The sequence below is a fragment of the Oreochromis niloticus genome, unplaced genomic scaffold (assembly GCF_001858045.2).
Source record: "Oreochromis niloticus isolate F11D_XX unplaced genomic scaffold, O_niloticus_UMD_NMBU tig00003056_pilon, whole genome shotgun sequence".
NCBI lineage: Eukaryota > Metazoa > Chordata > Actinopteri > Cichliformes > Cichlidae > Oreochromis > Oreochromis niloticus.
In genome coordinates, this window is record NW_020327774.1 from 51,302 (window position 1) to 123,390 (window position 72,089).

Below are 72,089 nucleotides of genomic sequence, written 5' to 3' on the forward strand. Positions count from 1 at the left end.
AGCAGTGAGTTACCCATTTTAATCCTCTTAATTTTAACACTTTACAACTACACAACTGCGGCACCTTCTCTGGCACGAGAATCGAGAGAGGTAGTTGACACGGCCTTCTACTTTCAAGCTATTCTTGAAAGCGGTGTCATCTTTACGTGATGAAACACGACCTGTTTCTCTCTTTTCACCAGTACTTGGGTGGCCAACAGCAAACAAAATAGTGGAATAGTTCAGCCTCCTTATTGTGCTGTAAAATCATCTTATTCCACCAACAAAAATAAACCTTTTCAACGCGTTCTACGTCTTACGGACCAGGTTTATCTAAAAATGCTTCCAGCCCTTTTTCAGGCGAGCGTTTACTTTTAGAAATCTACCTAAAAATGCTTCCAGCCCTTTTTCAGGCGAGCGTTTACATTTAGGAATGCTACCAACCCCTCTGGGCGAGCCTAGACGTTTTACGCGAGGTGTCTCAGAGTGTTAATATTCACCTGGTTGCTGCCGGTCTCTCAGGTCTACCTCGTCGACCCCCACCGCCGTGGACCACTTTTAAAAACGCTGGCCAGAACCCGAATTCACGCTTCTGGTCTTTATCCTGTACCTGGACAGGAGCTGTCGACAGACTTCAGCGTGGGCTTCTCACAACGGCAGGACTCGATGAGGCTTTCCTGTGGGGTCACACTGTATCACATCCGGCTCGAAGGACCAAGAAATGTCAGGAGTTTTCCTGTATTGCAACTCAGGTCGGAATAAAACGCTCAGACAGGTTAACGTGTACACAGGTGAGACTCAGGGAGACTCGCGCCCAGTGCAATAGTTGTCAGCCTTTTATTCATAGCATTCTCAGAGACATACAGGAAGAGATAAAATAGAACTGTGCTGCAGGCTTCCTGTTGAGTCTGCACAGAGTGTAACTTCCCCATTTAAGCTGAATACTGAAAGAGCAAACACATTTAGGTAATGAAATGTACTTTTAAGCATAACATAATAAAAATCCTAAAATCCTAAGAAATCCCTTAACAATTTCTCAGACTGAACAAAAGTTACTGTAATAAATTTAAAATGCTCTGTTAATAAATCAGAACATTTAAAGATGCTTCAGTCACTGGTTTATGTTAAATTTTTATTGTCTTCTTCTTTCTTCTGTTTAGTTTTCTACAGTTTATTTTCTCCTATCTATTCACTGAAACTGAGATATAATACTTACCTCTTTAGCATTTATGGAGCCTCACTTTTTCAAAGGGATAGAAAAGGAGTAGTGAGAGAAAAGGGACAAGATAGGAGAAAGAGGAGAGAGGAGAACCAGAAGGGGGGCGCCCGATCTGGCTTCCCACAACTCCCCCCCTGGATCAGGCTGTACAAATTTGTACTATACTGTTTTCTCTCACTGCAGTGAATGTGAACTCAAACTTTGACTTCTTAACTTATAACAAATTAAACTTTATAGTGACGTGTAGAAGAGCAACATATAAACAGTTATTTTTTCCCACCCCTCATGATCTTATAATAAATTTGCTCATTCTTCATAAATAGTAAAATAGTTCCTCTGATCTGATTTGTTTTGTTTTGTTTTAATGGCAGCATGGACAGAAGTTTTATTTCTGTACAACTGTTTGGGTAAAAAAAAGCTTAAAGAATAAAACCAGGACTTTAGCTTTGATCAGAGTTTCCACAGTGAGTTAAAAATGTTACTACAGCAGCTCCGAGAACTTCTATCAACAGTTTTCTGAATCCTCTAAATTCCTGATCTTCATATGAAACTTAGAGCAGAAAAGTTCTTGTGCTGCATTCAGGAGTATAAGGAGTATCTCAGGAATATAGAGCAGGGCAATATGTCCAAAAATATTTATCACGATATATATTTGAAAATTTCTGATAATGATATAATTGACTCAAGACAAAATACTTTACAACTCCACAACTTTATTAGTTCAAAAAACCCATCCATTTTTTTTCACTTAGACAAGCAGCTTTTTTTATGTGCATTAAAGCTATCTAAAAATTTAACAGTGGAAATGCAAATTTCTCGTTGGCAGTTTAACCAAAAGAAATTTCCAGTGGAAATGGGCCGACATATCCTCAGCTTAACCCTGTATAATATCCACAAAACTTAAAAACAGGTGCTTTGCATTATGAAACTGCAGTGTGCCAAATAAATAAGTCAATACGTATTTTTCGGACCATAAAGTGCACGGGATTATAAAGCAGATTGGGGGAAACAAAACAGTAAGTAAGTCAAACTCATTCTTCTTGCTTCCTCCGTACCATTGATTCCATTGTACCATTGTTATATTCTCTCGCAGCTGCTCTATTCCCATGTTCTACTGCGCGAATGATAGCCTTGAGTTTAAATTGCGCTTCATACGCATGTCTCTTAACAGGTGCCATTTTGGGGTCCTTATACACACACAATATTATGTTGAAGCACAGCACGTATCACTCCGCGAGGCTCCTGCCTATGGTCGCCGTAATGCTCCGACAATCCATCAAGCGGTGCGACTTCGTAGCTTACCAAAGTCGTACTAAAACATTTTTTGACAGATTTTTTTTAAATTGGTTTGAGGTCAGTAAGCACAACCAGAATTGGTTTCCCCTCCAGCAAGGAGTTGAACAGTGATGTGACCTGGTTTCTAGGTTACATGACAGGTCAGAGGTCAGCGAGTGTAACTCGGTTACTCCTGTTAATGTGAACTCACTGAGTGTTTGTGGTTTACCTCTCAGACTGACTGAAGATGATGATGGAGGAAGAGGAGGACAGAGCAGAGTCTGCAGGATCCAGCTGTGAGAGTGATGAGTCCAAAGAAGGAAATCCAGACTTCAGTGCTAAACCTGGAACAACGAGGTCAGAGAGCTGAACTCACTGAGTAACAGAAATAATTCTGCACTGACATTATAATCAGTGTTGATTCTGGTTGATTTTCTGACTGTGTTTGTGAGCTGAGAGGAAATGAAAATGAATTTGTAACAAAATCAGTTTTGTCCAGTTTTCCTGTAAAAAGCTGAACTCTAATCTAAGAGGATGTTACTGACAGGAAACAGCTGCATTATCTGCAGTCTGATCACAGCTGCTTCAATCATGTTTGTGTCTGCAGAGGTCAGAGGTCACAGTCTGCAGGATCCAGCTGTCCGTCTGTGAGGAGTGACCGGTCCAAACCTGAACCTCTAAACTTCAGTGGTGAACCTGGACCAACGAGGTCAGAGAGCTGTGATGACTCCTTTACATGTTTGTGTTTCCTGGATAAATCTGACCTGAAACATCCTCAGATTGTTACAAAGATTCATTAAAAAGAAAACAATGAAAGAGAAAAGATCCAAATGTTAGACTTGGTCATTTGCTGTTTGAGGACAGTGATGCTCATATCTGTGGGGAAAGTGTGACCTGAGTGGGTTCATGTTTGTCTTTAAAGAGCTGCTCTGATTCTCTTTGTGTCTGATCTGTTAAACAGTCTGAGAGTCACACAGAGACCCAGCAGCTAAAGCCTGGATCATACTGGCTGCTGTTACTCCATCAGGACAACACTGAACCACAGTGGTGTGGATGTAGTGGATAAATCCCACCATACTGATGCTCAGATTTAATCACAGGGAACAAAACCAGATGTTACCTTCAGATTGTGACCTTTCGAGTGGACGATGCAGATTTCAATAGAGAATAAATGTTGTTTTTCAGCTGTGAAAAAAGAATCTAATTTTCTGAACTTAAGAATTTATGATGCTGGAAAAAACATGGAGACTATAACACAGCATTTCCACTGTACTCATAGAATGAATACTATGAATACAGTGGGCTGTCCACCAGTGTCCACCAGTGTGTCCTCTGTTGTTGACTTGGCTGTCTCTGACCACTACTGTGTGTTTTTTAACATCACCGGTTTTATTCAGCGGGAGACCTCGGTGCGAACTGTGAGGAGGCGCTATCTAACCTCTGAAGTGGCTGCAAATTTTACCAGGGTTTTAGACGAATGCCCCCCTGTGATTTTATTTTTAATCATTTTAACCTCAAACTGAAGAAAAGCCTTGACTCCGTTGCTCCACTCACCACCAAAAAGATTAACGTAAAACATATATCACCCTGGAGAAACGAAGAAGTCAAAAAACTCAAAAGAAATTGCAGGGCAGCAGAAAGGAGATGGAGGAAAAATAAAAATGCAATCAACCATCAAATACTTTGCGAGCAACTTAAAATTTACAATAATACACTAAGGAATTCAAGAAACTCATACTTCGCCAAAATAATCAGTAACAACAAAAATAATCCCAAGGTCCTCTTCTCCACCATAGATCATTTATTTAACCCTGATTTTAACAGCTCCCAAAGAACCCCCACAGACTCACTCTGTGAGCAGTTTGCAGACCACTTCAGGGGAAAAATCAACACCATCAGATGTGATATTTTATCTTCTCGTGTTATGATTTTAAACACATCTGAGGGCTCGATTGTACCTGAGGAGACACTGGACAGCTTTGTCCTGGTTAATGCTGAGAACCTTAAGAAGGTTTTCTCCACAGTGAGACCCACCACATGTCTTTTAGATCCAATCCCCTCTTCACTTTTTAAAACACTTTATGGATTTTTTGAAGCTGAGCTTTTATACATGATGAATTGCTCTCTTCAGTTGGGTGTCTTCCCTGCTGCCTTTAAAACGGCGGTGGTGAGGCCCCTTCTGAAGAAGAGCAATTTGGATTGTAATGATTTTAATAACTACAGACCTGTATCCAACTTACCATTTTTAAGTAAAATTTTAGAAAAACTTGTTTTTACTCAGATTAATGATTTTCTGAATGATAAACAGATCCTAGAAATATTTCAGTCTGGATTTAGGGTGAACCACAGCACAGAGACCGCTCTCCTAAAGGTTTTAAATGATCTTAGATGTAACTGGGACTCCCAAAAGCTCTCAGTCCTGGTGCTACTGGATCTAAGCGCAGCCTTTGATACAGTAGACCACACTATACTTTTAAACAGACTGAAACACATGGTGGGCCTCTCTGGTGCTGTACACAACTGGTTCACTTCCTATCTCTCAGACAGAACTTTTATGGTGTGTATGGATACATGCTCCTCTAAGATCCATAAAATGACATGTGGTGTGCCTCAAGGGTCGGTTTTAGGCCCTGTACTTTTTAATTTGTATATGCTCCCTCTTGGCGGCGTCATCAGGAGGCATGGAGTGAACTTCCACAGTTACGCTGATGATACTCAGCTGTACATCTCCGTGTCTCCGGATGACACCAGACCAATGGATGCCCTTTTTAACTGTATTCTAGATATAAAATCTTGGATGGCAGAAAACTTTTTACAGCTTAACCAGGACAAAACTGAAGTTTTAATCATCGGTCCTGAGGCTCAGAGAGAGAAACTCTTGTCTAAATTACAGGCATTTTCACTATGCCCTTCACTACAAGTGAAAAACCTGGGTGTTATTCTTGACTCTGAGCTTGGTTTTATCCCACATATTAAACACGTAACCAAAATTGGATTTTATCATCTAAAAAATATAGCCAGAGTCCGCCCTATTCTCTCTCGGGCCAACACAGAGATGTTGATGCATGCTTTTATTACCAGTCGCATTGATTACTGTAATGCCCTCCTCTCTGGTCTCCCCAAAAAGAATATTTCACCTTTGCAACTTTTGCAAAACTCTGCAGCTCGTGTGCTGACGAAGACCAGAGGGCGGGCCCACATTACACCGGTTTTACAATCGCTGCATTGGCTCCCCGTGTGTTTCAGGATCGATTTTAAAGTTCTTTTATTGGTTTTTAAATGTCTTAATGGTCTTGGGCCTTCTAATCTTTCAGATCTGCTTTTACCATATGAATGAATGTGTGTATCCATGACCGTTTATGTTAATGAGAGTGTGGGGAGTGAGTGGGAGGGTGGGGTGGGGTGGGCTGCTTTTAACCATGTAAAGCACTTTGTGCTACAGTTTTTTTTGTATGAAAAGTGCTTTATAAATAAAGATTGATTGATTGATTGATTGAATGTAAAACTGTCAGACATTCATTAAATATGCAAAATGTCCACAGAAACATCAGAGGGTCAGATGTGAAGCACTCAGTGATTTTGATAAAAGGACTCATCAGTTATTGATCTGTACTACACTGATCTACCACGTTAGTAAAGCTGGTGTTCTGGTGGTGGAGGGAGACCTCGGATCATGTTCTGGTTTTGGAGCAGTGATCTGCTGATGGTTCAGTTTAATGAAGTCTCTTCAAAATCATCCCTGACATCACCACTGAAAGGACGTCTATAAAAACAGCCCGAAAATTACTGATATGTTCACAATCTGAGAGTTTAAAACTTGACAGACTTGATTCAGATGACGTTATTTGAGCAGAAACTACTGGATCTTTATCCTGTGCTTGAATTAATTCTTCATGGTTCCTCCACAGAGTGGACCAGCAGAGCTCAGAGGTTCCCAGTGGTCAGTCTGCCCAGCAGCATCAAACACAGCTGGACTCCATATTTATGGTCTGTACATGTACAACAACTACTGTTACATCTATTGTGCTCACAGTCACCTCCATGCTGCTCTTTGTAGACCAGTGGATTGTCAGTGTGTCCAACATGGATCTGATGTTTGGCTCCATGATTTCAGTCTGATTGGCTCATTCATAACTATTCTGTTCCAGCTGCTGGAGGACAACATCATCACTTTTGTGAAGAACGAGCTGAAGAAGATCCAGAAGGTTCTGAGTCCAAATAAGCCCCAGTGCTTGGAGTTTGAGAGGGAGGATGATGAGCAGAGGAGCAGCAGCAGAGAGGCATTTATGAAGATCACAGTGGACTTCCTGAGGAGAATGAAGCAGGAGGAGCTGGCTGACCGTCTGCAGACCAGTAAGAGGATTTTTATAAAGATTTAAACTTTTGGATAAATGAACATTTACAAATGTCTTAAGAAATGGAGCAACATGTTTTAAAGTTTCATTCTTTTTGGAATTGCGTGTTTATTTCCACTTCCAAGTGATATTATACTTTTTTTTCATTCAGAACTTTTTGCTCCAGTGTGTCAACGTAAACTTAAATCTGCACTGAAGAAGAAGTTCCAGTGTATGTTTGAGGGCATCGCTAAAGCAGGAAACCCAACCCTTCTGAATCAGATCTACACAGAGCTCTACATCACAGAGGGAGGGACTGCAGAGGTCAATGATGAACATGAGGTCAGACAGATTGAAACAGCATCCAGGAAACCAGACAGACCAGAAACAACAATCAGACAAGAAGACATCTTTAAAGCCTCACCTGGAAGAGACGAACCAATCAGAACAGTGCTGACAAAGGGAGTGGCTGGCATTGGGAAAACAGTCTTAACACAGAAATACAGCCTGGACTGGGCTGAAGACAAAGCCAACCAGGACATCCAGTTCATATTTCCATTCACTTTCAGAGAGCTGAATGTGCTGAAAGAGGAAAAGTTCAGCTTGGTGGGACTTGTTCATCACTTCTTTACTGAAACCAAAGAAGCAGGAATCTGCAGCTTTGAAGACTTCCAGGTTGTGTTCATCTTTGATGGTCTGGATGAGTGTCGACTTCCTCTGGACTTCCACAAAACTACAATCCTAACTGACCCTAGAAAGTCCACCTCAGTGGATGTGCTGCTGATAAACCTCATCAGGGGGAATCTGCTTCCCTCGGCTCTCGTCTGGATAACCACACGACCTGCAGCAGCCAATCAGATCCCTCCTGACTGTGTTGACAGGATAACAGAAGTACGAGGCTTCACTGATGCCCAGAAGGAGGAGTACTTCAGGAGGAGATTCAGTGATGAAGAGCTGTCCAGCAGAATCATCTCCCACATGAAGACATCCAGGAGCCTCCACATCATGTGTAGTATCCCAGTCTTCTGCTGGATCACTGCTACAGTTCTGGAGCACATGTTGACTACAGAGCAGAGAGGAGAGCTGCCCAAGACCCTGACTGACATGTACTCACACTTCCTGCTGGTTCAGACAAAGAGGAAGAAGAACAAGTACCATGAGGGACATGAGACGAGTCCACAGGAACTGACGGACGCTGACAGGGAAGTTCTTCTGAAGCTGGGGAGGCTGGCGTTTGAACATCTGGAGAAAGGAAACATCATGTTCTACCAAGAAGACCTGGAGCAGTGTGGTCTGGATGTGACAGAGGCCTCGGTGTACTCAGGAGTTTGTACAGAGATCTTCAAAAGAGAGTGTGTGATCTTCCAGAAACCAGTCTACTGCTTTGTTCATCTGAGCATTCAGGAGTTTCTGGCTGCAGTCTACATGTTCCACTGTTTCACCAACAGGAAGACGGAGGTGCTGAGGAACTTCCTGGGAGACTTTTATGATTCTCATTATCCTGGAAGGATAGACTGGAATGAGGATGAGGAGTATGATAATGATGATGACTGTCACAGTGATAATTATCATGATGATGAAGTTTTGCTGGATGATTACATGATGCGTGAATCCTCTGTGGATGAGTTTCTAAAGAGAGTCATGCAGAAATCCCTCCAGAGTAAAAATGGCCACCTGGACCTGTTTGTTCGCTTCCTTCATGGCCTCTGTCTGGAGTCCAACCAGAGACTCTTAGTAGGTCTGCTGGGTCAGACAGAGATCAGTCCAGAAACCATCCAGAGAGTCATCAAAAACCTGAAGGAGATGAACAGCTATAAAATCTCTCCTGACAGAAGCATCAACATCTTCCACTGTCTGATGGAGATGAACGACCTCTCAGTACATCAGGAGATCCAAGAGTTCCTGAAGTCAGAGAACAGATCAGAGAAGAAACTCTCTGAGATCCACTGCTCAGCTCTGGCCTTCATGCTGCAGATGTCAGAGGAGGTTCTGGATGAGTTGGACCTGCAGAAGTACAACACACCATGGGGGGGACGACAGAGACTGATTCCAGCTGTGAGAAACTGCAGAAAGGCTCGGTGAGTCCAGATGTGATCATTAACATCATTAATTAGTGTAGATTAGTAGTTTAGTTCTTCAGATATACACAGTACTAAACAACTTCCATTAGTTTGAGTTTCTCAGATAAAATGATATTTTCTGTTGATGAGGAGATGTGTGTGTGCACTTAGCATGATCTGCATTGGTAGTCATACGCTGTGTGTTGTAGACTCACATATACATGTAGTACCTGTGTTGTGTCACTAGGGGGCAGTATTTTAAATCTGCTGCTGCTGTTGTTGGTCATTCAGACGCTGCTGTTAGAGAGAGACAGAAAAAAGAATCTATGAAGAGCTTCTTTGTAGTGAAGTGAAATCTAATGTTAAAAACAGGGACAAATATCCAGAGCAGTCACTGTCTGAGCTTCTCCTCTGTGCTCTTTGATCTGTGATGGTTTTTCTGACTCCACCATCGCTCTGTTTCTGTTTCTTCCTTAGGCTGTTTAGCAGCTATGGGCTCTTATTGTAGTGTGTGTGTGTGTCTGTTCATGTGTGTATTTGATCTGCTTGCACATTGAAAACCATGTGTGTGTTTTCAGTGTATCTGAGTCGATTTAAACAGAAGTGTATTAAAGGTCGCATGTAAAAAGGCAGCGACTGAAAAGCTGGCTGACTTGTAACTGATGACTTGTGTATATTTTCAGTGCTTCGAAAAAAACGTTGACTTTTCAAACAATAATATCAATGCACACTTACAGATTTATTTACAGCTGTGATTACAGGCACACAGATGTGAATCCGCACACACACATCTGTCCTCTCTCTCTCTCCATCCTCCTCACAGCTTCTTTCCACTGATAATCACACAAACATTGTAATCAACTCCAGAATGACACAATAATATCATTTGATGATCATTATTATAAGTGCAGGATCCATATTTAATATCAGAGTAACACACTGCTTGGTTATGTGCAGTCATCATCAGTGACTGTGGGTCAAACAGAAGCTTTCTGATTGGTTCCTGACCTTGGTCACCTGTCCACTCTCACCTGTGTGTGTTTGCTCTCTCTTTGCTGTCTCCATCCTCTCTCTCCTTTCTCTCCCTCTCTGTCTTTGTACCGTCACTCAGGTCCAATGGAAACAGTGACATTTACAAACCAATCAAAGACAAACTGATCCATGTCAGGTTATAACAATATTCAAAGTGCATACAGGCTGCTGCTGGACACAGACAGGTAACATCATTTTGACTTGCTGTCACCTGGATCTGGACTCATAAACACTGAAGCCCAGAACAGGAATACAAATCATTTTCTGCCAACTACCAATATACCAGCAGACTAATGGCTCAGAAAGCTAAAATGAGCCAATCATTTCTGTGTTTAGTTCCCCTGAAATCAGAACTGATATCAGCAGCTCTGAGTTCATTCATCATTATTGTCCAGTGATGAGATTTCTGCTCCGTTTGGTAACAGTCAGCAGGTTTTTCCTGCGTGTGGACGTGAACAGTCGTACCTGACAGCAGCAGGTAGCAAACAGAGATCATCTTTCCAGCTGGAACTCTTCACTGAGCTGAACTCATTCAAAATGTTCTGGAGTCAAAACAGGAAACAGTCCAAATGTGTGTCTTCACTCTGACTCTGGATCAGATCTCAGTGACAGACTGTGGACATCATGGAAGCCTAAATGTGACACCATCTTCCTCCTTCATCTGCAGATTAAAGCCAAACAAAGATTCTCATTAAAAGTCTGCAGGTCTGAGAGAGACTCAATCGTTGTGTCATATCAAACACAGTAAGAGGAGCTGGAGCACAGATGTGAAGAGCAGATGTTCATCAGATTATGACCTCACTCTGTTTTGTCTTCATATACATTTAGTCTTTGTTTATAATAACACATTTTATATTTTCTATCATCACAGACTGACATATTGTGGACTCTCAGAGACTCACTGTGAAGTTGTGGCCTCAGCTCTGAAGTCCAACCCTTCCCATCTGACAGTGCTGGACATGAGTTGGAACAAGCTGCAGGATTCAGCAGTGAAGCTTCTGTGTGCTGGACTGGAGAGTCCAAACTGTCGACTGGAGACTCTGAGGTGAGTTCACTGACTGCAGCGGTTGTTGTTTTTCTGTATTTCAGATCTTTGATGTTTGAAACTTTCTTTAGTTCCTAACTGTTCAGGATGTGTCTGAAGACAAATTGAAGAAGTTTGAGTGTTTTCAGTAATGTTGTGTCTTTCCAAACGACTGAACAACAGTTTTTCCTTTTGGCTCCAAATAGAAGTGACAGACTTGAGCAGGGTTCATTTAAAGGCTGACAGAAGTGGAGTGGTGACGGGGAGATGTTTGACAGGACAGTGTTTCAGCCTCCACAGGTTCACGTTGTGCTCCATCAGTCAGTGAAGATGAAGTCAGTGCTGATGAGGCTGTAGAATGTGTGAGGGATGTGAATGAGGCTGTTGAAGATCTGATGATGGCAGATAAAAACAGGCTGCAGAGACTTGAAGGTGAAGTTAGGAGCTGTGATGATGTTCATGGTGTTAGAAGCTGATATGGCTGCTACAGAGACGACCCACACAGCTGCTGTGGTGAGGTGTGTGTTAAAGCAGAGGAACACAGAGCAGCCTAACACAGGCCCAAACATGACAACAAAGCAGGATTCAAGCTCTGTGAGAGGATTTCAAACAGAAGCTGGAGAAGAGAAAGGACTCTGTTGGACTGACTACAGATAGAAGGCAGCTGAAACCAGTCCAAGTGTTTCCATGGAGCCCGGTCTAACATTCATTTATACACTAACATACAGAAGTGAACGGGAAAATGAATCCCTAGTTTCAAATGTAGAAATAGTTCTCAGTTCATTTACAGAGTTTAATACAGTTCATGAGGAAATGAGAAATGTTCAAACCAGCAGCTTAGAAGAAATCTGCTTCACAAAGTCGGATCCAATTCCAATATTTTGTGATGCACTTGAATGGAGCGTGAGCAGTTCACTTCCTAACCCCACAGAGACTGTCAGTCTAGACTAGGGCTGTGCGATATGACCAAAATCTCATATCCTGATATAAGACATCTATCGTCCTGATAACGATATAAATCACAAAAATTTAACATTTTCTGTCAATTCTGTGAATCTCGGGCAGCTCAACTTGCATGAAGTGTTTCCAGCTGGGCGTCGTGTAGCCTACCTGGAGTTGAGTGTTTGAACCGATGCATGAAACGATATATTTTTAGACATAAGTTGTAACGGCCACTGTTTTCTTTGTAAGTTATTTATTACACGGCGTGCTGCGGGGAAAAGCCTGTTCTAACGTTTGAGTCTAAGGTTTATTTTTTAGCACCTGACGGCTCTTTTTTGTTTCTCATCCGTAAATACTCTGCATACTCTTTCATGTGATTCAGTTTATTTTGAAAAGTCTCAACAGGATGTTGAGCTTTATTGTGAAAGGTTTATGTGGAAAATAAACAAGCGGAAAATCGATGGTTTTGTCGTTGTTGCTAACGACAACACATAAAAACAGGCGCTTGTCCATCCGTAATGAGGTTATATTAAATATAAGAGAAAGAGAGAACTTTAAAAATTAATATAGCTGCTACAGTGACCATCAAAATGATTATAAACGTTTATTTTGAGACACCACGAAACAAACGATAGCGTAAAATGAAACGATAGATGTTTTTATATCGTCATTCGATATATATCTACTTTAACAATGTGACTGGAAAAAGGTGTTGGACTTCAAATATGTCCATTTCTTTCCAACTTCACCTTTAAAAGTGAAGCCATGTCGTTCCTTGAATGAAAAACATGACCTTTCCAAGTCTTTGTCATGTTTTTATGCTAAATGTACGACTTTAATGTGAAAAATTCAGAGTTTTTTCTCTTGTTGTGTTTGTTTGAAGCTGCTTCCTGTTGGCTTCAGCTGTTTGGAGTTTCCATTTCCTAAACTTCTACATTCTGAACCTTCTTCAGTTCTGAACAGATGATGAAACACTGAATGATTTCAAGCTCACACTTTGTCTAATAAACTTACATCTTTCATTCTTTATACAGATTGAGGAATTGTGGTTTGTCAGAGATCAGCTGTGATTATCTGGCAGCAGCGCTGAAGTCCAACCCCTCCCATCTGAGAGAGCTGGACCTGAGATGGAACAAGCTGCAGGATTCAGGAGTGAAGCAGCTGTGTGGTTTTCTGGAGAGTCCAGGATGTGGACTTGAAACTCTGAGGTCAGTCAGTGTGTTTTAGTTGTGCTGAGATGAATATGATGTGAAAGTTGTGCTGACACTAAACTGCAGACATCAGGTTGATATTATACTGATCAACATTGAGGATCTTGATGGTAAAGTCTGTTTTCTTCTTCTCTGGTTTAGTCTATTGACCGTAGCAGAACAATGTTCACATTTCAAACAGTGATACGTAACGTATGTCCTACGGCCCACACATGGCCCTCCACAGGGCCGGCCTGAATCTTTCCTAATTCAGAGAGAGGGGACCCTGATTAACTGTGTAGCGTTCTTCCTCACAGTTATAAGTATCAGACACAACAACGAATAATCCACAGCTGACTCTGTTTAGCAGGTCAAAGGTCACGGCACGTAGCAATCTGTGAAACAGAAACAATTTGGAGCAGGAATTATTTATTACATTTACAAACTGACATTGCTGCACGGCATACTGGGTAATGCTAGCTGGTCAAGTATGGGTGTGTTAACGGCCGTGAGGCTCCGTGGCTGCAGAACACTGAAGAAGAGAAAAGAGAGACGGAGGATGAAGGAAAAGAGGCGGAGATGAAGCAGCTCCAGAGAGGAGTTGTGTCTGCTGTTTGCAAGCTTCTGTGCGACAGTGAAGCAGGTGAAGATTAATAAATAAAGACTTTAACAGCAGACAGGATTTCATAAGCTGATGTACAAACATGTAGAATGATGGTGGCAGGTACAGAAACAGGTCCATACAGACTGAAGCCTGTCTCCTTTGCATATTCCATGTTTGACACTGAGAGTTTCCAGAAGAGCAAACATCAAACATGCCTCCAAACATGTGACGAGTCAGACTGACATCATTTGTACAGAGAACAGTGTGAGCAGGTCACTTCAATAAGAAGGACAAACAGTGCAGCAGGAATGACTAAACCCACTAACAGTCTGATATCCTCATGTTCCTGTTGTTCTACAGCATTATCATTAATGACCACCATCGTCGCTGCAGCTGCCCAATCAGCTTCTGTCACGTCATGTGACGCTCTGTGACTCAGACTGGAGAAATGTTAAATGGCTAACCTGAAGCTAACCTGAGAAACAGTCAAAGTACTGATGATTCCTACAAAGTGTGTGTGTTCAGTATGAGATGAGCTTGGTAGAACTGTGTGTGCACAGATGGACTCCACAGGAGATCTCCTTCATGATGAAACTGTGAAAGTTTGTCCAACAGTGGGAAACGTTTCAGAGAATATCTGTGAAGCAGAAGCTAAACATAATATTAGAAGAAAAGCAAAATAATGATGCAAATCCTGCTGTGAGCCATCATTTAAACATCACTATCAGACAGTAAAGGCTTCCAAAGACTGCTCACCTCTCATACTTAGTTAAAGATGCTGGTGTTGTCCACAGATCAGTTGACCTGCTGGGTCTCCATGATCAGCCTTGTTTCTTGAAGATAAAGGCTGAGCCCTTTAGAGCTTCAGTTCTCCAGAGCAGCAGGATGTCTGAGGTCTGCAGAAACACAAAAACACAGCAGCTAAAAATAGTTGTTCAAAGAAAACGAGGTGGGAGCTGCTGATTCCTGAGCTCTGATACTGGATTAGCTTCACTAGTTATTCCCATCACTGCTGTAGGAGCTACATTTAGTCACAGCTGATTGTCTTCTTTGAACAATCAGAATGATGACTGTTATGAAAACAAGTGGACAAAAACCAATGAGAGTGAAGAACAGGATAAAGAGCTCCTGTGATGATGGCAAAGAAATGAGCAGCAGACGGCTGTCTACGTGTTGTAGTGGTTTACAGTCACCAGGGGGCGCTATCACAGCCATGCCAGCGGCTGCTCTGCTTGTGCTGTTGTTGTTGAAGGTAAAATGAAAGCGAGTGTTAAAACAATGAAAAGTGTCCACTGCAGCCTCCATCTGAGCTTCCCCCAGCACTGAAGTCCCTGCTGCTCTTTATACTGGATGTGCTGCATCACTGACTGACAGCTGATGAAGAGTCTCTGGAAACACTTGTTTATCTCCTCTGCTCTTCATTCTTCTCTCTGCAGGTGGAGCTGATGATGGTAAACAGGACGGTGTGTGTGCTGAGAGAGGAGGAGCTGTGTCCTGGTGGTCAAGAGAGGTTGAAGCAGCAGCAGAATGGGTGTAGAGACGCTCTGACTGGGCTATGTGACAGAGGAATGAAGTGCAGATGACTGTCAGTGCTGCAGAGTGAACTGCTCTGAGAACAGCTCCACTGTCAGACACAATGTAGAGTCCAGCATCATCCCTGTGTGTCCCTCTGGATCTGACAGAGGATCATCAGTGTATCTGGACTGCTCTGCTGCTGCTCTGTCCTTCTACAGTCTCTGCACAGTCTCTGTCTGACTCTGGCTTCAGGCCCTCCTGGATCAAACTCACCTTGAAAGGCTTTCAAACACCTCTGAATATATTTGAATCTAGAATATATTTGATATATACTGTAGATGTACTGTAGAGTTGGATATTGCAGTTTGTCTGTTATAAATACAGTCTGTGAGCAGCTACAAGGTGAAACGACTTTCTAGAAACACTGTTTTCACTCTTCTGTTAGGTTTTCACATATTTACTGAACATTAATATTGATATTAATTAAGATATTAATATCTTACTCTGGCTTAGAATTAGAATAAAATAGAATTCAACTTTATTGTCATTGCACATGTCACAAGTACAAGGCAACGAAATGCAGTTTGCATCCATCTAGAAGTGCTTTAGCCATAATATAGATAGATTACAAAATATATATTAGCAATAATATAGATATATAGATATTCAGACCCTCCTGGATCAAACTCACCTGGAAAGGCTTTCAAACACCTTTGAATAATAAATGTCATATTTTTTATAAGATAAATATCATGTTTTCATGGATATGTGCAGTTTGAGCCTCAGTGGATGAATCAGTGCTTAATGTTTAATGTGGATACTAATGATCAACAAATGTGCTGATTGGAATCAAAGGAATGACTTGGACTGAATCTGTTCCTGCTTTTCTCTCATGTGTATCCGATCCAGACCTCCAGCTTCTGCCCTCTGCCTCACATTAGTCACCCAGCACAGCAGCTTTAACCTTGAAGCTCACTTTTCCCACCTTCTGATAGAATGAAGATCAGACTGATATATGAAATATTCCTTTATTGGGTGAGAAAATCAGACCATGTCATAACTGCGTTAAGTCATACAGAATAGATATCAGAGCCTTAAACAGGCTGACTTCTGCTAAATGGGTCAAACTGGGCAGAAAGTCTACAAACACATAACATCCTTATAGAATATGATGTAACACTATAGATCAACTTACCTCAGAATATATAAAGCATATAAACAATTACAGCAATATGATGCAACAAACACAGCAGTGCTACTAATCCAAAATACTCAAAGCTTCATAGAAGTGAAACAAACATTTATTTTTAGCTCCATTCTGCTGCTGATACATACTTTAGGTTTCTGAATATTAAACTTGTTGCTGCCTTTCATAGTGTGTAACTTGAAGGCCCTGAGTACTTTCTCCCACACTGAAAACACTGGAATGATAACATTATTTGAACATTACCTAATAAGACTGATTCAGGACAGACAATTAGTTATTTTAAACTTTTCTAGCAGTCCTTCACAAACTGGGAACAGTCTGTCTATTCTCTCCATCTGTCAGCTGCTGCTGGCTCTTCCTCCTCCTCTTCCTCACACACTGCTGAGTTTGTCCTGGTGGATCATCAGGGGTGCAAAGCCTCACAGATGATGTGCAGCAGTGGGTCCCTCAGTCTGTCCTCACTCTGGACACTTGCAGTTGTCACACATGGAAATCAAATGTGTGATAAGCTGCAGGATTCAAACACAAGTGTAATTTATATATACATGTTCATACTTTTATTACACAATCAGAGAGAAAGAAGAAGAGAGAGAGTGCAGGACAGACAGACAGGTGACAGTCTCCCTGCTTGTGCCGTGATATTCAGGACTGCAAACCGAGCATAAAATCATCACATTCTCTGTAAGATTAAGGTCAACTATAAATATATTTAGAAGTAGAGGCTTTAAAACCAAGTAAACGCTGAAAGTACAAACATCACTAATGTCAGATAACTTTGCCGACATGTGGCCAACAGTAATGTTTTAATGTTCTTCGTTATTAAACATTCGCACATAAATAAGTGACATAATATTCAGTACTTACTTTTGACAGTTCACTCTTCGGCCGCTCCCTTCTGTCGTACTTTACGGCAAAATTATCCACACCCACCGCCGAGCGATGCATTGTGGGATATACGGGACCACGAAGCGTGCACCGGACCACGCTTGATATTTGGGGAAATCGACGGCGCATTTGGAGTATGTATTTGAAGTACACTTCGGATTGGGATTGGGACCGTCGTCGCGTGGCAGTGACGTAATCGCACTCAAAATGCGTACTTCAAGCGTGCAGACCCTGAATTGGGACACAATAACTGCACACAGTACAATTCTATTTGACACTAAATTAGAGCAAAAATCAATAAAGTCACTTTGTGTCTACATGAGAATCAGAGAAACTTTCTTCATCCCAGAGGGAAACTGAGCTGTCGTAGCAGCGAATACACAACAAACATCAAGCACGGATAGAATATGAGTGTAGAAACACAGATATTGATGATGAATATTAAGATAAATAGATAAATATAGAGCTATAAATATAAAAGTGTCACGGTGTAGAAAAGTGACAGCAGGCTGCACTGAGCTGTGATTGGTTGTGTTTGCTTCCCACATTTGTGCTTCCTACAACATCCCAACACCTGCTGATGTCCCCACTCTCAGTGTGAAAGTCCACACAGAGGTGGAGCCCACAGTTGAATCTGCCAGAGCCAGACTGACTGTGGAAATACATCCCTGTAAGTATGTGACAGGTTAGAGGAGAGCTCTGTACCAGCGTGGAGTCACTGTTGGTGGATGAAGAGCATGTGTGCACACACTGTTCAAACACAGCTACAGTGGGAAGGAGAAAACTACAAACATGGTGGTCCTGGATGTTCCCCAGAGTGTGAGTAATTAGACAGACTCTACCAATGCGTCATGTGATCACTGTGATAATGTCATCTCCTCACAGCTCAAACGTGGCCTCCTGGTGAGTTGTGTTGAACCGATCCTGTTCTGGTGTACTTAGAGGAGGTCAGAGAAGTCCACAGTGGGGACACCAGATGATGATTTTTGGTACAAACTGTGTCTGCGATTGTTTCTGTCTCGTCCAGTTATCAAAGGACACACCATCAACCACAGAGATCATCCAGGAGCTCCCAGTGGACAACCTGAAGCCAGCCGTGGTCCAGATCTGTGACGACTACCAACCAGGTCCAAGTCTAACTAAGCTTTACTCCAACAGCACACTGACACACTTCAGAGGATTCATCAGACTGAACAGTTCATAAAAGCTGATGTTTCAATCAGTGACACAGAGAAATGACACTTTCATGTTTTTCTACCACATATTTCTGTCAGGTGACCAGGCTGAGACCCAATACATGTTTGTCTGTGAGCTGCAGGTAAGAAGCTGTGATAACACACAAGTACACCTTTCACACACATTCATGTTCATAGCATCAATGAAAAGGGCCAACTTTGAACTTTAACTTTGATTCCTCAGAGTTTGAAGAAAGCGTGGCTGAATAATTCATGTTTAATAACAGGCAGGATGAAAATCTGGTCTTAGTCACTTTGAGTGTAAAAAGGAAACAAACTGCATCCATTTGTGAATCTTGCACCAGGATCCTCCTCGTATCTCCCACAGCCAGGAAGTTCAGTTCTGCTCTCATGAAGCAGCAGGAAGATGTGAGGCTCAGAGTGAGGACTGAGTATAGACTGATGGCACACACTCAGCCTTTTGCCACTGCATGCACAGCTTTGAGTCATGTGACACTCGTGCCCTCATGTTGATCACACCTCTCATTGTATATTCAATTTAATTCATCCATCCATCTTCATCCGCTTTATCCGGGGCCGGGTCGCGGGGGCAGCAGCCTAAGCGGAGAAGCCCAGACCTCCCTCTCCCCAGCCACCTCCTCCAGCTTATCCGGGGGACACCAAGGCGTTCCCAGGCCAGCCGAGAGATATAATCTCTCCAGCGTGTCGTAGGTCTGCCCCGGGGCCTCCTCTCGGTGGGACATGCCCAGAACACCTCACCCAGGAGGTGCCCAGGAGGCATCCTTGTCAGATGCCCGAACCACCTCAGCTGGCTCCTTTCGATGTGGAGGAGCAGCGGCTCTACTCTGAGCCCCTCCCGGATGGCCGAACTTCTCACCCTATCTCTAAGGGAGAGGCCAGCCACCCTTCAGAGGAAGCTCATTTCTGCCGCTTGTATCCGCGATCTCGTTCTTTCAGTCACTACCCACAGCTCGTGGCCATAGGTGAGGGTAGGGACGTAGATTGACTGGTAAATTGAGAGCTTCGCTTTTACACTCAGCTCCCTCTTCACCACGACGGACCGGTGCAGCGTCCGCATCACTGCAGCCTGTGAGATCATTAGTAAAACATATGTTATTTTATGCCCATAGTCAAGGTAGTTGAGTTATGGTAACAGCTGTGGGACATATATTATCCTTTAGTTTAGATTGTGTGCTGTGTATGTAGTTTAGTCCCCATTATACTTTTGGGTTAAAAGAATATAATCATTTTATAGTTCATTAGATAAGTGTGCATCACTCTGTATCCTTGATCTGCTGTGAATGTCTTACACTGTTTTCTTGACATGTTTTACTGCTGAAATCATAAAAGTAAGGTTGTATGCAGGAGACGCTGTGTCTAGGACAGGGGAGATAGACCACATTCCATGCCCCCACCTTCTTTAGTGTAGAAAAACAGGGAGCCAAGGTCAGGAGCCAGTCTCGCTAAGAATTAGAAAAACATGTGAAGATGTAACTTTTATGACTAGGTGGGGGTCGCCAGAAGCTATAAGAGGCTGTGAAATCTGCCACCATTTTGAGACATGCTGTGACCCTCTGCAAGCATCTCTCCAGTCCGGACGTTCTTATGCTCTTAAGTGTTGAATTGTATGGAAATAAATGATTGTTGATTGAGCATTTATACACCGAGTATTGTCCTTCCTTCAGCCCAAAGATTAAAAGAATTGGGAGATTTCAACAAGCCGCAGCCCCAATCCGTCTGTCGATCTCCGGCTCCCCTCTCCCATCACTCGCGAACAAGACCCCGAGATACTTGAACTCCTCCACTTGGGGCAGGAACTCATCCCCGACCCGGAGTGAGCACTCCACCCTTTTCCGGCTGAGAACCATGGCCACAGATTTGGAGGTGCTGATCCTCATTCCCGCTGCTTCACACTCGGCTGCGAACCGTTCCAGTGCGAGCTGGAGGCCTTCACCCGATGAAGCCAACAGAACCACATCATCCGCAAAAAGCAGAGATGAGATTCTGAGGCCACCGAAGTGAAAGCCCTCCTCCACTTGGCTGCGCCTAGAAATCCTGTCCATAAAAATTATGAACAGAACCGGTGACAAAGGGCAGCCCTGGCGGAGCCCATCACCCACCTGGAACGAGTCCGACTTATTGCCGGCAATGCGAACCAAGCTCTTGCAACGGCTGTATAGGGATCGAATGGCCCGTAGCAATGGGCCAGACACCCCATACTCCCGCAACACCTCCCACAGGACACCCCGAGGGACACGGTCGAATGCCTTCTCCAAGTCCACAAAACACATGTAGACTGGTTGGGCAAACTCCCATGCACCCTCAAGTATCCTTGAGAGGATAAAGAGCTGGTCCAGTGTTCCGCGACCAGGACGAAAACCGCATTGTTCCTCCTGTATCCGAGGTTCGACTAGCGGACGAACTCTCCTTTCCAGCACCCTGGCATAGACTTTCCCAGGGAGGCTGAGGAGTGTGATCCCCCTGTACTTGGAACACACCCTCCGGTCTCCCTTCTTGAAGATGGGGACCACCACCCCGGTCTGCCAGTCCAGGGGTACTGCCCCTGATCTCCACGCAACATTGTAGAGGCGTGTCAACCAGGACAGCCCTACAACGTCCAGAGCCTTCAGGAACTCGGGGCGGACCTCATCAACACCAGGGGCTCTGCCACCAAGGAGTTGTTTAACTGCCTCAGTGACCTCGCCCCCGGAAATTGGCGGGTTATTCCCCTCATCCTCAGACTCTGCTTCCTCCTCGGAAGAGGAGGAAGTGGGATTAAGGAGGTCCTCGAAGTATTCCTTCCACTGCCTGACAATTTTCTCAGTCGACGTCAGCAGCGCTCCGCCAGCACTATACACAGTGCAGGTAGAGCACCGCTTTCCCCTCCTGATACGCCTGGCGGTTTGCCAGAATCTCTTCGAGGCAGTCCGAAAGTCTTTTTCCATGGCCTCTCCGAACTCCTCCCACACCCGAGTTTTTGCTTCAGCCACTGCCCAAGCCGCATTCCGCTTGGCCTGTCGAGGCAGTCCGAAAGTCTTTTTCCATGGCCTCTCCGAACTCCTCCCACACCGAGTTTTTGCTTCAGCCACTGCCCGAGCCGCATTCCGCTTGGCCTGTCGAGGCAGTCCGAAAGTCTTTTTCCATGGCCTCTCCGAACTCCTCCCACACCCGAGTTTTTGCTTCAGCCACTGCCCGAGCCGCATTCCGCTTGGCCTGTCGATACCTGTCGGCTGCCTCCGGAGTCCCACAGGCTAACCAAGCCCGATAGCACTCCTTCTTCAGCCTGGTGGCTCCCTTCACCTCTGGTGTCCACCATTTGGTTCGGGGATTACCACCACGGCAGGCACCAACCACCTTGCGGCCGCAGCTCAATGCAGCAGCTTCGGCAATGGAGATGCTGAACATGGTCCATTCGGACTCAATGTCCGCAGTCTCCCTCGGAATGCTGTTGAAGCTCTGCCGGAGGTGTGCGTTGAAGATCTCGCGGACTGGGGCCTCTGCTAGACGTTCCCAGCACACCCTCACTACGTGGTGCACCGGGTCTGTCCAGCGTCCTCCGCCGCCACCTGATCCAACTCACCACCAGGTGGTGATCAGTTGACAGCTCAGCCCCTCTCTTTACCCAAGTGTCCAGAACATATGGTCGCAGGTCTGGTGATATGATTACAAAATCGATCATTGACCTGCGGCCTAGAGCGTCCTGGTGCCACATGGACTTATGGACACTCTTATGTTCCAACAAGGTGTTTGTTATGGCCAAACTGTGATTTGCACTGAAGTCCAATAACAAAACACTGCTCGGGTTCAGATCAGGGAGGCCGTTCCTCCCAATCACTAACCCTATTGCCACTCTTGGCAGCCGGGGATCAGTCCGCCAGGGCCTCCGCTCCTGGCCGCCGCCCGTCACACAATGCACCCGACCCCTATGGCGCCTCCTGCGGGTGGTGGGCCTGCGGGAGGATGGGCTCATGTCTCCTCTTCGGGCTGTGCCCGGCCGGGCCCCATGGACTAAGGCCCGGTGTTAAAATCTCCCAATTCTTTTAATCTTTGGGCTGAAGGAAGGACAATACTCGGTGTATATATGCTCAATCAACAATATTTTATTTCCATATAATTCAACACTTAAGAGCATAAGAACCATCATGATGGGGAGAGATGCTTGAAGAGGGTCACAGCATGTCTCAAAATGGTGACGGGTTACTCAGCTTCTTATAGCCTCTAGTGGCCCCCACCTAGTCGTAAAAGCCTAAACATTCACATTCTTTCTCTCTTACGGCGCCTAAGTTATGACCTCGGCTCCCTGTCTTTCTGCTCTCTGGAAAGGTGGGGGTATGGAATGTGGTCTTCTCTTCTTCTATTCTAGACACAAGGTCTTCTGCACACAACATTCTCTTCATGATTCAGCAGTATGAAATGTCAAGAAACAGTGTAACACATTCAACAGTGTCGAGTAATACAGGTCAATCAAATAGATCTAATGATTTTCACACTCTTTTAAGTCAGAAGTATAATGCAAACTAAAACTACATACTGATCACACACTCTATATTAAGGGGTATAATATGACCTACAGCAATATCATAATTCAACTACTTTGATTACAGATATATGGTAACATATGATAACAGAATAATCTCACAATTCCCCCTTTTGATCTCTTAAAAAAGAGATCACTTATAACATACACTCCAGCGTTACAAGGTTCAGTTCTTCTTGGTCCTGAGGCCCTCTGTCCCCCTTTAACGGGTGGACCATATGTGGGATGACCTCTGTGTTTACGCAGTTCAGATGCAAGAAGAATTAGATTTACAACCATAACAGCAGTTACAGATGACACTCCCATCACTCCCAGTTCTCCCACAGCTTTATTTTGGTGCTACAGTTTTCCCCTCCCATTTTTGGTGCCACCTTATACCTTTCAAATGTACTCAGACTAGAACCTCTGTCTAAGGAGCTTTTAACCATTATTTTATTGCTGCAGCTACCAGTATCTTCCAGTTGGGTGATTCTCAGCTTCTTTCTTCGACCTCCGGGGTTAGACCACCCTTTAGTCGTTGCACAGATCAGGGGATTATTCTGCCCCGATTTCAAACAAAGATCTGTGTATTTTGGGGTCACCGCCGTGTCCCCCTTTTTACCAAGAGCCTCTCGAACCTCGTTGGTCTGGTGTTCCTAAATCTTGGCCAACCCCTTCATGGTTATTGCTGTGTTTATGGGATCCATCCTCTCAAGGAGCCCAAACGCCATGACACTTGACCCCAGTTGCTGTCTCGGCAGTCCCTACATCTGTCTCTGCTGTGAAGGGTCCTCATATCTCCGTAACTTCGTCTGGTGTCTGTTCCTCTCTCTGTAAAGCAGAAAATCAAAACACCTCTCTCCCTAGCCTTGATAATCTAATGTTGTTATCCGTTGTTCTTCTAGTAATTCAAATTTGGTTTAAAATATTATGTTCAGGACTCTCTGACCAAGGAACTCATTCTAATCATAATCTATGTGTGTGTAAAAGAAATCAAAAAATTAATGAACCATTTCTAAGCCTAACATATCATAAGCTTAAGTTTTACCATACCTAAATTATTGAACACACAAATAAAGTCATAAAATGTTCATAAAACCATTGTTTGATATTCAGACTCAACTCCCCCCTTTTTGACACACTCCCATGTGTCAATCCATTGGAGCTAGAAAATTAAAAGAGAAGGTTAGTGACATCATATCTCAGAACTCAAAATTAGCAACCAAAGGGTTAAATCTGCAGTTCCACACTCTCATGTGAAGCTACCGTCTCCTCTTCAGTCTCTCTTATCCTCCTGCTCCTGGAAAAACAAAACAAAACAGAGCGAAGCATCCACCCTCCTGCCGGCTAGGTGAATTGTTTGTTGGCATTTACTAATCCTAAAGTTGGTGCAGTCATTGTCTCAGTATCAAGTCAGTCAAAACTTTTAGTCCGTCCATCACAGTCCAGTCACATGCATTCATTCACACACATTCATACCAGATGTTGCTGATAATGGAGTCTCACGCGCGACCTATTCGAGCATCCATCACCAGCAAGATGACGTCATCATTTTTAAGGAAAACAATTCCTTGTTTTTTGGACTGGATTGACTCGCTGCAATCCTTTTAGACTCAGGACTTCTCACGTGATCAGTGTCCCATATTAGTGAATTTCTCTCAAGCCAATTACAATCATGGAGAAGCACACTTTGCAACTGTTTACAGTAATAATATTTTATAGCGCTTTAAATCTCAATCTTTCAGGCCTGGTTTAAAGAGCTGATTGTTAAATCATGAACTCACAAAATATCACCACCGGTGGATCACACCTCTCAGATGTTCTTATCTCAGTGCACTGTAACAAAAAACGAAAACAGATGTAACCAACAAAATACTAATAAAAATAACACAAACTAGGGCCCGTTGCAGACATGTCAGAGCATAAAACTATCCCTCTCTCGCTTACGAGAAAGAACACAAGCCAAAGCTCACAGATAAAATCAAGCTAGTGCTAAGCAAAACCAAAAAAAAAAAAATCAACCAGAAATTCACAGGAACGTTTTGCTTCCTGCCGGGACAATATTGTGTGGGAATGAGAACCTCAGGTGCCGTAACACCTTTTGTTCCTCCTTGACTTAAATCTCAATCAGAGAGAATGCCGTACTCCGACCTGAAACTTACACTATTAATTCATCATTTTCACTCTGTGCCACTGTTCCTCATCAGGGCTGTGTGAAGCACAGTAAAGAATTCAGTCAAGGCCTTGAGCCATAAACAGACATCACGCACAGACATTGTTTTCATAACCAAACTGTTTTAGACCTTATTCCTTAAGTCTACATAAATGCCCTTTGGGTGACATAAAACACATTCTAAATAATCAACGATAATCAATGGCTCCTCATAAAAATTACTTATTGGGATATTTGTGTGCAGCATTTTGCATATCAGCATAAGCATTTGTTAGCAAAGCATTCTTCATTGCATCAGCGTGTGTGTGTGTGTGTGCGCATCACTCTTCGTTGCACAAGCGTGTGCATGTGTATGTGTATGTGTGTGGATCACTTCTCAGTGAATCAGCATTTCAATGTGTGTGTGTGTGTGTGTGTGTGTGTGTGTGTTCATCACTTTCCTGTTCTGATGTCTTGGGTAAACCATGGCCTGAAGCATGCCCTGGGGTCCTGCCCTCCTCCTTTTTCAGTCTGTTTGCGACCATTGCTGCTGCTGCTCAAAGTTCAGTCCGTCCTGGTTCTGACCCCAATTGGGGCAGTCCTTTCTCCAATGTCCATGCTCACCGTAGGTGAAACCTGCATCTTCCTCTGTGTTTTTGTCCATTCTGAGGTGCCTTTTGACCTCAGTTGCTCCTCCTGTCTCTGTCACGCCCATTTTGCTGCCGTGTTGGTCCATCACTGTCCTGCACAGTGTTAATGCAGAATTGTTAAGATCAGCATCCTTTTGCTTGACCTTACTTTTCATTCGGGCTTGGCGGGCGTCTCGTCACAGCTCTGTCAGCTGACGCAGTCTGGGAATTTTCCCCCGTGTAGTGAAACGGGCCTTAGGTTTAGTGCTCTCCGTCTCTGCTGCATGAGATCGCATTCCTGCAGCACTGTTGACATTTTCAGGTTGTTGTTGTGGGTCCAGCTGTTGCAGCATTTGGTCAGGGTCACGTAGAGGGGAGAGCAGGAGTCCAGGTCAGCCTCGGCTTTCAGGGCCGGCAAAGCAGCCTGTAATTAAACATAAATAGAGAAAAAAAAACCAAAAAAACAAAACAAAACAAAACAAAAACAAACAAAAGTGTACGAACAGGAAAATGATGTTGTGTTGGCTGTGTTACAAAGAGAGGGGAGAAACACCGGGCCAGGCCCTGTGTCAGCCTTCTCTCCCCCTTTTTTTTTTTTTTTTCTTTTTTCCTCTCACGATATAATCAACTCATAACCCACCAGGTTGACAGGACAACATGCACATGTTCAAATTCTTAAGATCATGTTTAAACTCACAAAAGAGAATTTTCTTTCCGTCAGTAATCACTTGTGTTGTTCAGTCATCAGAAAACATCTCACAATTTGACTCTTAACCACTAAATTTGTTGTTTCCTCACTGGTTGGTCATACCAGTCTCTTTATTTTCTTTTTCTTTGAAGTTAAATTGTTGTCCTGCAACCTAGAGGGTTTATTTGTTAGTAATGGATAAACTTCATCATTAAAAAACAACAGGTGTATGTTAACTTTTTGCTGCTTTAACCTTGCTGGAAAATCTTCACATGTTCATGAGTGTAAGCTGTTTTTTCATTGCATGTGTGTGCATTTGTAGGCAGGTTAATTTTAACTTTTTCTCAAACTAGGTGTTACCTTAAAAGGAGCCTTTCTCTCACATTTCTCTGCTTGTGTGTGTTTTTTTTCACCTTTTGTTGTGATGCTCCGGACACCTTCCCAACCTCCACAAGTCTGTTGGCCCCAATTTTGTGTTAAAACTTCTCTTAATTTCTCCTCTAATTCTCTCCTCGCTGCTGTCTGTTTCACAGCTGCTGATTCTTGCTGGGTGTGGTTCCCATTACTATAATTTTGCTTCGGCCGCTGTGCTTGTGGGGGCAGTTGGTCCAGGTCCGTAGCTTCCTGTATTAACACACTAAGAGATTTATTTAATATCATTGTCATCACTATTGAACAGATAAGCAGGCAACACGCCCACCTTGACAGCGCAAACTGCACGCCAGTCTCCCAACACATTCCTCTCTCTGCTTCTCAATAATTCTCCACTACACACCTCTTACTCTCTCTCTCTCCTTTTTTTAATTATTTTTATTACACCACAGAGTAATACACCCAATTATGCCCGTCTATCTCTATGTGGCTCCAAATTCCCTCTTTATTTAATTTCACGTTATCAGGGGACAGGCACACAACAATTTCAACCACTGAAACGTCACTGAAATGAGGCTTCCAACCTCTATTTTGAGAAATAAGGACTCTAACCTCGGTTTTCTCTTTGACTACTATAGAACTCAACCTTAGATGTCAAAGCATTCTCTTGTTCTATTCCAGAATAAATGTGAACCCGTGATTACACGGCCGTTCCAGTGTTATTCTGTTATCGTTTGAGGGCCCTGAGTTCTCAGGTGATAAACCTGGACCTCCAGACGCCGCTGGTCCGTGCGTCGCGTCCGACACACGGTGGGGGAGCCAACCCCAGGACAAACTTAATTTCCACAGGTACACTAGGCGTCAACCTTTGATCTTAAAGCATTCTCTTCGCACTAATGTCCTCCTATTCACACATCAACCGTCACTGTCACTGTGTTCACGCTTCACACACACAAAGCAGCACCCAGAGCGCGCCTCTCACACACAAAGCAGCACCCAGAGCGCGCCTCTCACACACAAAGCAGCACCCAGAGCGCGCTTCACACACACACCGCCCAGAGCGCGCCTCACCAGCCGTGAGACCCACAGAGAGCGCTTTTTCACCAGCGGAAATTTACACAGAAACCTCTTAAGCTCAACTGTTAGAACTCTTCTGAAGCACAATCGCACCATACACCATGTACCCCTTTTACTGCGCTTATGGCCGCCACAACGGGGCAAAATCGCATCATAAACAGAAGTGATGCTCGTCCCCGAAGCTCAAAACCGTCACCATAAGCCAGCGTCTACTTTACCTTTAATCGGGGTGAAGTAAATATTTTACTTATAATTTTATGACCGCAGCCCTCGAGGCTCAAAACCGACACCATAAACCACCGTCTAACCTCTTTTCAACGTGCTGAAACCAGCAACCCCTCACTACTGTACTTATGGCCGCCACACCGGAACACGGCCGTATCATAAACCAAAACCTACGGACGTGTTTCGCATTACGCGTTGCCAGTGCTCAACCGACACCGTAAGCCAGTATCTGCTTAACCTTAATTTCACACTAATTTCATGGCCGCATCAACGAGGACTCAACCGACATCATAACCCACTTCAAAACCTCTATTCAATGTACTGAAATTATGGCCGCGTCTCCAAAAGATTCTAATGTATTATTGCTACAGAAGCCAGTCTTAGACAAAGTTAAATGTGGAAGGTAAAGTGGGTTGCAACTAGCTCAACGTAGTATGTTATTAGTTTCTTGGTAGATGCAATTAAACTGCAACTAGCTCAACGTAGTATATTATTAGTTTCTTGGTAGAAGCAGTTTATCTAACACACTGGAATTCAGCCTCAACTTTTGTTGTTAGTATCTTGCGCCAAAAACCAGACACCGACAAATTTAATGTGAAAATACGTGTAACTCAGCGAACAGATTAATTTGGAAAGCCCAATATGCACATTTGGTATTTATAATACAACAGGCTGTGCTTACCTTTCTGTTTAGGCCGGCCCTCTGTTCGCCTCGCCCCACGATCTCACCACAGGCCAAATCTGCACCTCCTCAGCACACCAAAGATCCGGGTCACGGCACCAAGTTGTTAAAATCTCCCAATTCTTTTAATCTTTGGGCTGAAGGAAGGACAATACTCGGTGTATATATGCTCAATCAACAATATTTTATTTCCATATAATTCAACACTTAAGAGCATAAGAACCATCATGATGGGGAGAGATGCTTGAAGAGGGTCACAGCATGTCTCAAAATGGTGACGGGTTACTCAGCTTCTTATAGCCTCTAGTGGCCCCCACCTAGTCGTAAAAGCCTAAACATTCACATTCTTTCTCTCTTACGGCGCCTAAGTTATGACCTCGGCTCCCTGTCTTTCTGCTCTCTGGAAAGGTGGGGGTATGGAATGTGGTCTTCTCTTCTTCTATTCTAGACACAAGGTCTTCTGCACACAACATTCTCTTCATGATTCAGCAGTATGAAATGTCAAGAAACAGTGTAACACATTCAACAGTGTCGAGTAATACAGGTCAATCAAATAGATCTAATGATTTTCACACTCTTTTAAGTCAGAAGTATAATGCAAACTAAAACTACATACTGATCACACACTCTATATTAAGGGGTATAATATGACCTACAGCAATATCATAATTCAACTACTTTGATTACAGATATATGGTAACATATGATAACAGAATAATCTCACACCGGCCACCAGATGCTCGCCCTCGGGTACCCTCCCCGGGCCTGGCTCTAGGGCTGGGCCCCGGTAACCCTATCCCAGGCAGGGTAAACTGTTCCCTCGATGTTCTCTTGATAAGGGTCTTCTGAATCACTCTTTGTCTGGTACCTCACCCAGGACCAATTTGCCATGGGAGACCATACCAGGGGGCAAAAGCCCCCTGACAACATAGTCCCTGGGATCCCTGGGACACACAAACCCCTCCACCACGATAAGGTAGCGATTCACGGAGAGGGAAACTGATAATTTAAATTAAGAATTTCCTATCAAGATACTGTTTATGCAATAATATAAAACATGTTTGAAATGATCATCAGTAGAAAAAATTTCAATTCTGACCTGAGAGTTTCCATATTACAATATGGACTCTTCAATCCAACAGACAGGAGCTTCACTCCTGAATCCTGCAGGTCAGAGTTACTCAGGTCCAGCTCTCTCAGAGTAGAGGACTGTGAACTGAGGACTGAGAACAGATCTTCGCAGCCTCTCTCTGAGAACTGACAATGACTCAGTCTGAAAAATGAAATATAAACATTAAACGAACACTGTTGAAGTGGAATGAGAGTGCACGGAAGAGTTAAGGTTTAGCAATATGTAACCCTGTTTTTTCTTTTTTTTTCAGGAATCCTTCATGCCTTACTAACATACAACAGATGGATGACACTGACATTTATTGGCTATATTACACTAGTCAAAAGAAGAAAAAAAAAACCCACAGCAAAAACAAAACACCAAGATGATACTTAGGACAACGGTGAATCAATTCTGGTTTTCTAAGGCAAATGCCAATTTGTGCTCCATGTGCCGGGCAGCGAGGGCAGTACATTAACACCAAAGTAGCTGACATTGATCAATATGGATAAATATTGATCAATATCTCTCTCTGCTACTTAAATGATCATAAAACTATTGCAGAAGTTTAACTGATGTTATATTTTAATTAAAAGGTGTTCCTTTATTTTTATTCTTTTTTAATAGTGTATTCATATTGCTTAATTCTGCCAATTGATGAAAAGCACAGTATCACTTGATTTCACCTCAGCATATTCAGTTTACAGTGTGGACTCCTCAGTCCTGCTGAAAGAAGCTTCACTGCTGAATCCTGCAGATTGTTGTTACTCAGGTCCAGCTCTCTCAGACTAGAGGACTGGCAGTTGAGAACTGAAGACAGGGCTTCATAGCTCGTCTCTGACAAGTTACAGAGACTCAGTCTGGGGGAAACGAACATTTTTAAAAATCTGTTGCCTTCTCATGTTAAAAGGTTAGAAATATAGAAGATTACCATAACTTCAGAATAAAAAGTTATTTCTTTCTCTCCCTCTCTCAAATGTATTTCATAAAACACAACAATAAAAGTTAACCTTGATTTGCTTAGAATTTTAACTGATTTCTTATGTCAAGTCATAAAGAACGCAGAATATTAGATGAGCTGACCTGAGTGTTTTCAGTGTACACTCTGGACTCTTCACTGAAGCAGACAGAAGATTCAGTGCTGAATCCTGCAGGGTGTTGATACTCAGGTTCAGCTCTCTCAGACTAGAGGACCGGGAGCTGAGAACTGAGGACAGAGCTTCATAGCCTCTCTCTGAGAGTTTAGGGACACTCAGACTAAAAAGAACAAAAACAATTTGAAAAATTATCATTTAATCACAAACGGTTTGCGATTCATTCAAATCACTTCATATCTTGAACCTTTACAAGAAAGACAAATGTCAGTGTGCATTACTATTTATGGTTGACTTAAAAACGTTATATTTACACAGGGGCAAAATATCAAAGACCTGGAACTTGCTCATTAAATCCTATGCTAAACAAGTGATAACTACTCATTCTGTGAACAGATGATAAGCAAGTGTGTAAGCATTCAGCAGTAAAAGGGAAGGCTGGCGCAGATCCTGGTGAGTGAGGGCTAATTAGACTCTAAGACTGCAAAAGTCCTTTGATCTCACTTAGGTTAACAAATGATTTAGAGATTCTGAGAGACTGAAACAGTAAAGTTTTTATAGAAATAATTTCTGCAAAAGCAGATACAGTAGTTAGACATCACATCAGAGTTCTCCACAAAGCAGTGTGTAACAAGCGACCGAACACGCATGGGATTTCAGTGTCACTTAATCTATTTATTTGGCTTTGTTGACTAAATGCTTCACTGTAAGCTACAGGTGTCTCCAGGAGCAGCTTCATTCTGTGCTACTCCACTAACATCACAAACTCCTCTCTCGCATGTCCCCACAGTCACTACATATTTAGAGAAGAGAGAGCCATTAGTTCCCGCACACACCAGTTTCTCCCATCACTGTGATAATGCCCTGAGAACTCACTATACTGGCCCTCCACAGGCAGACCAGTTATCACAACACCACCACATACTCCCACCCCCCGACTGAGGGATGGGCCACATCCGACCGAGCCTACTCCACCTGAGGACACACCTGCCTGCCCGACCCCCAAGTGGTACCCTAAATATTGTACCTTCATCCAACTGCACACATTTCTTCAGGTTTGCTGTGAGCACTGCCGGCCTCAAAGACTCCAGGACGCAACCACTCGCTGCACATGGTCCACCCAGGTATCACTGTGGATGATAACATCATCCAAGTAGGCAGCAGCATACACAGCATGCAGCTGCAGTATCCGGTCCATGAGGCACTGGAGGTTGGCAGGGGCTCCAAACAACCCGAACAGAAGTGTGACAGATTGGTACAAACCGTACAGATTGGAGAAAGCTATTTTTTCCCTGGACTCTGCAGATAAGGGAATCTGCCAGTAGCCCATGGTAAAATCCAATGTAGTGAAAAGGCGGGCAGTGCCCAAGAGGTCGTCAACCCCGGGCATGGGGTAAGCATCAAGCTGTGACACTTTGTTCACCTTGCGATAGTCTACACAGAACCGTATAGACCCATCCTTCCTCACCACAGGAACTATGGGGCTACACCACAAACTGTGAACCACTTCAATTCAATTCAATTCAATTTTATTTATATAGCGCCAAATCACAACAAAAGTCGCCTCAAGGCGCTTTATATTGCACAGTAGATCGCACAATAATAAATACAGAGAAAAACCCAACAATCATATGACCCCCTATGAGCAAGCACTTTGGCGACAGTGGGAAGGAAAAACTCCCTTTTAACAGGAAGAAACCTCCGGCAGAACCAGGCTCAGGGAGGGGCGGGGCCATCTGCTGTGACCGGTTGGGGTGAGAGAAGGAAAACAGGATAAAGACATGCTGTGGAAGAGAGACAGAGATTAATAACAAATATGATTCGATGCAGAGAGGTCTATTAACACATGGTGAGTGAGAAAGGTGACTGGAAAGGAAAAACTCAATGCATCATGGGAATCCCCGGCAGCCTACGTCTATTGCAGCATAACTAAGGGAGGATTCAGGGTCACCTGGTCCAGCCCTAACTATATGCTTTAGCAAAAAGGAAAGTTTGAAGCCTAATCTTGAAAGTAGAGATAGTGTCTGTCTCCCGAATCCAAACTGGAAGCTGGTTCCACAGAAGAGGGGCCTGAAAACTGAAGGCTCTCCCTCCCATTCTACTTTTAAATACTCTAGGGACAGCAAGTAGGCCTGCAGAGCGAGAGCGAAGTGCTCTAATAGGGTGATATGGCACTACAAGGTCATTAAGATAAGATGGGGCCTGATTATTTAAGGCCTTGTGTGTGAGGAGCAGGATTTTGAATTCAATTCTGGATTTAACAGGAAGCCAATGAAGGGAAGCCAAAACAGGAGAAATATGCTCTCTCTTTCTAGTCCCTGTCAGTACTGTTGCTGCAGCATTTTGGATTAACTGAAGGCTTTTCAGCGAGTTTTTAGGACATCCTGATAATAAAGAATTACAGTAGTCCAGCCATCTTTTTGTTTCAAAATAGCTGATAACTATTCGCTGATAGCTGCCAACATTTGCAAACAAATATAATTCTATAAAGTGGTTCTATATAATGTGTAACTGTTCATATAGAGCGTTATTAAATTTATTGCTAATGCAATCATATGGCACACTGACTTCTGAGGAAATTTTAAATGGCACTCGCCATCAGAAAGGTTGCCTACCCCTGCTCTAGCTTCACATGTCTGAGAACAGAATCACCGGTTAGACACATGAACAGGTTGGTGGTGTACCTGGGGCTTCTGTTTAAGACTATGCTTCCTCCTCACCGTCACCCAGCTGCCCTCTTTCCCCAGCTGCTTGGGGTCTGCCGGGGAACAGCTAGCGGGGCCTACGCTATCTTCGGCTGCACCAGCTACAGGGGCCTGGCTAGCTACGGGTGAATGAAGGGTGCGAAGCCGAGTCTCCAATTCAGTAATCCTGGCCTCCAGAGCTGCAAATATGCTACATTTGTTACAGGTATCATTACTGCTAAACAAGGTTGAGGAGTAGCTAAACATCTGACACAATGAGCAGGAAAGTGCAGGAGGGACAAGTGAAGTAGCCATGGTGCTAACGAGTCGGCTACGAGCTAAGCTAAGCTAGCGAAACAGTACAGAGACAGTGAGTGAATACTTTGGCTATAAATTAGGTAGTGAGCACACAGAAAGGGTGCTTCAGATGAAGCACGTGAAGATTATCCTCTGAAAAAGGAATGCATCTAAAAGATTTTAATTAAATTGCTAAGCAGAAAAGCTACTCAGAAACTCCACTGTGTTTGAGCAGGAACAGGAAGTGATACTCTACCACAAAGCGAGCGAACACTTGGTGTTCGCTCGCTTTGTGGTAGAGTATCAGTATGTGGTAGAGTATCACTATGTGGTAGTATGTGGTATCAGTATGTGGTAGAGTATCAGTATGTGGTAGTATGTGGTATCAGTATGTGGTAGAGTATCGGTATTCACTTCTATTACTCCCAACTTTAACATCTTAGCCAATTCCCTCTGAACAATTTGCCTTTTATGTTCAGGCAGAATGGTGCTCAATGAGTGAAGTATGACCAGGAACGGGGGAAAACACATCTGCTTGGATGTCTGGCCAATAAAATCGGGATGTTATTCTCTCCAGAGTTTTGTTTCATCCCACATGCCCTGCCAATGGGATATAATGAGCTGCCGGGAAATTATATTCCAGGCGGCATCGCAGCACCAACAGCTAGGTGTGTGTTTCTTCGGTGTGAGTGCCGTGACTCACTCAATACAGCCTGTCATTCCGCAACAGGAAATGCAGGTAATTCTGCGCAGCAAACAATATGTGATATCATGCGAGCCTTCTTCTGATAGCCCAGGTCAAAGCCAACCATTCCATTCTGCAGTTTCTGGCCCAGGCAAACAGCCGCTCCCCTCCAGTCATCCGGCTGGCTGGATGGTCCTCCAGGGAGAGGCCCAGATGATCCACAACTGCAGCACACATCAAGTTAGGGCTGGGCGATATGTTGAGTTTTTTTTTTTTAAAAATATCGATATATTTTTATACGAGATATAAGATCCTAAAATCCTTTCATTTTCTCAAAAGTTGACAGTGCGCCTTATGTATGAATTCTGGTTGTGCTTGATGACCGCAAACCGATTTTATGTGGGACACGGCGCTCAGCAATCTGTCAAAAAATGTTTTAGTATGACTTTGGTAAGCTACGGAGCTGCACCGCTTGATGGATTGTCCGAGCATTGCTGCTACCGTAGTCTGGATCTATCTACTGTGCTTCAACGTAATATTACCATATTGTGTGCCTATAAGGACCATAAATTGCACCTGTTCAGCGATGTGGTTACAAAGAGCATTTCAAACTCCAGGCTGTCAGTCACGTAGTAGAACTTGGGAACAGAGCAGCTGTGAAATCTGTCTGTCTTTGTTATTATGCTCAGCGTCTGTTAGTTTACATGTTGACTGCACAATTGCGAACTTTTTGTTATGCACAAAAACAACATTGTTTTCTTTTATTTATAGAGCATTATTATTTATTAAATGCTAATTATTTATTTGAGTAATTTTTTCATGTACATCTATGCTGTATGTTAATAAAAGTGCCTGTGTGACATCTGGGACACAGCTTTGACTAAGAACTCTCTTTTTGTTCTTACTTTATGGCTTTAAAAAAATATATCGAGATATATATCGTATATCGCCATCCAGCTAAAAAATATCTAGATATGAATTTTGGGTCATATCGCCCAGTCCTAATTGAAGTCTCCTGGGGACACCGGAGGCAGAGTCAGGGCCGCCATCTTGGCCTCCCCTGACAGTAGCAGCTGCAGCAACAGCGCCCACTTCTCCTCTGGCCAACGACACACCAGTGCTTTGGCGCGGAAAGTCTCTGTAAAAATTTGCAAATCGTTGCCCTCCCCCATCCGATGCAACGCCACCGACAGCAAAAGGGAGGGGGCCGGCGCCACAGCAGCCTCCACCTGTTTCCCCCGTCACTGCCCTGAGGGCTCACTGTACCTCCCCTCCACTGCAGTAGGCCAGAGACCACGCCCCACAGTGACATAAAGTCTCATGCCTCCTTATCCACAGTGTAGATGTCAGTGTCCTCTGGGTCCTTACTGATCATTGCATTTCTGTCACAATTTGTCAAGGTTTACAGACTGTGCGCAGTCAAAGTGATTGGAGAGACTGACAGAAAAGCAAGCAAAAAGATCGGGCACCAGGAAATCAGAAGAATCATAATGAATGTGATTAAATCTGCCAGCATCTGCATATCCTGGGGAACTGTACTTGTGAGGCTGATTGTATTATATAGAAGTGAACTCATCTCCAACTGAGAAGTGCACTGACGCAGAGCAATGAGATCAGAGGAGAAATGATTGAGTTGACGATTATCACCTATGGGTCCATCACAGTCTTTAAAAAGGAGCTGTATTAATAAAATTTACTTACAGGATAATCAGGATATGACTTTGATAAAAGCTGACAGAAATGTTTAAGAAACTCTGACATTTCCTGCTGCTATCATTTTTTAAGGGTTCATCACACATTACACGGTTTGTGTTATAAATATAAGACTAATCACAGAGTTACTTACAGAGCTTTGTTGGAGGCTTTGACCACTGGCAGCAGCCCTAGAAGACCTTCCTCTGAAGCAGAGTATTTCTTCAGGTCAAACACATCCAGATCTTTTTCTGATGACAGTAAGATGAAGACCAGAGCTGACCACTGAGCAGGAGAAATTGTATCATAGGACAGACGTCCTGATCTCATGGACTGTTGGATCTCCTCTACTAGAGAACGATCATTCAGTTCATTCAGACAGTGGAACAAATTGATGCTTTTTTCTGCAGACAGATTCTCATCGAGCTTCTCCTTGATGTACTGGACTGTTTCCTGATTGGTCTGTGAACTACTTCCTGTCTGTGTCAGCAGACCGCGTAGGAGATTATGATTGGTCTGCAGAGAAAAACCCAGGAGGAAGCGGAGGAACAAGTCCAGGTGTCCATTTGGACTCTGTAAGGCCTTGTTCACAGCACACTGGTGGAAGTGTTTCTCTGCAGATTTTCCTGTTTCAGACTTCCTGGAGGTTGTTTGTTGTTGTTCCAGCAGATTTTCTCCAGAGTTGATGAAGGTCAGATGGACATGAAGAGCAGCCAGAAACTCCTGAACACTCAGATGGATGAAGCAGAACACCTTGTCCTGGTACAGTCCTCTCTCCTCTTTAAAGATCTGTGTGAACACTCCTGAGTACACTGAGGCTGCTCTGATATCGATGCCACACTCTGTCAGGTCTGATTCATAGAAGATCAGGTTTCCTTTCTGCAGCTGATCAAAAGCCAGTTTTCCCAGAGACTCCATCATCTCCCTGCTCTCTGGACTCCAGTGTGGATCTGTCTCAGCTCCTCCATCGTACTTGACCTTCTTCACTTTGGCCTGAGCCACCAGGAAGTGGATGTACATCTCAGTCAGGGTCTTGGGCAGCTGTCCTCCCTCTCTGGTTTCCAGCACATCCTCCAGAACTGTAGCAGTGATCCAGCAGAAGACTGGGATGTGGCACATGATGTGGAGGCTTCGTGATGTCTTGATGTGGGAGATGATCCTGCCGGCCTGCTCCTCATCTCCTCCTGAAGTACTCCTCCTTCTGTGGGTCAGTGAACCCTCTGACCTCTGTCACCATGCCAACACAGTCAGGAGGGATCTGATCGGCTGCTGCAGGTCGTGTGGTTATCCAGAGGCGAGCAGAGGGAAGCAGTTTCCCCCTGATGAGGTTCATCAGCAGCACATCCACTGAGGTGGACTTTCCAGGGTCAGTTAGGATTGTAGTTTTGTGGAAGTCCAGAGGAAGTCGACACTCATCCAGACCATCAAAGATGAACACAACCTGGAAGTCTTCAAAGCTGCAGATTCCTGCTTCTTTGGTTTCAGTAAAGAAGTGATGAACAAGTTCCACCAAGCTGAACTTTTCCTCTTTCAGCACATTCAGCTCTCTGAAAGTGAATGGAAATATGAACTGGATGTCCTGGTTGGCTTTGTCTTCAGCCCAGTCCAGGCTGTATTTCTGTGTTAAGACTGTTTTCCCAATGCCAGCCACTCCCTTTGTCAGCACTGTTCTGATTGGTTCATCTCTTCCAGGTGAGGCTTTAAAGATGTCTTCTTGTCTGATTGTTGTTTCTGGTCTGTCTGGTTTCCTGGATGCTGTTTCAATCTGTCTGACCTCATGTTCATCATTGACCTCTGCAGTCCCTCCCTCTGTGATGTAGAGCTCTGTGTAGATCTGATTCAGAAGGGTTGGGTTTCCTGCTTTAGCGATGCCCTCAAACACACACTGGAACTTCTTCTTCAGTGCAGATTTAAGGTTACGATGACAAACTGCAGCATGAAGTTCTGAATGAGAAGAAATGTGTAAAATATCATTTAAAAGTGGAAACAAACACTTAATTCCAAAAAGAAATAATCTTTAAAACATGTTGCTCCATCTTCCATCTCTGGAAAATGTTCATTAATCCAACATCTTAAATCTTTAGATAAATCCTCTTACTGCTCTGCAGACGGTCAGCCAGCTCCTCCTGCTTCATTCTCCTGAGGAAGTCCACTGTGATCTTCACAAATGCCTCTCTGCTGCTGCTCCTCTGACTCTCTAAGCATTCTGGGTAATCTGGACTCAGAACCTTCTGGATCTTCTTCAGCTCGTTCTTCACAAAAGTGATGATGTTGTCCTCCAGCAGCTGGAACAGAATATTTATGAATGAGCCAATCAGACTGAAATCATGGAGCCAAACATCAGATCCATGTTGGACACACTGACGATCCACTGGTCTACAAAGAGCAGCATGGAGATGACTGTGAACAGAATAGATGTAACAGTAGTTGTTGTACATGTACAGACCATAAATATGGAGTCCAGCTGTGTTTGATGCTGCTGGGCAGACTGACCACTGGGAACCTCTGAGCTCTGCTGGTCCACTCTGTGGAGGAACCATGAAGAATTACTTCAAGCACAGGATAAAGATCCAGGAGTTTCTGCTCAAATAACTTAATCTGAATCAAGTCTGTCAAGTTTTAAACTCTCAGATTGTGAACATATCAGTAATTTTCAGTCTGTTTTCATGGACGTCCTTTCTGTGGTGATGTCAGGGATGATTTTGAAGAAGCTCATTAAACTGAACCATCAGCAGATCACTGCTCCAAAACCAGAACATGATCCGTGGTCTCCCTCCACCACCAGAACACCAGCTTTACTAACGTGGTAGATCAGTGTAGTACAGATCACTAACTGATGAGTCATTTTATCAAAATCACTGAGTGCTTCACATCTGACCCACTGATGTTTCTGTGGACATTTTGCATATTTAATGAATGTCTGAAAGTTTTACATTCATTCTATGAATACAGTGGAAATGTTGTGTTATAGTCACCATGTTTTTTCAGTTCAGAAAATTAGATTCTTTTTTCACAGCTGAAAAACATTTATTCTCTATTGAAATCTGCATCGTCCACTCCAAAGGTCACAATCTGAAGGTAACATCTGGTTTTGTTCCCTGTGATTAAATCTGAGCATCAGTATGGTGGGATTTATCCACTACATCCACACCACTGTGGTTCAGTGTTGTCCTGATGGAGTAACAGCAGCCAGTATGATCCAGGCTTTAGCTGCTGGGTCTCTGTGTGACCTCTCAGACTGTTTAACAGATCAGACACAAAGAGAATCAGAGCAGCTCTTTAAAGACAAACATGAACCCACTCAGGTCACACTTTCCCCACAGATATGAGCATCACTGTCCTCAAACAGCAAATGACCAAGTCTAACATTTGGATCTTTTCTCTTTCATTGTTTTCTTTTTAATGAATCTTTGTAACAATCTGAGGATGTTTCAGGTCAGATTTATCCAGGAAACACAAACATGTAAAGGAGTCATCACAGCTCTCTGACCTCGTTGGTCCAGGTTCAGCACTGAAGAGTGGAGGATCATGATCTTTGGACACATCACTCCTCACAGACGGACAGCTGGACCCTGCAGACTGTGACCTCTGACCTCTGCAGACACAAACATGATTGAAGCAGCTGTGATCAGACTGCAGATAATGCAGCTGTTTCCTGTCAGTAACATCCTCTTAGATTAGAGTTCAGCTTTTTAAAGGAAAACTGGACAAAACTGATTTTTGTTACAAATTCATTTTCATTTCCTCTCAGCTCACAAACAGTCAGAAAATCAACCAGAATCAACACTGATTATAATGTCAGTGCAGAATTATTTCTGTTACTCAGTGAGTTCAGCTCTCTGACCTCATTGGTCCAGGTTCACCCTGAACTCTGGAGGGTCATGTTTGGACCGGTCACTGGTCACAGATGGACAGCTGGGCCCTGCAGACTCTGCTCTGTCCTCCTCTTCCTCCATCATCATCTTCAGTCAGTCTGAGAGGTAAACCACAAACACTCAGCGAGTTCACATTAACAGGAGTAACTGAGTTACAGTTGCTGACCTCTGACCTGTCATGTGACCTAGAAACCAGGTCACATGATTCACATCAGTTCACACACACTTTCTACCTTCACCTGCAGAGGAAACACAAATCATTCATGTGCACATCAACTGAAATCCTCCTTTCCATCATGTGTGCTGTCCAAATATCAGCTGCTTCTTTCCTGCTTCATCTCAGTGTCAGCTGAATGCAGTCAGACAGCAGTGTGAGGCAGAGGAAGCTGCCATCAGCTGCTCTACTATCAGTCCACTAGATGGAGCCGTGAAGCACACACGATGCATTCACTGACACACACTGATTCACTATTAATAAGGAAATTTAGAAGTGACAGTTTGTTTCTGTACTTGTGTTTATGTGGACGTTGTGTAATGTTTCCTCTGTCAGTGCGCCTCAGGGTGGCTGTGGCTACAATGTAGCTGCCATCACCAGTGTGTGAATGGGTGGATAACTGGATGTGTAAAGCACTTTGGGGTCCTTAGGGACTAGTAAAGCGCTATACAAATACAGGCCATTTAGCATTTACCATTATCTAATTAAGTCAGTCTAAATATCAAACCCAACAACCTTTGTATTGTTGTCATAATTACTTCCTGTTGAAGCAGATCCAATATTTGTAACGAAGGATTTTTAAGCAGATAAAGTCAGCATGTTTAATTCAGTTCTACACTACATCTATGCATTATTTATAAAGACCCCCGACCTCCAACAGACACAATAACTGGTTATGGTCAAACAGATGTGTCCACCCCGCAGCAGCTGAGCTCATTCTGCAGTCAGTGTGTCAGTGAGAGCAACAGCTCCTCTCCACCTCCTCCACAGACTGATGGAGGCAGGAAAATCACTCTGGATTCTAATGATGAACAGATCGGTACTGAGTTTGATGACATGGAGCTGACACGTGTCACATTTACTGAATCCTGAAATCACATGAATGAATGAAGAATTCCACTAACAACTGTTCCTTCATCTCTAGTATCTCACAAAAGTGAGAGCTCCCCTTACATTTTTGTAAATATTTTATTCTATCTTTCCATGGGGATACATTGAGGATATGACACTTTGATACAAAGTAGAGTCAGTGTACAGCTTGTATAACAGTGTAAAATTGATGTGCCCTCTAAATAACTCAACACACAGCCATTAATATCTGAACTGCTGGCAATAAAAGTGAGTACACTCCTAAGTGAAAATGTCCAAATTGTGCCCAATTAGCCATTTTCCCTCCCTGGGGTCATGTGACTCGTTAGTATTACAAGGTCTCAGGGGTAAATGGGAAACAGGTGTGTTGAATTTGGTGTTACTGCTCTCACCCTCTCTCATAGTGATCACTGGAAGTTTAACATGGCACATCATGGTAAAGAATTCTCTGAGGATCTGAAACAGAGACTTGTTACTCTACATAAAGACGGCCTAGTCTATGAGAATATTGCCAACACCCTAAAACGGAGCGCAGCACAGTGGCAGTTTAACCCTTTAAGACCTACCATAGAACCAAGTCTGCCAGAGCTTATCTCTATATTTTTACATGCTGTAGTGCCATTTTTGGGAACATTTTGAGTTGCTATACATCAATACAACCATTATAGCCCAAATTTTAAGAATATGTATGCATTAAGTGCATAGTAATTATATAAATTGCAAAAAAAGTGCAATAAAGTACAAAAAAATTGAAATTCGTTTTTGTTGTTTTTACATGCATTTCTAGTTAGAGGAAATTTAAACTGTAAATATAAAAACATTGCACAAAATAGTTTCCCACCATAGGAAATTTATTTTGAGTGTCTTCATAGTTTTGTTTTTGAAATACACCAATTTTCATATACTGCAGAACAAACGTAAATAATCATGGATTGGATTGCATTTCTATAGCGCTTTTCTAGGCACCCAAAGCACTTTACAATTCCACTATTCATTCAGTCTCACATTCACACACTGGTGGAGGCAAGCTACAGTTGTAGCCACAGCTGCCCTGGGGCAGACTGACAGAAGCAAGGCTGCCATATTGCGCCATTGGCCCCTCTGGGCACCACCAGTAGGCGGTAGGTAGGGTAACGTGTCTTACCCAAGGACACAACGACCAGCACAGAGAGAGCTGGGGATCGAACCGGCAATCTTCCGGTTACAGATGAGCTTCCCAAACCCCTGAACCACAGTCGCCCAATAAATATTATAATGCAAATTTGCCAAAAAACAGCATGTGCATTAAAATAAACTCTTTCCAGCAGTGCAATTTGAGTTCTAAACATCCCAGGAACTACACAGAAAAGCATAAAGTCAAACACGATTTTTAAAAAGGACTTGTTACCATATGCCACACACTGCATCACATGGCTGTCGTCCCACAAGGAAGCCTCCTCTAAAGATAATGCACAAGAAAGCCCACAAACAGTTTGCTGAGGACAAGTAGACTAAGGACATGAATTACCTGGTCTGATGAGACCAAGATAAACTTATTTGGTTCAGATGGTGTCAGGGATGTGTACCAGCAACCGGGTGAGGAGTACCAAGACAAGTGTCTCTTGCCTACAGTCAAGCATAGTGGTGGGATGTCATTGTTTGGGGCTGCATGAGTGCTGCTGGCACTGAGGAAGTACAATTAACTGAGGTAACCATGAATGCCAATATGTACTGTGACGTACTGAATCAGAGCAGGATCCCCTCCATTCAGAAACTGGGCCACAGGACAGTTTTCCAACATGATAACAGCCCAAACACACCTCCATAAAGACCAGTGCCATGCTAAATAAACTGAGTGTAAAGATACGTGATTGGCCAAGCATGACCTAAACCCTGTTGAGCATCTGTGGGGCATCCTCAAATGGAAGGTGGAGGAGTGCAAGTCTCTAACATCCACCAGCTCCAAGATGTCATCATAGAGGAGTGGAAGAGGATTCCAGTGGAACCCTGTGAAGTTCTAGTGAACTCCATGCCCAACAGAGTTAAGGCAGTGTTGGAAAATAATGGTGGCCACACAAAATATTGACAGTTTGGACATTTTCACTTAGAGGTGTACACACCTCTCTTGCCTGCGGGTTTGTCATTAATGGCTGTATGTTGGCATATTTTAAGGTGACAGCAATTTTACACTGTTATACAAGCTGTACACTGACTTTACATTGTATCAAAGTGTCATATCCACAGTGTATCCCCATAGAAAGATAGAATAAAATATTTACAAAAATGTGAGGGGTGTACTCAATAATGTGAAATACTGTAAATGCAGTTTTTTTACTGTCTATGTACAAACTGAACTTTGAGTCTCACTTCAGATTGGATTTAACTGTGTGTGTGTGTGTGTGTGTGTGTGTGTGTGTGTGTGTGTGTGTGTGTGTCACACCTTTATGTGTTACTCCAAAAACAAAACAAAAAAAAAGCCGTTTGACTGCTCAGACTGAGTCAGGGTAAAGTTCACATGCTGATTTGCTCTGTTCGGGTTTTTCTTCTTGCTTTTCTTAAAATTAATGCAGTACATTACTTAGTTACTCACTAGATACTCTAGCATTCCCCTGAACCTGGTTAGTGACCTGAATCAGTGCTTTTTCCATGAATCCTACAGATGCATGAAATGAAATGAAAATGAAAACATGTTAAGCTTGTGTTTGAAGATGACTCACATGCTGACATTAGATGCAGAAGAACTGAGAACATAAAGGGAGCTGCTTATTGAGGGAAACCCCAAAAAGCAGAACACAAGCAGCTCTGTCCTCTGTCTCACATCATGTTCATGAGGAGAAAAAAGCCCCTAAAGTTCCTAAAGACAAACTGCTATAGGAGGAGCGGGACTCCACCTGAAGCTCAGCACAGGGGGGAGGAGGCAGATTTTCAGAAGAGTTTCTGACTGTTTAACTTCGCGATGTCAGATTTAATCTCATCTCATTTCTGTTTTTCCACTGAGCAGGTTCAGCTTTTATTAAAATAATTAAATATGTGTGTCTTTCTTTAAATTCTTAATTATCAGTAATGTTCCCTAAAAAATCAACATTTCTTGGTTCTGATACAAGAATCTCGTTTTCATGGCCGCCATTCAAAGTGACCCAAAGTGTTTCTAATCTCCAGAGAACCGAGGTTTTACTGGTGCTCCTGAATGCAGCATAAGAAGGAATTTTCCACTCTAAGTTTCATATGACATGAACACACACGGATGACGTGTCTGTGTCAGTCTTTTTCTTTTGAAACAAACTTTATTGAGACCTATGAACAGTCCAACACCCATGAATGAAATTTAGAGGATTCAAAGAAATGTTGATAAAAGTTCTCGGAGCTGCTGTGCAAATATTTTTAACTCACTATGGAAATTCTGATCAAAGTTAAAGTCCTGGTTTCAAACTTTAAGCTTTTTTTGCTCAAGCAGTTGTACAGAAATAATATTAAACTATAACAGTACTGATATACAGTGATCCCCTCAAAAATAAACACAGAGATATAAAACTTCTGTCCATGCTGCCATTAAAAACAGTAAAATAGATCCACTGATGTGATTTTTTTACTGTTTATGAAGAACAATGCAAATATATTATAAGATGATGAGAGGTGAGAAAAAAAATCCTCAGAATCACTCGTTTGTATTCAAATGTCAAAGTTAGTGTTCATCTGTTGTCTCCTACACGTCACTATAAAGTTTAATCTTCTAAAAGTCAAAGTTTGAGTTCATATTCACTGCAGTTTAGCACAATATCTACATGTTAACGCTTGTTTGTGCTAAACTGTTCATTTGTTCTGTTTCACAATAAAATATAGATATAAACATCTGTAACATCTGCACTTTAATATCTGGTATTTTGTACAGACAGAAGACAAAAGGTTTACTTTAGTATTAAAATATGAGTCCCGTACAAATCAAATGTGTATATATAAAACTTAAAACTGATTTCTTTCAAACTTTTTTCCTCACCAGGAAAAAAGCAAAACTTTTTTCACATCAAAGCTCAACATCTGACTTACTATTAATATAAAAACTGTGACTGAAGCATCTTTAAATGTTCCGATTTATTAACAGTGTTTTAAATTTAATACAGTAACTTTTGTTCAGTCTGAGAAATGTAAAACATATTTTATCCTCCATCTTTGTTTCAGTGTGAACAGTCTGAGCGGACAGTTCGTGATATTTTTAACAGAGGCTGCTGAATCAAATTTGTTTTAAAAAAGAAAGTCCTCTGCTGTCCCTCCACCTGCTGCCTCTGAATACAAAGGGTGAGGACTTCAACTTAACACTGTGGCAGATATGTAACCATCTTTAAATGATCTCACTGACTGACAGACAAATGAAGGAAGACATCTGTGGTGGCTGAAACCTCCACCCAAAACATATCCACAGACAGCAAGGCTGTTATAGTTTTGTAATTTCTGATTAGCTTTTATTTGTATTTCTTTTTCACTTTGTGTTTTTAATTCTGTTTAGTTTCAGTTAGTTTCCACGGTGAGTTTGCTTGTTTCAGTTTATATTTGATTTTTTATTTATTACATATTTAGGGTGTCAGAGGCTGGACTGACGTAGATTAATGCAGATTTTATGATAAAAGCTGAACTTTTTGAAAGCAGCGACTCGGTCTTTTTTTTTTTTTTTTTAGCCAAACTAATGACACTAACAGGCCATTTCCTGTAAAATGTTAATCAGTTTTCCAAAATCATTTCATTGATCATTCTCAATAATTTAGTTTTAGTTTGTGTGTGCAGTTTTTATTTCTACTTTAACTTTTTTCAGATCTAGCTGTAGTTCTAAGTTGAGTTTCAGTTTTGTGTGTTTTGTAACACTTCTTCCTTTTGGAGAGGAGCCAACAGTTTGTGACACTGTATTTTTAAGACTGACATGTTGAACCTGTATCTAACACATTCATTTACAAAGTCCGCTCTCTGTCTCCTGCTGTCCGTGTAAATAAAAACATCCGGAGCTGAGCGGCTCTCCGGTGGAGCTCAGGCCACATTCAGTGTGTTTACTCTGATTCCCAGACTCTGATCACACACTAACAGAAAATAGTGGAGACACTCGGCCTTGTTGGAAAACATTACACACTGACTTTAATGGAGAGACCGGAAATACAAACACACACAGTTTGTTGTGTGAAGAAATCAAACATGAGCTGAACAAACAGTAAAGTTCCTAAAGACAAACTGTTAAAGGAGGAAACAAAGCAAACTTACAGTTTCTTCACACACCAACAACAAGCTCCACTCCACACCTGGACACTAAACACGGACACACAGGTGAGCTGCTTCCTGGAAGGAGGCGGGACTCCACCTGAAGCAGGACAGGTGGGAGGGGGAAGGAGGCAGATTTCCACAATAAGAGCACTTTGTTTTTGAATGAATGTAAGGTCTCACTGATGTTTCTGACTGTGTGACTTTGTCAGAAACATCAGTAACTTGATATCATTTCACCAAGTTTTTATTTCTTTCTCTGACCAGATTCAGCAATTAATAAAATAATAGAATCACTTTATATCAGCGAAATTATCAACAAAATTAATAAAGTCTGAAAATCAACATGAATTTGGTTCAAATCAAAGAATCTCCTTTTAAAATCCTCAGTTGGAGTCACATAGAAAACTACAGGCTGACATTAACTTTAAATGAATTAAATCCAGCTCAGAGTTTAATGTGTTCATCATAATTAAATACAAGTATATACTAATATAACTGAAGTAATACTCTGTAACTGTAATGTAGTATCAATAAAGTTTTTACAGCTGAAAGAAACATTTAGAGGATTTTAAAAGAATTAAATTCAGTTCAGTTCATGTATTTTTAGACAGTGAAGCAGTTTTTAATACTTCAGCTGTTTTCTCCTCCCACCTTTTCAACAGACTCGAGGTAATCAGACATTTCTATCGCAGCTGTTTACATGTTTGTGCGGAGTGAGCTACTGTGCACTGACAGCGGGGGGGGGGGGCTTACTGGGCTTAAGCCCGGGTTGTTTTTTCAGAAGCCCGGGGTCTTTTGGAGTGTAATTTTTTCATAGTTAGATGCCTTGCTGACAACTGTATAAAACAAAAACTACACACATTATTCGAAGCACATAGTGCACACTGTGGGAATTTACGACTGTGCGTAAATCCCACCTAATATTGGTATGATCGGAGCTCAGACACTAAGCGACTGAGCGAGGGGGCGGGGCAGCTGCTGCCTGCTAGTGCGCTGTTGGAGAAACGCAGACAGGCAGACGGAGGAGAACTGAAGTTCGACCAGGTACCAAAGCAAATCATTCGTACTGTACAAATAATGTAAATATGACGGTGTATCACGAAATTTTGATGATTGTCAGTGTAACCGGTGTGTTTCTGCGTTGTGTCTGATAAAAACGGTAAAAGAAAGAAAGGCCTCCAAGTAAATAATTTGCCCACTCCAGCTCCTCTCCCACAGGGGAATTGTAGAAAAGGGCTGGCATTTATTATTACATTAAACATAAAATATGCATTTACACGTAACATATTTGATAAAACAAAAACAACAACATGAAATCCGACATACCTGATAAAAACGGTAAAAGAAAGAAAGGCCTCCAAGTAAATAATTTGCCCACTCCAGCTCCTACAACCAAATACAAACGGTGGGGAAGAGGGTTAGCTCAACCCACCACAACTTCCAAGCTAGCAAGGAGTATATATATCCATGCTAGCATTTATGGCGCCTAAAACACATTTATGATGCACACATACTACACACTTATAACATCTAACAAAAACAGGCTTAATAATAACAATAATTGAACTAAAATCGCAATCAAAAACATCAGGGTGGCTAAATATGAATTATATGTGGGTTTTAAAGTGTTGGGAAAGAAATTACACCAACCTCTCCCACAGGGGAATTGTAGAAAAGGGGAGAGGCAAAAGGGGTACACTGTATTTATAAGGTTGCACCAAAGAAGAAGAAAAGAATGAGGAGGGGCTCTAACTGACATAACTACAGGCTTGGAGGTCCTAAAGGTCAGGTATAAAAGGAACGGTTTGGGGGTTTAGAACACATTTTGTGTAATTATAACAATGTGATTTATGACCCTGTTACATCAGCACAAAGAGGGAGAGAGAGGAAAAGAGAGGGAACAAGTGATCTTGATAACCATTTTCTCAGTAAAGAGCTATTTCTTTTTTCAATAGCGGCTTTATTTTACTTTCTTACGTTACAGGCGCAATAAAATAAAAACCTTTAAGATTATCCGACTAGTAACGGATTGTATTTATATATAGTGCCGGGTGGAGGCAAGCTACACCATTGCTTGTATGTGTTAAAAAAAATAATACCCCTAAGTGAAAAGAGCACCGCGCACATATTCAGAAATCGTTCTTACTTAAACAATTAAAACACCCCGATGAGGTATTTTGGTTTTGTGCAGCCACTCCTTCTCAGACCAAAGTAAAGAGTTTTTCTTCATTTTTTTGAGCTCCTTTTACAACAGGTTTTCTCATTAGCAGAAAACTCTCGACAGACAGAAACCCTCAAAGAAAACGGCCTTGTTTTACACACCCCAAGGAGGAGTCAACAACCCCTCTAATCAATATTAGTATTTCTTAATGCTTGTAATCTTGCAAATAATTTCATACAGGTCTCAACTCCTTGTACGTGTAAAGTAACCCTTAGTGGAAAAAAAGTGCCGCGCCTGTACTCAGAAATCGGCGCTAAATAATTTTATTAAAACATCCTAGGATGAGGTATTGTGCGGGAAAAGACTTTTCTTTCTTTTTTTAGAGTCACTTTTCCGACAGGTTTTCTCATTAGCAGAAAACTCTCAACAGACAGAAACTCAGAAAACTGTCTTGTTTTACGCACATCAAGGAGGAGTCAACAACCCCTCTAATTGTTCAGTTTCTGACACGTGTTAAGAAATAGGACGATTAGATGAGCTGAGGGATCCATCTACTGCTCAATGGAGCCTCATCAGAAACAGTCTCAGTGGAAGGATGGCACTATTCTTAAGGAAGGACACAGGGAGAAAGACTGGCGTCTGTCACACAGGAACTGGACTGAACATCAGCTGCAAATATTCATCAGTATGTGCAAACATATTATAGGTGTGGAATTCAGGAAAGTACCATCAGAAGTTGATCCACTATGCAAATGTCTGATTGGCAGTGGCTTCATTTTTCACTATGAACAAACTGCTAATGCAGTATGCAGCATCACAGGGCTTCAGCCATGGATTGGCCTCCCCAGACCTGTCACGGTCTGTGAGGCAGACTGTGGGGGGTGAGGGGAGTGAGGACCCAAGGTGCAGGACTGGATGATGAAGACAGTGCGTTTTATTTACAGAGGTGAAAATCCAAACAGCAATAAACCCCCGTGCGATCCTGACTCCCATTCCGTGTCTTCTCCCTTATCCCGTGCTCTGTCTCCGTTCCCCGTGTACTGTCCATGTGCTGCCTCCCGGTCGCCTCAATACCTCCTGGGAAACACGCATACAAAAGGCAGCCGTGAGTACAAAACCTAACGGCAGACTTGCACTAACCTTGCACATAAACTAAGACTGACGGGAAGTCACTCAACGATCCAGGGTCGAGCTCTCAGCCACACTGTTTTGAAGCTCCTCTGACGAGGCTTGATCGGCGCCAGGTGTGTGGATTCCTGGGTGTGACCGGTCAGCTGGCAGGGCCACACCCACCAGGCCTAAAAGTGCCTGCCGTGACCGTACCCTCACACACATGCACACACCCATAAACACCTGACAGTATACAAACACGGAACACAGGACAGCAGACACAACCATAATAACAATAATAATAATAATAACAACAATAATAATAATAATAATAACTACAATAATAGTCCACACTGCTCACGGACCCCGAATCCCTGGAGCTGGGTCCGTGACAAGACCTCAACATTACTGAAACATCTTAACAGAGGATGGAAAAAAAGGGAACCAACATCCAAGAAAAGAACTGCTCCTGAATACTTCCTCACAGAAAATACAAACAAGCTTGACTAAGAGACTTCAGGCTGTGCTGAATAATAAAGGTGGACTGACTTCCAGGGTCCTTAGTATCATATAAGCTCAGTTTGTGTTTGATATACTGTATTTCCACTTATATAACAAAATATATAGAAACGAGGGTGGTTTAAGATGTCTGTAGAGTTGTATTCATTATCTTTAAACAAACAAAGAAAGCACCATCCATTAGTCTTCAGTCTGTATGAAAAATAGGGGAAAGGTCAGATTAAAACTTTGAAGTTCCTTTCACAATAAATCCAGGCTTCCATATCCATGAAAATGTTGGTTTTAATACTTTTCGTGTGGGCCTCTGGGTCTTTTTTTGTCACTATACCCCTCGTTTTCAATTAAAAAAATAGTAAAATTAACCTCAAGAGAATCATATTAATATACAAAAGGTTTTTGTGTTACCTGACTATTACTGAGGTGTTTTATTGATTTTTTCATTTTAAGATTAATAACTAAAATGACATGATGTTATGGGTCAATTTCAACCCATAGATATTTACATCAAGAAAAGACAAATAAATGTTGTTGTTTTTTTCAGCAGTAGACCTTTAATATAAACTGAAGAGAAGAGAAAAAGAAAAAGTCCACTCCTCCTTTGTTTTGGTTATAGTCATGGGTAATTGTGGGCTTTTAATCACTTCCCAATGATACAGCTACACCTTTGAAGTTTCCTTTGTGAAGTTCTTGTCCGAGGTCATATCTGGTAAAAAAATAAAATAAAATAAAATATCACAGTTGATATTGTGACCGTGCAGTCCAGTGGTCATATTGAGGACCACGCATTTTCATTGTTTCTTCGAGCCCCTTCTCACTCCCGAGGCGTAACATCCCGACGTTTTGTCACTTCCCGTTCCTGAGGAACGCGAAAGGTGACCGTCTGCGTTCTTATGGTACGCGCCGGGTTCCAGCCCTGTATTCCAGGCCTAAACCTAACCTTATCCCTAAGCCTAACCATAGCCTTATGCCTAACCTTAACCATCACTTTATTGATGTGAAATAGTGTTTTCCCAAGCGATTTAAGGAAAAGAGCGAAGATGTGTAGATTAAGTCCAAACGGTTCTCATGTGTTCTCAGTTTTCCGATGTTGTCACGTAGGAACGCGTTGGGTGCCCGAAAACGTAATATGTTGACGATTTGTCACCTAGCGTAAAATGTTACGCTTTGGGAGTGAGAACGGGCTGGTTTCTTCTCGGGGGTGCCACTCTGAAAATCTGTACATTCCAGGCATAGTTGGTTTTTGCATCACAGGCTTTCCGGATTTTCCTGCCGTATTTCCCTGGCTTACTGGGTATGTAATGCTGGAAGGGGCATTTTCCTCAAAAAGTGGACAAGACGTTCATCCACTGTCACCTCTGGCCCTGGGATGAACATCAGCGGAAGAAGCTGCACCCATCTCACCCAGACATCCCTGATGGGAGCAAGCTTGTCAGACCTCGGTCTGGTCTCTCTGTTGTCAAATCTGAGGACTCTTGAATCAAAATGATATCAAATGTGTGAAGTGACATCATTGCCCAGAAAATATTTCTGCCTGTCGATGCGTCCCATAGGCTATCAGTGGCCTCACTGCAGCATCTGTACACTCCAGGAAGAAGAAGAACACATCCAGGTATTCCTCATCAATATCTTTCCACATGTCACCATGGACTTTTTTTTCCTTCAAGGTTTATCATAGTAATGATGATTCTTTTTAGTTACAATGGCATAAATAGCTCAAAACATCTCTTGATGTCGCTGACATTGGTCAGAGCAAACCTTGTGATTCCAGGGGTCATTTTGATGACATTTACAGCAGCTGCCCTGCTCATGAGGTACTGAGCTCCAAAAGATATTACTATTTTTGGACTTGAATCTTTCAGCAGGAGTAGCTTCAGCACCAGCGACCTCCACCTCTGATCAGATGTGTCTTCTGGATGATTCACATTGTCTTCCTCCTTAGAAACCTGCCCATCTGAATCGCTATGCTGCTCGTTGTCCTCTCCTTCATTTTCACCAAAAATAGGATCCAGAACTTGGCTCACTGTGAATCTTCTTCTCATTCTCATTCTTCTCAGACGACTACTGTTTAAATGATGTCTTTGCAGCCCTTATGCTACATGTTACACAACTTTTCTTCATGCCAACAAGACTGAGGTGCCCACATAGTTGACACATACAACTGATTATGATGCATATTTTACTATTGCTATCTTCACATCATCTCCTTGGCTTTATTATTGACAGCCTGGAGATACTCTGTGCATGGCTGATGTGAAGTATGATTAGTACTACATGACTTACAGCATCAACAACAGAGGCAATGAAAGCTTTGTTGTTAACAGGTTGTAGGTAAAGTCAAATTTCTACACTTGTGTTGGGTAAAGTTATTCTCACTGCAGCAGATTTATATCTGTGGTTTCACAGGGCGTGATGTGGACCTCAGCGCTGAGGTGCAGTTCTCCTTGGAGACGGCATCCTGGCTGAAGATATTATCATGCTTCCAAAACATGGTACTGATAGGTTTGTAGCTTAAACCTATTCGCTGGAACGTTGAAGACAATTTAATTACTCAGCAAGCAAGACACGAAGTAGGCAAAGTTCTTCATGTTTCACGTGCACGGGAGAGAACTGAACAGGCGCCGTTCCTTCGCTTGACCCCAGTTGCTCTCGTCCGCTCCCCCGTAACACTGCTCTTTTATTGTGGTTACATGAATATACATAGGTTCATTAACATATGACATCTTACATAGGTATACATGTGAACAAAGAATACTGTGTGTGTGTGTGTGTGTGTGTGTTTGTTTGTGTGTTTGTTTGTGTGTGTGTGGGGGGTCAGAGTGTGACCCCTGTTAGGGTTCAAAAATTGGAGAAAAGAGTACGGAGGTTCTCAACATCAAATGACGACACTGGTCCAGAAGGTAGGATCAAAGCGAAGATTTATTTTTTACACGCGCGGAGTTCAACACTGAGCAACGTCAGCGATTGAACTACCTTACAATAATTAGACAAAGGTTTTATAGGGGTAAGACAACAAAGCCCCCTCTTTTGCAAAGCAGACAAAGTACAGCTTACGTCAACCCAAACCACAAAATGTTCCGTTAACTTTTTTAACATAGTTTAAAGTACACCACGTCTCATCTCCATCCCGGTGTCGCACCATGAACGCATTCTTATCTCCCAGAACATCAGGTGCACTTCCTGTAAGCATCTGACAATATGCCGGCACAGTTTGCAATCGCAGCAAAAACACATCTTAACTTCTTACCTACTAAAGTGAATCTACTATGGTGTGTATGTGTGTGTGTGTGTGTGTGAGTGTGTGTCTGCTGTGTATGCTATGTATGTGTCATGACCTCTCCTGCACCCCGGCTCACCTCACACCTCTCGTCCTAGCCAGACATAAGGCCTGCGCTCATACACAGCTGAACTATGTGTGACTTCTAGACTAAATGTCACACTCAAATGATGCTACTCAAACCATGAAGGAAACTTACTTAAAATGAACATAAATGAAACTTAAAACTTACTCAAACGGCTATAAATGATAAATGATAAAACTTAAATCTTAGCTCTAAAGGATATAAGTGATAAAAGATAAAAATAACTCCAGGCATATGTCATGTAAGCAGGTGTGTTGCAATTCCTTTCAGAGCTCCTGTCCTCCTCACCGTGTATTGGCTGATCATTAACGCCTGCCAAGAGTTTCTGACCCTCACTTGACCAGGAGCCACAGCTCTTTAATATGCTCAAATGCAATCATGTATAAAAGATTAAAATCATTTTCATAACACAGGTTTTTCCTTCTCAGATCTGCCAATATGTTTGCTCGTCTCTATTACAGTTTAATCATTGAAAATCACAGTGATCAGCATACTGTGTGGAAGTTACAGATTACATAATGGCAAAAGCATTCTGTCAAACCCCTCATTCCCCCCTTTTGACCTCTGGCTGACCAGAGGTCACCATAATTTCAGGTGCATCACTCCTCGTCCCACACAGCGACTCCCATGTCCCTCAAGGGCATCATGGGCACGTGGGCTTCTGCTCCCGAATCCACTGCCTTCGTGATCACCTTTTCTAACAGAGCTCGAGCACAAGGAATGAGACAACAGCCACAGGTCACCAAAATACCCACCAGCACAGCTAATGAAAGCATAATTGAAAGTACAAACCCTTTCCACTGTCCGAAAACCGAGGTCATCCAGCCCTCCAGCGGATTATCAATTCCAGAGTGTTCGTGCATGGTCTTAGAGAGCGTTTTCAGCCCTTCTAAAGCTCAGGTCACTGACCCATCTGGAGCCGTGTTATTTGGAATAAAGGTACAGCACTGATCACCGAACATAGCACATACACCCCCTCGTTCTGCTAACACCATGTCTAGAGCCAGTCTATTCTGCACCCCCATCAACGAGGTCGGACCCACTTGCTCCACTAGCCCTTCCATCCCATCTCGGGTAAGGTTAGAGAGTCTCAGCAGATTATAGTGAACATAATTAATTCTATCCACATTCTTGTTTGGGGGTCACTGGAAAGAGAGCAGCGATTATTGGAATATTTTCAAACCCTGCTGCTATTTGATCCACAAGCTTGTATTCATTGGGAACTCCCCTGGGCACTCCTATTGAGTCTATCCAGGTCGGCGAGTCCATCCTAGGATCATAAGCATGTGTTCCCTCAGCCCCTCTCTTTACCAAAACGTGTCTCTTGCGCCTAGCTGTCAGTGTGCGTGTGTCGTGCTGTGGGATTGCCTTTACCCGGTTTCCAATTAGCATAAGTGGCGCCCCTAGCCTTACCATTGCGCACGTCCCCACACTTCCCAGAGGAACACGAGCCAAAAGAGTTTTGTGTCCGCAGTAATAATAAAGCCCACTTCTAGCCCAGGTCCCAATTAAGGTGTTTGCATCACTTACATTGTTTGTGGTCCTCCCCGTTTTGGTAACTGAACACCAACTTGGGTCAATTTCTCCCACCTTATATTTCATGTGATTTGTGGAGAACTTGAAACACGTATAATTATCTTTTTTCGGCACAAATGGTCCTGCCTTCGTCTGTTTATCGGTTGGGGGAAATAAACTGGACAAAATCGTGCAGTTTCCAGTGCTCACCGTTCCTCTAGTCAGTTGCAGCATACAGTCATAGCCCCACTGATCCTCTGGATGTAGTGGTGCAGGTTCTGTGAACAAACGTGGTCTAGCTGACGCACAAGCCACACAATTTGACACTTGCTGTTCCTTGGCATTTTGTGCCATCCAGTCCAGCCACAGGTTGCTGTCACTGAACCCGGTGGCGCGTTCTATCAAATCCTTCGGTTTTAACCTCGTATAATCTACCATCAGGACTCGCCTGGCTTTTGGTTCCCGTTCCTCTGGTACTGCGGTAGACGACTCGTTTCCTACTGGCTTGGGTTTTGGGTCGACAAGGTTTATTCTAATTACCCCTGTTGGATCTGTTCCTAACCTATCTACCCCGATTACCAGGTAGAACACACCTCCCGGACTATCTGACCTAGGGAGAGCATTCCAGGGACCCAGGGAAAGGGTGATGGGGTTCTGGGAAGTGGAAAAATCCCTCTGAATTGCTATCCCTTTTAACCCCTCAGGCACTTGCGGCTGCCACCCCACTCCGGTCCATCCTACCACATTCCCCCAACCAGGAATGCACCACTGCCCTGCAGTATAAGACCCCAGCACAGCGTGACTTCCCCGGCTGGAGTGAGGGCTCCCCCCCCGCGTGCATATGTCAGGGTGACTACAAATCCACACATCATATCCCCTCCAGCTGCTATTTACCCCTTTGCAATCTGTCACTTCACATAAGTCAAACGTATACGCACTTGTGGACCCTTTAACGTAGTCCAACTCTAGCCCCTTATATCTGCTGAGACACCCATCCTTTATGACCGAGATCTCACGCTTTGTTCTCACCCTCGGACGCTGTAGCCGTCCGGGCTGTCACCTCGTATGGACCGGTCCACCGGGGTTCCTTCCACTTGCGTTTGATGACCTTTAGCCACACCGCCTTGGCGTCAGGGACCTCTCCTTTCTCTCTGGGGTTCTCACACGTCACCTGTTTTGTGAAACTGGACACAAGGGCTTTCAACTCGTTAAAATATTCAGCATGAGACCTGTTCCTTTTCTGGGGCTGCTCCGCCGAGACCACTGTCCAAGGGGCTGGAAACTGTCTCCCGGTCAGCAGCTCGTACGGGGTAAACCCTGTTGACTGATTCACAGAACATCGTATGGTCATCAAAGCAATGGGGAGTGCAGCTACCCAATTTAACCCTGTTTGTGCGCATATTTTAGCTATCTTATTTTTTAAGTTCAGATTCATTCTTTCTACTTTTCCTTGAGACTGGGGATGATACACTGTCCCAAATTTATGCTGCACTCCCAACATTCTCTCTACTTCTTGCAGATCCTGGTTTTTAAAGTGTGTGCCATTATCTGATCTAATCCTTTGAGGAAACCCGTGTCGCGGAATGTAATGATTGATCAAACACTTTATTACACTTTTCGCGTCTTCCTTCCGGGTTGGCCAAGCCTCTGGCCAGCCGGTCAAGGCATCAACACACACCAACAAATACCTCACACCACCTGGGCCTGTCTCAATCATGTCAGTGAAATCAATAACAATCTCTTCTCCCGGTCTCTCAGGCATCAAAAACTTACCCGGCTCTGGTTTCACTGCTGGTTTGGGATTGTGTGCTCCACAGATTAAACATGTTCTGGCCTTTTCCTGTACCATGTTCCTTAACTCCGGGTGCCACCACCGACACAAGTTTTTCTCCATTTGTTTTATACCCACGTGGCCCAGTCCGTGAGCTTCACTTACCTTTTGCTTTGCCATTTTGGTCGTTAGGACTGGACGCCCGTCCGGGCTCCTCCACAGACCTTCCTCCTGCCAGGCTCCTTTAGCCTGCCACACCCCCTTTTCCTCTGGGGCTGCTTCCTTCTGAGCCTGTCTGACCTCCTCCAAAGTGTTGGTACTCACCTCCTCTTCTGCCGTTACCTGCACCATTTGTCTCTGTCCTTTGTAGCCTGCGGCCTTTTTTGCAGCTTCATCAGCTGTCCGGTTTCCTCTTGCCACCGGGTTGTCTCCCTGTGAATGTCCTTTGCATTTTACAATACTTACCTCATCTGGCTCCTCTAGGGCCTTCTCCAGTTCCTCCATCTCCTTTTTGTGGCAGATAGGTGCGTTGGTCGCGGTTCTGTATCCAGCTCTCTTCCACTGAGCCAGTTCCACATGTGCGGCTCCAAACGCATATGCTGAGTCCGTGTAAATGTTCACTTTCAGGTTCTTGGCCAACCGCAGAGCTCGGATCAGGGCTATCACTTCAGCTCTCTGGGCTGACTGCTGTCCCTCAATCCTTCCTGCCTCTATTACCTGGTACTCCTGTCCTACTCTGCGAACTACAGCATACCCTGCTTTAAGTCCTTCTTCATCTCTGTGGCAGCATCCATCTGTGAACCACTCCTCTGCTCCTGCTATGGGTTCCGCTTTTAGATCCTCTCTCACTTTCTCTTCAACCTGGGCTCTTTTCACAGTCATGTGGTTCCCCTGACCCCATTAAATCTGCCATGTTAATCCCTTCATGTGTGAATGTCAGATTGGGTGCATCTAGAGTTTTGCTCAACCTCTGTTGTTTCAGTGGGGTCATTGTGAACGCCTGTGAATTCACATAAGCCACTACACTGTGTGTGGTGAGCACTTTCAGTGGGTGTTCCCTTACTATGTGTGCTGTTTTCTGGATGATTTTTGCGACCCCTCCTGCGTGTCGTGTGCATGTTGGGTGTCTTGCTTCTATTGGGCCCAGTTTTATGCTGACATACATGAGCACATCTCTACTCCCCCCTTTTTTCTGAAACAATACACCATTTACAATGTCATTTGTTTCAGAAACATCTAGGTAGAACGGTTCATCGTAATTTGGTGTGGCCAAGTCAGTGGCTCTTGACAAATCCTGCTTCAACGAAATGAACGCGGACTCTGTGGCCGGCGTCCAAGACAACTCAGCCTTCAGGTTTCGAGCGCCGACTTTCTTAATCAGGTCCCTTAAAGGGGCGGTTTTACCTGTGTAGTTCGGAATGAACTGTCTGCTGTAACCTGTCAAACCTAAAAAAGAAAGCAATTCTTTCACAGTTCGCGGTTTGGGATGTGTAAGAATTTGGTCTCTGTGTGTGTTCATTAACCCCACGGATCTGTGTGCAATCACCCGGCCCAGAAAAGTTACCTCCGGTCGGACCAGCTGCAGTTTTTCCTTACTGACCTTGAAGCCGCACTCTGCCAGTCGGTTCAACACTGCGAGCGAGGCTGCCGTACACGCCGCCACGGAAGGAGCTGCAACTAGGAGGTCATCAACATACTGGATTAGTGTGCAGCCCTCAGGCAGTTGACATGGTGACAGTGCTTCTTTCAGCACCTGATTAAAAATGCCTGGTGACAGTGCAAAGCCCTGTGGCAATCGTGTGTATCTGAACTGTCTGCCTCTGTATGTGAATGAAAAAATGTCTCTGAGTGACTCGTGCAGTGGAAGACAAAAGAATGCGTTAGCCAAATCAATGCACGTGAACCATTTCTGGTCCCATGTAATTGCCGTGAGAGCTGTGTATGGATTAGGCACAGGAACAGTTTCAGTTCGTAGTATGGCATTAATAGCTCTCAAGTCATGTGCCATTCTGTATTTCCCCGTGCCCTGCTTCTCAACTGGTAAAATAGGTGTGTTCCAGTATGAGTGTGATGGTTCTAACACCCCTACCTGCAACAGCCCCTCAATGGTTTCTGCAATACCTGCGTCAGCCTCCGGTTTGTGCCTGTACTGTGGTTTATTGATGGGTGCATCCGATTTCAGCTTGAAAAGAACCGGCGAACAGGAAGCTAACCCCACATCCGTTGGCCCTCTGGACCACAATGTGTCAGGCAGTTTTGGGAGTTCAGCCACCGCGTCTGGATGGTCTGTTTTCTCCCTGCCATGTGTTCTGGAAATTTCTTTATGTTCTAAAATCACAGCATCGTTAGACCAACAAAGTATACGATAGATTTTACATTTAGGAGCATACCAAACATTTGGAATTTGCGTACCTTGCCACCAAGAGATGTCCAGCGCCCGCTTGACCATTGGCCCTAGTTCTCGTGCCTCATGACCAACATGGACCGCCAAAGTAATGTGAGGGGCTGAATCCTCTCCCACATTGTACCAGGGCAATTGTTCATCCGTTAATTTGACAGCCGCGGCGACACCTTCTGGTCCAACGTAAATATTGTGTGTTTTTACATTCCAAGTTTCCCCCTCTAGATCACTCTCAAATTGCTCCCTATAGGTGTCGTCTTCTTCCTTATCATAAAAAAGGGTGACGTGGTAAGGATCTCTAGGCTCAGAGTAGACGGCCAAGCTCATTATCCAGGGTCTCCATTGCTGGTATGTTCTCAGAATGCCTTCCTCCACCAGCCTTCCCCAGTATATGTCTGCTGTGGACTGCTCAGAGTCTCTGACCAGATATTGAGTCTTTGAAGGCGATCCCAGGCACGGGAATTCCTTTCCTCCTGGCAGAGTGACCGTCAGGCCATCCGCCGAACACATAATAGTTGCTCCCAGTTTCACAAGCAGATCCCTGCCCATGAGATTTACAGGCACCTGTGGTGACACCACATATTGGTGTTTCAAAGTCTGTTTTCCCAGCTGCGTCAAGGCTGGATCAGTCAGCGGCAGAGTCATCGGTATCCCGGAAAAACCCACAACATTAACTGTGCTACTGGAGAGTGTTGCACAGTCAGGTGTGTCTCTCAATGTAGAATAGGTTGCTCCAGTGTCCACCAGGAAGGGTAGTTCTGTACCCTCCACTGTCATCAGCAGCATGGGTTCTGCCGCACCCACACTGCTTGGTCTCTCCGGGCGGCGTCAATATTGCTCCCCGTCCCAGCTCCAGTCAGCAACTGGATACTGGGCGACAGGCGCTGCACTGGGATTCGGTGCTTGGTGCGCTCCCCTGTACGCAGCACCGCCTCTGATGTTTCCACGTGCCTGGGTTGGGTAGCCCCGCCTCGCATAGTTATTGGCCGTCTCAGGGCACCTTTTAGCCCAGTGCCCCTCCGCTCCACATATGAAGCAGCCATTCCAACTGTCGTTGTTACGTGGAAACCCCGAATTCCGAGCTCTTAGTCCGCTCCTGCCGGATCCACCACGCCCCCTTTGCGGTCCACCGGTCCCCCAATTCCCAGTGGGTCTACGTTGCCCTGGTGCATTGGCGGGCCAGCGGTCATCAGGATAGAGATTCGGATCCAAATCCGGCCAGTCAGGCACCGGGTCAGCCCCGGGCCTTGCCACCATTACTGTTTTGCTTGGTTCTTTCAGTTCCTTTTTCTTATTGTTAAGTTTGTCGCGAGCCTCCCCCAACTGTAACTTGACAAGCAGAGCCTGTGCTTCCTCAAGCTCCTTCTTTTGTTTATTCACCAGATCCTGTTCCTGCTGGACCCGATGCACCACGTGCCTCTCCCACTGCGCAGAGTCTGCTACTGCAAAGTCTGGATTCTTCTCTAAGTCTGCTGTAACCTGCTTTGGCAGCCCCGCTAGCACGGCCGAACGAAACCACGCCCTACTTTCGCCCTCTTTACCCGGATGTATGCCTGTTTCGGTTAGCCACTGCTCCTTAGCCTTGGCTAAAAACTCCCCTGGTGTGTCTTTAGGGTCCCAAATTATTTTAGGTATCGTCCCAGTGTTGCGTGTTGGATACTTTTCGCGAACGGCATTAGACAGGGCACTTTGGACCTCACAAAGAGGTAGGTCATTAGCATACGTAGTGGTACGTGCTAGCTCCTCTACATCAGCTAATCCCCCCCCAAGGAGGCACCGTCCAGCCACGGCGTGGAAATCTCCAATAGCAAGCTCCTCCCCTTCGGTCAGTGTGGTCAGTTTCCTCAGCCAACTAGCCCCTCCTTCTGTAATGGGCGGAAGTTGTTTAACCAATGCTTCCAAATCTCTGATTTTATATGCTCTATACACTGGTTCACCACATGGACCAGACATCAGAGGCAGGTTCAGTTGTCCGTCCTGTACTCCTCTGTCAAAAATCACTTTTCTATTTTTCACCACCTGTGTCTTTCCCTTTAACTGCCCAAACATTGATCTTCTCCGACCTGCAGTGACCTGCTTCTGTTTTCCACCTTCATCCCTTTTCACTTCGCGGTTTCTCAGTGTTATGCTTGGCCCTGGGTCTGACTCAACTTCTCCTTCTTCGGCTACTTCCTCTTCATCTGTCCACGAGGCCTCGTCCTCTATTTTGTCATTTGACCCGTCCTTAAGTATTTTCCGCTTCACCATTTCCAATGCTCTGAACACTTTCAACAATGCCTCAGGCTCCTCATACATAGGACCATGCACTTCTCCTTCCCAGCGTTCCCGGTCGGGCGTTTTTTCTGCTCCACCCGATCTCCTCATCTGGACCTGTCCTTCCTTCTGCGGACCTGGCGATCCCTTGTGCTTGGGCCGGGCTCCCAGCTCCGTCATGGGTCGCACCTCCTCTCGGGTGTGCGTCCCCCCTGCCTCTCTATCCTGCCTTGGCTGTTCTAGCAGGTGTTCCTCGGACGGCGTCAGCTCATCACCCATGAGCCCTCTTTGTGGCGAGGTTGGGCCTTCATCTGCAGCTGAGGCCTCCAGTCTCCCACCTTCACTAAAGGGCTGACGCCCCCCTGCTCTTGCTTCTTCCTCCTGACTCCCTATGTGTCCACTAGTGTAGTCAACATTCACCACTCCCCCCAGGACTGTTCCTCTTTGTCCTTCGGGCCCACGAACCTGTCCTCCATCCAAGGTCATCACCGGCATGACATAGGGTGGGGGTGGGGCACTTGGCATTAAAGTAGCCCATGGGTATATTTTGGGTGTGGAGAGTCTAGCAGTTTCCTCTGTTTTTGTGGTCAAGTTCCTCATTTGATCCTCCAACTTCTTATTTTCCTCTTTCAGTTGTTTTACTGAGGCCATTATACTCACCATGTCCCCTGCTCTGGCCATGTCATCCTCCTTCATCCAAGATTTTGCGGCATTCCACAAGAACAGCCACTTAGCGCACTTGTCATGCACTTCTCTGAGATCTTTCATTGCTGCTTTGGTCTTTCTATTCACTGAATGACCCGCAGACTCCTCTTCCAGTTGCTTCAGTTGTCCTTCACATCTTTCTCCTTCAGTTTGGAACACCAAGCTCAGAGCTATTTCATCACTCAATTTCTTTTGTTGAGATGTGATGAGCTTACTTACCTCAAGCTCCATAACCTGACATTCTTTTTCGGCCGCTTTTACTGCCCCAGTATTAGCCAGTCGAATAGCTTTCTTCAGCTGTTCAAGCTGAGCCTTCAAGGGCTTATACCCTTTTATTTCACCAGAGGTCGCCCTGTCACCCATTCTGTCACACACTCACTTACCTCCTCCAGTGACGTTTCTGACTCCTCCTCCTGGGTTACTCTGTTGTACTTCCCTTTCGGTTTCCACAACCCGTCTCACCACTCTGACAGCTTCCTCGTCTTCTCCTGCTTGGTGACACACAGAGTTCAACCCAACTTGACATATACCATCCGTGACTTGGCCACCCGTTCATCACAACACACTTCATTTGTTCTGACCCGGGTTCCACCTTAACACCCTCATGCAAGCATGTCAAAATCGGAACCCGTCTCCGCCGCTTCTACCAGGGAGAAAAGAAACGCCGCCGCGTTAGATGGCACCCACCCCGGGTCATCTTCATTGTCCGCCAATTCCATTAATCCCGTAAACAATAGCAAACATTTATTTACATACTCATCCAAATCATCTAACTCAACTTCTGCGCATATGGACAAATCATACGGGGCGTCCTCAGTTTCTCCATGGCAAACACAGTTAACTTCAAAGATACCTTCCACAAGTAAAATATCCACTTTACAGAACGCCTCCAACAGCATTTCGGTTATTTTCCAGCTGATTGTCCCCTATGTAAACCTCAAGTCCAGATTAACACTCTTCAATTATAAACCTTGTTATTTCAACCAACCCGTTTCTTTTTTCTTTTTTTTTTACTTTACTGGTAAATTAACACCAACTCCCCTCTATTGTATAATTCTTTACTCCTAATAAGTCCACTTTATTGCGTGCTCATTTCACTGTGATCTTTTAAAACTCAATCCTGTAATTTTATATCTGTTAATCTGTCACGCTTATTAGTGGCTCATGATTGCTTAAGGCTTATGTCTGAACTTGACCACCGAGCCGGAGCATCATTCGATACTAACAGGACGACCACTCCATTTTCTGTGCGTCAAGACAGCTCATTCGTCTTTAACAGTTCTCTACTGATATGTCAGCATGCTACAGCTCGACATTATTCTATGGCCATGTGCTTAACAAACTCAAATCGTCCGATTAAATTTTTGTGTACTTTATCTTATCTCCACAATTTAATCTCAAAAGTTCATCAATTTTTTATAATCAGTCCTATAACCACAGCATAGGGCGCAGTGAGTTATCCCTAAATGCACCATGTGTTATTATGCACAGTAAATAAATACAGCAATAAAACAAAGCCCCATGAATATCCCCATAACAAACAAAACAACGTAATATTTACAGTCAGTTAACAATATGTGTAAATCATGCTTATGACCTCAAAAACACTTTAAACCAAAACAGGAATCCTTTGTGCGTTTCACAGCAGCCAGCTCATTTGCATATACTCGCAACTTCACCGTCCGTTACCCGGTCCACTGGTACTCTATGTCAAAGGGACTAAAGGCACGTTCGGAGAACAAGGAAAACGCACTGGCAGCTTCACGTGGGTCCCTTTCATGTCTCTCAATGTATTTTTCCAAGCACCGGAATATCAGGAAACTACGAAACAGAAAGCTAAATAGTTCTGACCGTCTTATTTCTGCAGACACTGTAAAACCATACTGGTTCTCCAGCGTTTCAGTCCAACAAATGCATGTCATATGAATAACACTCCCTGTACGTGAATATTCAATCCGACAAGATCCAGAAACAAACATCCCTCTTATCTAAGAAAAATCAAATCACAGTTCATATATTCTATCTCAAAACTCAGCAAAACAGTCATACACTCCTGTCAAAAATTAAAGCTTTACTCCCAAAATTGTAACAAACAAAACCAGCGTCTTAAATACAGGCATTCAGCAATACGTAACAGTTTCTATAGAATCCCCAAAACTCTAGGAATGTCACAGCCACGTTTTTTATTAAACAGCTGTTAAAACCCCTCTGTGCACTCACAGTAGCAGCCACTTCATTTACATACACACAGGTTCTCTAAAAATAACTCGCAGACCTGCAGCATTCTCTCACTCAGTCAGACTCATCGCGCCCTCACACACTTAAACTGTGACCCGTAAACTCAGTCACTGATCACACATTCACCACAATTACTTCAAACTCTATTTATCCTCTCGTAATAAGCAAAACCAACCTCTTAGTTACAGGCATTTAGCAAAATTTTCAGGCAATAGTTACAAAGCTCGAAACCGAAAGCAACAATCACTATGCGCGTCACCGCTTCTCATTTACATGAACACACCATCTAAAAATAGAAGTCAAGCACTGCACTGCTGATGCAGAAACTCTCTTCACCCCAGGATTTGTTATTATATTTTATACAGACGTCTTATAATTACAAGTGCACAGGTAAAACCATTAGGCCTCTTAAGTCCTACAAATTTCGATAACTTTCACATAACGGCTCCAACCGATAAAGTCTCTGACTTTTTTACGACCAATTCACCGGACCAGCTCCAACCGTTCCGTCCAAATTTCTAGCTCTAAATTAATTTAAAAGCGTGAACCAACCCAAACTCTGCCTGAAGCTCTATTTTTGGGCATTTCACATCCCAAGCTTCCCCGAAGTTTTAAGTTAAAGTTACATGCCCGAAGTCCAACTTCTGCTGGCCAAAAAAGCGCAAATACCGTTTCAAACGGTCAAGTGGTTCAACCACTGGCTTTTCTCAGGATGCCCTGTACCCCACGGTCAAGCCAAACCGAGCTAACCCTATTCGCCGATGGGTCAACGATGCGCGTCCACATCGAGGAGGGATCGCAACGTCCGGGCTATGCGCTTCTTAACAGACGCCGCTGTCGTTCTAGAAAAATTTATAATAATTTGAACTAACCCTCTACACTCCCAAACAGGAGTAAGAATCAGGCAGACCTATCCTTGTGGACATAGGGGCTCCAACCGACAAAATGACCATCACAAAATAGAGTCCATAACCAATAGGGCTCCAACCCACGAAATGACCAAATTCCCTACCACACTAAATTAGCAGCTCCAACTGCTTTTAATTCTCTCAGTAGTGTACTTTATTACTTTCATTATCCTTATTTCAATTTCAATTCTCATGAGATTTTCACCAAAATCAAAACAGACATTCACCAGTAATTTCAGTGAGTAGACTTTAATTTGTCATATCCAATTTTGACACCTTTTGGAAATTCAGTTCAACAGGTAGTGTCTTACCTTTTTTAATTCGCCGGTGAATGCCTCCTCACTTCCACCACTGATTACCGTCTGTCCGCCTGACCACCTCGGACCCTGTCCAGCCCCTCCACTGGTCTTCTCCCTTTCCAACCACCGGAACGAGCCCCCAAATGTTAGGGTTCAAAAATTGGAGAAAAGAGTACGGAGGTTCTCAACATCAAATGACGACACTGGTCCAGAAGGTAGGATCAAAGCGAAGATTTATTTTTTACACGCGCGGAGTTCAACACTGAGCAACGTCAGCGATTGAACTACCTTACAATAATTAGACAAAGGTTTTATAGGGGTAAGACAACAAAGCCCCCTCTTTTGCAAAGCAGACAAAGTACAGCTTATGTCAACCCAAACCACAAAATGTTCCGTTAACTTTTTTAACATAGTTTAAAGTACACCACGTCTCATCTCCATCCCAGTGTCGCACCATGAACGCATTCTTATCTCCCAGAACATCAGGTGCACTTCCTGTAAGCATCTGACAATATGCCGGCACAGTTTGCAATCGCAGCAAAAACACATTTTAACTTCTTACCTACTAAAGTGAATCTACTATGGTGTGTATGTGTGTGTGTGTGTGTGTGAGTGTGTGTCTGCTGTGTATGCTATGTATGTGTCATGACCTCTCCTGCACCCCGGCTCACCTCACACCTCTCGTCCTAGCCAGACATAAGGCCTGCGCTCATACACAGCTGAACTATGTGTGACTTCTAGACTAAATGTCACACTCAAATGATGCTACTCAAACCATGAAGGAAACTTACTTAAAATGAACATAAATGAAACTTAAAACTTACTCAAACGGCTATAAATGATAAATGATAAAACTTAAATCTTAGCTCTAAAGGATATAAGTGATAAAAGATAAAAATAACTCCAGGCATATGTCATGTAAGCAGGTGTGTTGCAATTCCTTTCAGAGCTCCTGTCCTCCTCACCGTGTATTGGCTGATCATTAACGCCTGCCAAGAGTTTCTGACCCTCACTTGACCAGGAGCCACAGCTCTTTAATATGCTCAAATGCAATCATGTATAAAAGATTAAAATCATTTTCATAACACAGGTTTTTCCTTCTCAGATCTGCCAATATGTTTGCTCGTCTCTATTACAGTTTAATCATTGAAAATCACAGTGATCAGCATACTGTGTGGAAGTTACAGATTACATAATGGCAAAAGCATTCTGTCAAACCCCTCACCCCATAAAGACTTCCCTAAACCTGCTGGTCTGGAAGTCCAGCAGTTCACATAAACAAAACAGACTAAAGACTAAAACAGATATAGCTACGTTTATCCTACCATAAAACAATAAAACAAGGCACAGCCTCTCCCATGCTCCCAAGACGTGGGTGTGCATTACAGAAGACTCTGGAATGCACCCCAAGCCTTTGCAGCCTGCTAAAGATCACACATCCTATCACTACACAATTGATTATACACCTCTAAGCATATATGGTTAGATATTTCTAAGCGTAAATGACAATCCACTATATAAACCTAACAGGTACTTTCAGCTTTTATTTTGAAAGAAACCAAACTTGAAAACTAATCCCCTTATTCCTGTTTGTATTTGTTCTTCAGAGGAGTGTCACCTGGACAAACTCAGGGCTATTCTTGGGCCCTTGTTATTATTTGACTCCATAGAAATAAAACTGAATTGAATCAAACTATTTGCTGGCAAACAAAAAACCCCAAACAGCTAAAATACTTTGTTTTATTCTCTTTTTTAACAAATACGTTGAAGTACGTCCATAACAACACAGCTGAGATCTCGTTTTTAATCAAGTGTTTACATCCTTTGTACAGATCTGTATACATTTACGTCCCATAGAAGTCTAGTTACACTGAACTATACAAGAACTCGTAAATGAAAGAAACATAATCCAAACTTTAATGTAATGTCAATAGCTTCAATAAACGCTTTAATGCAACGCTTATTATATGATTCTGATGCAATGATAAAATAACAATAAAATATCTCTTCTCACGAGTTTCCATAATTTTTTCGAATTCTGGGAACTAACACGGCTGTACAGTGTACTCAAAATGAGTAAGTTGCTCTAACTTGGTCATCTTACGTAAACTTGATCCAATTTTTTTGAGTTCTGGGAACAAATGAGCTTGTACAGAGTACTCTAAATAAGCCTTCTTCCGTCTGAAGAAGTCACTTGGATGAGTGACGAAACGTTTCTCCCACAAAACGCTACGTCCAGATGAACAGATTCAACTTTTGGAGATTTACTTTCCTGGATGATTGAGAATGCATCAAGACATACTCTAAATAAGTTGTCCTAATTTAGTCATTTTTAGCTTTACTCAATTTTTTTGAGGCAACGAGTTTCCTTAACTTTTTTGAGTTCTGGGAATTAATTAGATTTTACAGTGTACATGGTTTTAAATAGGCCTGGGCTACTGTATAATAAGGTTGGTACTTTAGGAGCCATATATTTGATGAGCTGCTACTCATTGTGAAAAGTTTGAGCAGCACTGGATAACGAGCGTTCATAATGCACAAGCCAAGGTGTGGCACAGTTAGGAGGCATGAGAATGTGATTCACGACCGGGTGGTGACACTATCCCCAGACAGTGCGTGGAGATCCTCTGCCAGGATCAATACCCAGCGAGCCCCAGGCCCCATTAACATCTAAGGGACTTTGCTGCAGAACTCACAGATGTCTTCACAGTAAAGTTGGGCAACTGGACAAATGTATCGAGCAACAACTACAGGCAAAGCATTTCACTAATCGCTTTTAGAAGAGTCATTTATTGATGTATTTATTTGTCAATGAGTAAGTTTGTTAATAATGTTGATTTAAGCCAGTGGTTCCCAAACTTTTTTTGCTAGCCCCCCTTTGTTTTTACTATAAAATCTTTGCCCCCACCCTCCCAGCACAAACACCTCCTCCAACCACACACACACACACAAACATATTTTGTTTTCAGACTCCATTGCAGTTTATTTGACCCTCAAACCTTTTGTAAAAAATTAAACAAATAAAAGTAAACTGCAATAAATTACAGGTTGCAATAAAATAAACTACCAACTCTTTTAAATAACAGGTAAACAAACCATCTTTATGCTGTAATTATTTTACATGTATTTTTTTCCTCTGTAAGATTATTCAACACTACTATCAATACTAGGGCTGTGCGATATGACCAAAATCTCATATCATACGACATCTATCATCCGATAACGATATAAATCACAAAAATGTAACATTTTCTGTAAATTCTGTGAATCTCGGGCAGCTCGACTTGCGTGAAGTGTTTCCAGCTGGGTGTCGCGTACCTGGAGTCGAGTGTTTTAAGTGATGCATGAAACGATACATTTTTAGACATAGGTTGTAACGGTTTTCTTTGTGAGTATTTATTACACGGCGTGCTGCGGGGAAAAGCCTGTTCTAACGTTTGAGTCTAAGGTTTATTTTTTGCTTCTCATCCGTAAACACTCTGCAGACTCTTTCACGTGATTCAGTTTATTTTGAAAAGTCTGAACAGGATCTTCAGCTTTATTGTGAAAGGTTTATGTGGAAAATAAACAAGCGGACACGCAATGGTTTTTGGAATCTATTTATCGATTAAATCGATTCTGGCTTGGATAATGTGAAATCGATTCATTAAAATCCTGAATCGATTTTTTAATATAAATTTATTTTGCCCGAAATGCCAGTATCTCTGGTGAAATTTCACAAAATTTCAACAACCACCAAACAGCTAAGACAGTAAATGAGAGCAGGAACACAGATTCTGCACAAAGACGTAAACACACAGCGTGACCCGCAGATCAGAATCAGTGAGATGTCGCCTTTCTCACCCGACGGCACGGACACGGTCGGGGCTGAAAGCCGACAGCTCGCTGATTCTGATCTGTCGGCGGGTCCGTGCTTTGTGTTCACGCCCCTTTTGCGCTGATTCTAAAGCTGTTACTTTGATCTCTCTGCAAACAATATTGACCGAACCAGCAGCAAAAGAAGATCCAAACTACGCTTCACATAAACATCGTCATGAATCCCCTCTGATTTTTACTGTTTTGCTTCCACCTCGATGCACAGCTCTCTCTCTCTCTCTCTCTCTCTCTCTGTACTTCAAGAACAGTTTCCCGTCTAAAAATCTGTTTTCTGCATTATTCGCTTGCTTGTTACGCACAAGTCTACCGTTGTTTACAGCGCTGTCAGCCGCTGTTTTTTTTTTTTTCGTTTTACATACTTCCGAAAAGAAAACCTAATTTCTGCCGTTCAATACTAAACAAATTTAAACTTTTTAAAATTATGCAAAATGCAAAACTCTTAGCCGTGTCTCTAATAAAACCGCTGTAACGTCAGAGGTAACGTTCATATGTTGATTAATGGTTTTCTTTCGTTTTTGATGTACTGCAGAATATTTTTATAAAATCCCAGGCCAGGAAAACCACCTTCATGTTTCTCTGTGTTTTATCTTCAGCTACTTTGACACAAAGGCATCTGATGTGACGCTCACACCTTTGATAAAAAAAATCTTGCGTGTGTCAGCTTCCTTTTTATTGATACAAAAATATGTAAATGTACTAATCTGAATTATAATATTTCTGACTTCAAATTGAATTGAATTGAATCAAATCGAATTGAATTGAATCGAATCGAATTGAATCAAATAGTGGATCGAATCGATTCGGGACCTTGTGAATCGGAAACGAATCGAATTTAGAAATCAGTGACGATACCCAGCCCTAGTGGAGAGTGCTTTCGAGGGTTTTCCTTATAAAACGCCGTTTTTACCGTTTCTTCCTGCAGTAAATATAAACAACGATAGTATTCAGGAAGAAAACCAAACATTGCAGATATTTTTATCATAACTCTGGTTTTACGTGGCCTATCGACACAATTTAAAAACTGGTATAAAGTCCACACCTTTTCCGTCAGTTGTTCTGTCTGTCCTGCTCACATCTCCAATGGTTGTACACGTTGTCATTAACGTGGCTTCACTGCACATCAGCGACGCCGCTTTGCTAGCTAAAACACCGGTGTCGGCACATAAGGACGTTGTCATAGCCTGTCAACGACGTTGATTAGCTGCGTATGTACGAATGTGAATCGCATCATTGGCTGGACTATGGGATAGGGTAGCATCGTTCTAATCCCATACGGGAGCAGCCAGTCACTTACTGACTAACACTGCAAAACAGAATTGTTAAAGTTTTAATTTTTATTTCAATTCAGGTTAATTTTTTTTGTGTGCAACGCAGATTTTCTATGCACAGAGACCGTGCCAGCAATGCGCAATTGCGCACGTGCGCAACTTAGAGGGGACATTGGGCACCACCACAGTTCACTTCAACAAAACTTTACTTCAGAACTGAGACACTTACTAGTCGTTATTGTTAGTTAGTGCTTTTGTCTGATCTCAACGAAGGAGACGATTATTCAGACTTTCAGGAGGTTTTAGATGAAACTGAAAGGCCCACAGAACCAAACACGTCTCAGCTGTGATCACACCAGAAACAGACAAACACAAAGTGATCAAACACACACCAAAGCCTACACTGCCATCTAGTGACAGAAACTAGTACTGCTAGACAACCAGGCTACTTTAAAGCAGCTGATATTTAGGTTGGAAAATAAAAAATAAGTTGATAATAAACATTTGACAAAATCTTTTGGCAGCTAACATCTGGAAGTGAGCTGTTCTTTGGTGCTAATTAACAGTTTATTCTTGTTGGTAATTATGTGATGAAAGGTAGCAGTAAAAGACACACACACACACACACGCACACACACACACACACACGCACACACACACACACACACACACACACTGACAACAACAACTACAGACACATCTGTGACTGTGATGAACACCTGAGTGTGAGACGAGGACTGAATATGATACAGTAACAGTCAAATATGAATGTGTGTAACAGCATGATTATGTGTTATACATATATCAGAAATATGTGACATTTAACAGTCAAATCTCTCTGAACATGAAACCAGTGTTAAACCATTTCAGTCTCAGTCAGTGTTACTGAAACATTCATCTCCAACAGCATCACTGACACAGACAGTTGGAGCAGCTACAGTCAAATCATTGATCAGTGTTTTTATAACATGAGCTGCTGTTGCTGCACTAGTGCTGCTGCTCTCTTTCTCTTATTGTAGGTCTTTAGCTAACAACATCAAGTGTCTTCGTGTGACTGTTGTCTAATGTTCAAATGTAGATAACACCACCTGCACCACCCTGTTCCACAGCACAGCCCTCTCATGTAGGCTTGGCTGCAGCACATATTAGCAGCTGCAGTGA

General features: G+C 43.3%; 2 protein-coding genes and 1 long non-coding RNA gene across 3 annotated transcripts; 1 reads left to right on the forward strand and 2 right to left on the reverse strand.

The window, feature by feature from the left end:
- Nucleotides 1–7,634: 7,634 nt before the first annotated feature.
- LOC106097320 (NACHT, LRR and PYD domains-containing protein 12-like) lies at nucleotides 7,635–11,235 on the forward strand. Its single transcript, XM_013267371.3, has 3 exons — nucleotides 7,635–8,885; nucleotides 10,771–10,944; nucleotides 11,130–11,235. The coding sequence occupies exons 1-3, from the start codon at nucleotides 7,786–7,788 to the stop codon at nucleotides 11,164–11,166; spliced, it is 1,311 nt and encodes a 436-aa protein (XP_013122825.2). The 5' UTR covers nucleotides 7,635–7,785; the 3' UTR covers nucleotides 11,167–11,235.
- Nucleotides 11,236–29,748: 18,513 nt separating this feature from the next.
- LOC109200368 (ribonuclease inhibitor-like) lies at nucleotides 29,749–37,136 on the reverse strand. Its single transcript, XM_025904653.1, has 5 exons — nucleotides 36,521–37,136; nucleotides 34,799–34,921; nucleotides 30,998–31,171; nucleotides 30,601–30,774; nucleotides 29,749–30,076 (listed from the first exon to the last, which is right to left on the reverse strand). The coding sequence occupies exons 1-5, from the start codon at nucleotides 36,694–36,696 to the stop codon at nucleotides 29,842–29,844; spliced, it is 882 nt and encodes a 293-aa protein (XP_025760438.1). The 5' UTR covers nucleotides 36,697–37,136; the 3' UTR covers nucleotides 29,749–29,841.
- Nucleotides 37,137–38,178: 1,042 nt separating this feature from the next.
- Nucleotides 38,179–38,522, reverse strand: LOC112845092 (uncharacterized). The gene is made up of 2 exons (XR_003217898.1): nucleotides 38,465–38,522; nucleotides 38,179–38,310 (listed from the first exon to the last, which is right to left on the reverse strand). It is a non-coding gene; the product is annotated as an uncharacterized LOC112845092 (long non-coding RNA).
- Between the last annotated feature and the right edge of the window lie 33,567 nt (nucleotides 38,523–72,089).

What these genes read in the sequence shown, in the direction of transcription:
- LOC109200368 (XM_025904653.1), bottom strand. Translation starts at nt 36,696, where the DNA reads ATGAGATCAGGACGTCTGTCCTATGATACAATTTCTCCTGCTCAGTGG. An exon ending in AAAGCCTCCAACAAAGCTCT is followed by an intron (nt 34,922 to 36,520) that starts GTAAGTAACTCT and finishes CATATCGCCCAG; the next exon opens with CCCTAACTTGATGTGTGCTG. An exon ending in TGTAAACTGAATATGCTGAG is followed by an intron (nt 30,077 to 30,600) that starts GTGAAATCAAGT and finishes TTCATTTTTCAG; the next exon opens with ACTGAGTCATTGTCAGTTCT.
- LOC106097320 (XM_013267371.3), top strand. Translation starts at nt 7,786, where the DNA reads ATGAAGACATCCAGGAGCCTCCACATCATGTGTAGTATCCCAGTCTTC. An exon ending in AGAAACTGCAGAAAGGCTCG is followed by an intron (nt 8,886 to 10,770) that starts GTGAGTCCAGAT and finishes CTATCATCACAG; the next exon opens with ACTGACATATTGTGGACTCT. An exon ending in TGTCGACTGGAGACTCTGAG is followed by an intron (nt 10,945 to 11,129) that starts GTGAGTTCACTG and finishes GGCTCCAAATAG; the next exon opens with AAGTGACAGACTTGAGCAGG.